This window comes from Cupressus sempervirens, chromosome 10 (genome assembly GCF_028749045.1).
Source record: "Cupressus sempervirens isolate cs-2001-9-10 chromosome 10, ASM2874904v1, whole genome shotgun sequence".
NCBI lineage: Eukaryota > Viridiplantae > Streptophyta > Pinopsida > Cupressales > Cupressaceae > Cupressus > Cupressus sempervirens.
The window spans coordinates 556,641,208-556,713,296 of NC_143127.1; the positions used below are offsets into that span (position 1 = coordinate 556,641,208).

A 72,089-nucleotide genomic window follows, 5' to 3' on the forward strand; every position below is an offset into this window, starting at 1 on the left:
TTGTGCAATCTCTAATTGCTGAAAATACAGACCTCAAAACTAATCTGGAATCTACTACCATGCAGCTCAGGGAGTTAAACACTATAAAGGAGAAACAATCAAAGATCGTCAATAGGCATTCTTCACTATTAACAGAGATTGAATTAAAGGTGAAGTCTTGGACTTCTTTATGCAGTTCTACGATTGTGGTTCCTCTTTCAAGTGTTGAGAAGTTAGTTCAAGGGAAGATGGGCGATGAGCGGGTTAGGCGGACCCATGAACTAAACTTACGAGTCTGTGGTCTCTCCTCTATTGATGATCCCTCGACTGTTGGATACTCTTTCCTCAAGGATCAGGTAGACATTTTAGACATCACCCTTGACAGGTGTTGGTTAGGCCCTAATGGTACTCTCTTCATCTGGTTCCTCTCCCTCTCTGACAAGTTGTGGGCTCTTAGGAAAAAGAAAAAGTCATTCTCTCTTTCCCCTAAGATCTACCTAGATGAGGACCTCGCCTGATCATAGGTGGTAGAACTCAAGCAAGCTCGTGCCCTTGTTGTGGCAGGGAGACAAGAGGGTAAATATGTGGTCATTAGAAATCTTAAAGTAGTAATCTGTGACACCTTTCCTACAGGCTGGGTTACGAGGGCGGCCTCTAAGGCCAAATGAATGGGTCAATGGCAATTGGGCACAGGCTCTTTGTGTCTCAACTGTTGGAATGGTTATGGTATCCTCTGGTCTATGTCTGGCTTACTTAATGATGGTATTGATTCTGTCGACCTTTTTATTACAGAGACACATGAGAGCCCCATGTGTCCTCTTCCTGGTATTTTTGGCTACCAATGGCTCTTCTCTTTTAGAAATGAAGTCAGGTGTTTTGGTGGGGTTAGAGGTTCTGGTGGGGTTGCACGTCTTGTTCAGGACCACCTTTTCAGTAGAATTTCCTTGGTTCACTCCAACAACTATGCCAGATTCATGTGGATTCACATTGATCAAGGAACCTTGCTCTGTAGAGATACCTATATCGTTGTTTTTTATTTCTTGTCAACATCTTCATTCTATGCAATTCACAACACTGAGGGTGTGGACCCCTATGAGGACCTTCTTGAGCACATTACCAGATTCTCTGCCATGGGGACCAGAGACCTACAACCTCTTCTCCATGATCGTAGGTCTGATCCCATGTGTGTGACTACTTATGATCCTAGTTCTATGGATTTGCTTTAGCTCTCCAAGGATTTTTAGGGGCCCTTCACCAAGTATGGTCGTAATTTGTTACAGCTTTGTGAGTCTTCTGATTTAGTGATCTTGAATGGACCCTCTTGCTTTCTTGGATCCAAACTCTTCACTTGTTGGCCACATGGTGGTGGTGCTAGCGTTGTTGACTATGTTCTCTCTATTGCCTCCTTCATCCCTCTCATTTGCCACTTTACCATCTCTCGCCTTCCTCTAGGTGACCATGCCCTCCTTAGCATTGCCCTTCGGGGACCCTTGACACCTTCTCCTCCTTGCTTATCTACTTCTTCTTGCCCCCCTCTTCCCTCCCCCCATGCTTGCACTTCTTTTCGCTTCTCCGATGATGACGCGGAGCTCTTCATCGATCACTTCAGATGACTTCTCCCCTAGGACCCCTTCCTCGACTCTGGGGACGTCACCTCTATGTTCCACTTACTTGTGTCCACCTTGTGGGAGTCTACCCTTCTCTCCATTCCCCATTGCACCTCCTCGCTCACCCCTCGTCCCACTCACAGGTCTTGCCCCATGAATCAATGGTTTGATGAGGACTGCAAATCCTTTCATCGCATGCTTCGCTCTGCTCCACCCACTACTTCTTCCTCCTCTTCCTCTTAGTTGAGGCTCAACTACCACCACTTTCTTCGCCATAAGAAACGGAAGTTCACTTTAATGCAATGTAAATCTCTTTGTGCCATGTTCTTCCAGTCCCCAAAGCTCTTTTAGCGCACCATGTTTCTTCGCCACGCTCCCCCTCCCTCTACTTCTGACTTGCACTCCCTTGCCTCCACACCTCCACACTATATGATATTCCTAGCCAGCCTCCTCTCCATCTCATCCTCCCCCACACCTTTTGTCACCTCTTCTCCTTCTCCCACATTAGTGAGGTAGTTAGAGTTATGAACAATAGCAAACTCTAGATGATGAAGGATTTCAAGTTGAATTCTTCAAGTTGAGTATCTCTGTCCTAGGTCCCTTTCTTATAGTGCTCTTTAATTGAGTGGTTTGTGTCGACTTCTCCGACTCTTGGTCATGACATATTATCTATCTGATCCATAAATTTGGGCCAGCCTCTAACCCTGAAAACTACAAGACCGTCATGGTTGGGCATACTTTCGCCAAACTTTATGCAACTATATTGAACAGTATCCTATGCAGTGAGCTCAATCAGTGACATTGTTGGGTTAGAGGTCAGGTTGTGTTTCGTTTAGATTTTCAAACCACTGATCACATTTTAATTTACGAGCCATCATTAAGGAGGCTTGTCACTGCTCGATGAAAGTTTATTGTTGTTTGGTTGACTTCTGCAAAGCTTTCGACTTTATTCCTTAGGCAGCTCTCTTTCATCATCTTAAAGAAATCGGGATCTTAGAGATTCTTCTTACAACTATTATGAGGTTATACGAGCATGTTGTGGGCAGATTCAGAACTCCACAGGGCTTCTCTGATCCTATCCAAAGCACTATCAGGGTGAAACATGGTTGTCCTCTCTCCCCCACTCTCTTTGGCATCTACATTGACGAGCTTGAGGCTTTTCTCCATGATTGTTCACTCCCTGGCGATGGTTGTTATCTACATCAAGTATTGATCTCTATTCTCCTATTTGTTGATGATGTGATTCTCCTAGCATCTTCTCCCGAGGGTCTTCAGCGGCTCCTTGATGGCTTGGCCTCTTTCTGCAACTCATATGAGCTAGTTGTAAATCTGGGCAAGACTTGGGTTATGGTCTTCAATTGTTTAAGGACATCCCATCTTCATTTTTACTTTCAGGGTACTGAGATCGAGATTGCATCTTCATACACTTACTTGGGGGTTAAGTTTTTTGTACCTCAATTCAGCCTGAGACCAGCCATGCAGCCCAAAGTCAACAAGGGGCTCGGCTCCCTTGCTCTTCTTGAGCGACAGTGCTTTCGACACCACTTCTAGGACACCATAACTAAGATGTCTCTTCTTGACTCCCTGGTCAAGCTGACTGTCCTCTATGGTTCTACTGTTTGGGGCCCCTCTCTCTTGGAGTCTGATTGGGCCTCTGTTGAGAGAGTCCAAACTCTTTTCCTTCGGCGCATTATCAGATGTCACCAGTTCACACCACACAACATCATTCTAGTTGAGTTTGGTGCTCACCCTTTTAGATTGGGGACCATCTTTGATTTAGTTTGACTACTTCACCGGCTCCGGAGCTTCACTGATTCCTCCAACGATCGTCACAGATATTCCTACTTGGCTTATTGCTCCTCTATGGAGGTGGTGAGTTCTGACTTTGGTCACAGATCTCGTTGTTGGTACACCCAAGTCTTTGCTCTCTTGGACTCGATTGGTATTAGTTTGGATCATCTTCCCCCCTTCCAGATTTCTCTGCACACTCAAGCTCATCTTCTTCCACCTCAACAGGAGTTGAATGAGCATGTTAGACTTGACATCTCTAGACAGTATGTTATCATGACCTAGAGGAATTCCCCAAGTGGGCTCCGTCCGCGCATGGCTTTCTATGCTGAGCACTTTCTTGAGATCCAGGACAGGATCATCTTACGTCCCTGGTACCTCACCCACCGTTGGACTCACGCTCTTCGCATCTCCTTGGGATCTTCAGGGTAGGTTCTCACTCACTACGTAGTCAAACTGATCACCAAATTGGTAGGGAGGATAGGATTTGTCAGCTTTGTCATATTTGGGAGGTCGAGACCGAGTCTCACTTTATTTTTTGTTGTCCCATTTACTATGAGGTCCGAGGGAGATTCTACTATTTGTTCAGAGAGTGTCGATCTCTTCCCTCGTTCTTCAGATATATTGACCAGCATTGTCTTGCACTCTATCTTCAAGAGACCATGCAGCTTCGTGAGCACACTATACAGCTCCATCTTTTCTCGACATTGACCCCTACATAGCTTATCACCTCTTTCTTCAGTCCTACAGTTCCTGCCCGAGGATTAAAGCAGCCTCTCTGCACTATCTCGTTCACACCAGATTTGTGAGACCGCGGAGAGATTGCACTCAACAACGTCCCTCTAGTAGACCTCAAAGGCGACTTTCCAGAGTACTTGATTGCCCTAATGTCCACCTTTCCATTCTAAACTACTTCTCCCCTGTGAGAAGTTCTTAGCTGCTGTTATTCTCTTTTCTTGGTTATTTTGTTGTTTTCCTTTGACATTCTTTCTACGGACACCATTTGGTGCTCCCTCTGCTGGTGTCTGCCCCTTTGTACTGCTTTCAATCCCTTAAACCGTTGTTGGTCTCTTGTTGGAAATTAATAAATTTATCTTAAATCTTATCTACAAAATCTGCAACTTGACTTTGATACCACTGTAATAGATCCAAAAATATTATTCAAACACACACAGATGGATATTTATTAATTAAAAAGAAAGTGAATATATACAGCCTAAACTATTGAGACAATTGGATTAAAACTAATCTCTAGATAACTAAAAAAATAAATATCCTCTAGAATTAATTATCACAAATTACTCAAATTCTTTCCACAACTTACTTGGCAGCTCTCGTACTTTTAACTTAAGGTTCCAAAGCCACATCATCAAATATGATGTCACATTAGCATAAATTTTGCCAGTGTCCAAATCAGTCCCAACAAAAAATAAGACTGATCATGCAAAAGTGAAACCCATACTCGTGCTACTAATGTGATATCACATGATTGATTGCTTTTTAGACGGGATAAATTTCAGTTAACTATGGGTAGTCATCATTGGCAATAACAATTTTAAATCATGACTACTATACAATGTTGTTAAAAATATTAGACATTATATCAACAACTGTGGATATTAAATCAACTACTGTTATCACTGCCATTAGAACAATTCAGATACTCGGTTATTTTCTCTAGCTATCATTTACTATATCAGCACCATCAAAAAGCGTTTACTTAAAAAATAGATGCATTGACACCACCATCTAAGCCCTCTTTCAAGTTTGAGAGTGTTGATGCCAACCATTCATCAAATAACGTGAGGAACTGCTTATCCATGCCACATGCAAACCAAAAAGGTTAAAAACACAAAAATATTGGTTTTTGTGGGAACAATCTGAAAGCATCGAGGCAATCTGAAAGTGACAATCTAAAAATAAAGGTCAAATTGGATTTGCATTTACAAGATCAAATTTGCCATAAAAAAAAAGAAAGTGATCCTACAGTTATCAAGATCAGCCAATGGGGCATTTATTGATTTCCAAAGAACTACTGATGTTCTGCGTTATTAATAAATCTCATCCAACATACAACAGAATTTTCTACTAGATATTTTTCTTTTTCCTTTTTTCCTACAACATTTATATTCGTTTATCAATGTAAACTTTTGAATCTAAAATAATTTCTAAATATTAAAAATATTTAATTAATTATCCTAAAAGAATTTATTCTTAAAAGATCTATTTCTACTTTACTTTTCCCCTAAACATCCTTAACAAATGAAGGACCATGTACAAATTGTGGCTCCACTGTCGTGAAGATATTAATATTAAAGGAAAAGTATTATCATATGCATCTTCTAGCTCCTTCAAATAGAAAATATAATAAATATGACTACACAAAAAGAGGTAAACAGGACCAAAGAATTGTGTTCTGCCAAACATGACGGATTGGATAGAATTTCTTTGGTAATGAAGTAAAAATTGTTCACTAGATTTCAATATATATACAGAGCCAATTAGAAAAGAGAAAATTGGAGAAACATAAAAATAAAAGATCATTAGCAAGCATTGCTAGCATAATCCCCGCCCTGAATTCTAAAATAGTATAATTTCATACCATAATATCCATCCAGGCGTGGAATAATTATGGAATATATAGCATGTCCCTGAATATAAGGATGTACCAAGACAGAAAATGTCCCGAATTCCAACTTTTAACAATAAAATTTTTGCTAAGAATGTCGGTTTTTCCACTGAAGTGATGACACTTTGGCCAGTTATGCTGTTCCTTCATTTGCAGTGCCTTTGAGCAATTAAATTATTGATAATAATGTTGGTTTTCCACTAAAGTGGTGACAGCTTGCCCAGTTCTGCAATTACTTCATTTGCAGTGCTCTCAACCTTCTTGTGCAGTGGATGTTTGGGTCCACCACTAGCTTTTCTCCAGTCATTGCACTGGTTTATAATCTCATCTTTCTTGTGTAGAAAGTGCATTGTAATTAAATCTTTAAAGCTAGCATCTGGTTCCTGAAGAGCACCAAGAATAGCAACTTTCAAAGTGTTATACCTGTGGCTTCTGTTTTCTTCTTCAGCAGCATCGCAAGCAGCATAATTACCATAATCATCTTTATCTTCATCATCATCATCTTCTGTCCACATCTCATTTCCTGGTTCATTGTAGAATGGATCTGCTACAAATATCAAGCTCTGAATTGAAACGAGAACTTGCAAAATAGTGGACCTCCATGGTTGCCAGCCGGGCCCATCCCATGTTCCGAGCAAACTTAAGCAGACCTTTCCACTGTTATATAGGTTTGGATTAAAACGCACCATTCCACAGCCCGTTGTGAGAAAATGTACTTGAGGTGGCACTTGAGGATAGTCTGTCACCACCCAAAAACACAGTTGACATCAATCTTAACTCTTTCCATTGCTTTCTTTAATAGATTAGCTATTCCCAGCATTCTACTTCTAAGTTTTCTTTCAGAAACCTTCTAATTGTTTCAGGAAGTTAGATTACGTTGCAACTTCATAGACCTGTGAAGTAGTGATATTTGTATTGCAGTTACATTCAAATAGTATCATGCTTGGTAATGTTAAAAAATTTGGTGTATTTTTCTGGAAATGGTAGTTCAAAGATTTCTTGTACAATCAGTTTATCTCATATAGAGCAATTGGCATTCCTTGACAAAGACCATTTGTTTTTTCAAAGGTTCTAATTGTTGAAGTTAGCAGCCATCTGGCTCTAATCTAGCCCTGGTCTGAATAGAAGGTGGAATATAAAAAAATTTCAGCCCACGGTAAATGCATCTAATAGTTTCTTAAAACAACTACATATGGTCAAGGTAAAATTAAAAACATCCTTTTCAGCTCATAGTAAGTGTACCTAAATAGTTTTTGGGAAAAAAGGCATATCGGTGAAGGTAGAACCAGTTCTCTTCAGCCAAAATTAAGTGTATACAATAGATTTTATTTTTAAAACTACATATATTGAAAGTAGAAAATTGGCTCTTTTCAGAATAAAGTAAGCACATATCTAATGGTTTTTCTTTAAAACTATGTTTAGTCCGGAAATTGTAAAGACTGATTTTATCGTGTTCATACCTGGTGGAAGATAAATATCAAATATAAATACTCCATTTTGGTATGGGGTTCCTTTAGGACCCACTATCAAAGCTTTCAACAAGTCCATTCTCACAGGATCCACACGTACATGTATACTAGATTCCCACTCCAGCGGAAGACTTGTGGTCAAGGAGGCTGTCTCTTTAAGAATATACAGCATCCTTTTCTTATTGTGCACACCTGTGTTGTCAATGCTAAGTGGATTTGCTCCTGACTCATCAAAATACTTGCCATAGGTGTGACCTTGAGAACCTGCTCCAATCAAAGGATACTCACTAAATTGCAGCATCCTTAAACATTCTTTATACAACAAGACATTTTTATGATGGTCTGAATTGACTTTATCTTCCATGTTTATGGAGCCTCCCTCTTTTGAAACAGGCGTAGTCTGATCTGAAAATGTTTCCTCATCTTCTTCCATCCTTGAACATATACCCCCTGAACCAGAAAGATCACATTCAGTGATGGCTGCTTGCTTCTCAGCTGCAACTGATAATTTCTCATAGCACTCCAAAAGACACTTAGCCACATGGAAATCGGCTTCCTTGTCTATTTCATCATTTCTATCTGTGAATCGATTGACAATGATCTTTGCTTGCTCATATATGTTTTTCATTTTCATAATGATAGAAGAATCATTGACTACGTTAAAACACGCATTGGAACCTTTTTTAACAGACTGGACGCAGGATCCCATCAGCAACATCAGAAGTTCTGGGTATTGCGCCAAGGTTATCAACAGGTCTGCCAGCTGAAGGTACAATTCACTTCTACCACAGATATCCATCATGGAATCATTGGTCACTAAGTATTCTAGAAATCGGCCAACTACATTTTCCTGACCAAGTAGAACATGAGCCGAAAAACCTAAATTGGGTTGAAGTTGGTTTGCAGCTGTTTTCTGAAGAACATCTGTTAGAGATTTCAGCACACATTCTGCCTGGCAGTCAAGTTCCTTTTCTGCCTTTCTTACAGTCTCCTCTGTTGAATTATCTTCATGTCTGTTACCACCGAATCCAGTACCTGGCCCCCAGACAGTCTTAATATTTTCCATGGAGCCATATTGATCTGATAAAGGAAAAGGAGTCCCACTAGAATCAGTATTAAAAGTTATTGTACTAGGTTGATTCTCAGAATTTATTGTTCCTGTGGTATTCTTACCACAAGACGTACCACCCACAGGATTAGATTTCATGGTTCCTGTAGTATACTCATTGAAAATCACTTCAAGATCTGTCACTAGATTATTGATTCTGTAATTTGTTGCTTCTCTGCAAACATGACCACCTGTGCATCCACTTTGCTTTCTCTGAGTTTCAAAGGCAAACCCACATGCAACACACATAGAAAAGTCACAATTTGTGCATACCCATGAATCTTGACATTGAATACTCTCACCACATGCAGTACTCTGGGATTGATTCGCCTCAATGCTGTTGATATCCATTTCTGTAAAACGTTTTCCAAAAAAGCCAATTAAACAAGATTAATCTAAGAATTCAGCTTCCTATAAAAACGTACCAAATCTATACAAGGAAATGACCTATTGATTAACAACAACAAACTATGTATGTGATATCAATCCTAGATGAAAAAGAAAATTAGCAAGGCACTAAATATACATATGCAGAATACTCATTTTCATTGAATTGAAGTGCCATACCTTTTCCTTCAATGGAGGGCATGCTTGAACTCTTTTTTGACATACTGTCTTTACACTTGATACAACAAAACCTATTGTCACTAGATGGCACACAGTAAAGATCTCTACAAGCAGTTCTTATCCAACTCTCATAGTTCTTCATGGTATCCATATCAAGTAAATCCATTATATCTGCTTTACTGAGCTCCATTCCACACCTATCACACAAAAAGTCGTTTATAAAATATGTTTTTCTCAATACCATATAAAATAGAACTCCATCTCAATATTTATCTGCTTCCAGATAAAGAATTCTAACCTACTTTACTACTGTTCAGATTGCCTAAACTCCAACAACTTTGTTAGAATCAATTAAGTATAAATGCCACAGTAACTCCCATAAAAACCTTACAATTGCTCTACTTTACCTCTGTTCTGGGCATAGCAACTGTATCTTTATCAAATCATATGAGGGCTCCAGTGTTGTCATTGACTTCTCTACTAGAGATGTCACATGAGTTCTTAAGCAGACTTTACAAGTGACATGCTTGCAACTGGTGACAAAACCACCACCATGATTCTGATGTCTACACTTACTTAATGAACCTGACACACCAAGACAAAATTTCAATTCTCTTCTGGAAACAAAACAGTAGCCAACTTCAAAGAAGGAAAAAAAGGATCAGAACACAGTAAATCCTACTCGTAAAACTAGCACATATATATATGCAACAGATCAAGTTTGATACATGCAGCACTTGAGGTGCAGCATATGTAATGCAAATCCAAAGTTTGATATGATACTACAATATTTGTTTTTCTATGCCTGCAACTACGAGCTCTGATGACCTACACAAGAATGTCTTCTTTTTGGTAATTGACATTAGGTTACTTCAGCGGCATCAAGTTTCAAAGATGGCTTCCACTAGGATTTCATGAACTAAGAATATTTAATGTCTTCTATACAATCTACTGTTTGGTTTAGGCATGTCCCTTTTAAAAGCTGATAAATTTTGCCCTGTGGCACATGCTTGCAGTTGCCAACTGTTTCAGGATACCTTCCCTTATATGGTCCAGAATTGTAAATGACTCCTTTTGCATACAACAAGCAAATCTCAATCTAAAACATTAAGGATAAATTAATTGCAATACTACAACAATAGAAGTTTGCTTTTCTCCACTTGTACATTGTAACTCCTCTGTAAGGACTAGGTGTTGTACACCTTGCAAATACATCAATCATTGTAAGATTTAATTATGTAATGTGTTGTAAAATTGGCCTCTTGTTGAATGGGGGATGTCACCCTTCGGAGGAATCTCTTGATGATACAAGATGCCGCCTAACATTTGTATTACGATCAGCATAGGAGAGCATTGAGATGAAGGTTATACAGTGGACTAGGTAGAGCATATTGGACTGTCATTTCCAGAAAATGTGTAAGAGCATCTTGGAAAATGATTTATATCTTCCAAATGAAATACCTGGTTTGATTGGTTGACTATTCAAACAATGGGAGTTGCACTTGCTTGCATGAAAGATGGTGCTTGGGTTTTAATGGTTCTCTTGACCATGTATTGGACACTTCAACACCCCCTTTGGAAGCCCATAGTTTTTAATAGAAACCACAATTGGTTTCTTAAAAATGTTCATATCCTATTTCCACAATCCATAGTTGCATAGCTAATGATGTCATTTCTGGATTAGACTGTGTAAGAATTTTTGGATAATATTTTGGATCACACTTCATGATCCATCACTTGGATAGAAGAAAGATAAGAGACATAAGATGATGGATGGATAATGGAGCATGATCCAAAACATTGTACAAAAATTTCTTACACAGTCTAATCCAGGATGAAAATCATTAACTAGGTTCATATCCTATAAATGTATACCTTGGTATGGAGGTTTAGCATTGGATCGGATGGTATTGCAAGTTTATGGTATCAAATTGGCCATCAACATGTTGTCTAACTGTCGACACCAGTACATCATTTGTGAGGTCTTCTAATTGTATTTAAAGACTTGTTCAAAGTTGAAATCATGTGATCTACATTTGATTGTGAGTTTAGGTTTCCTAGGGTAAATGTTATCATTCTTTCTCTTGTTGCTTCTTTCATTTTTGTTTTGTTGCCTGGTTTAAGCTTTACTTCTGATATTCCTAGGGAATATGTAATTATTATTTTTTTCTTGTTATTTCTTCCATTTCTGTTTTGTTGTTTGATTCAAGCTTTACTTCTGATTTATATCAGACGTCAGATCAGAATTTAAAACATTAGAATATTGTAATGTTTCTTTAATGGTCATCTTAGTTAAAGAACCGATAGGCTAGTTATATGGGAACATCTTGATAGAAAAGCATGATGTCTCACCCAGAGCTAGGAAAAAGCAGCAGATAATTCAATTTTCTGTTCACCCGTAAATGCCTGCCCAAAAGGTAACTTAATTAATTGAGGTTATTAAAATATAAGAAACCCCAACACCCAACTATTGAACGTGTCCTCCCACTCGCCGCTGTAGAAGGGGAAGGAGAAATTGTTATCAAAAAAACCTTAATGAAGTATTGTTGGATATTAATAAATCAATCTAGACGGACTGTAATTAATGCAATAATAAATATTAATGGGTGAATGAAAATGATCTGTCTGTTGATGTAATTTTTTTTTTAATTTTAATAATATTTGATTTGATTTTCTCTTGATTTGGCTTTCACTTTTAAATGAATTTTGAATCGTATCTAATAGGTAAATTTTTTATATCTTTTAATAATTTCTATTCTCATCTTAGTTTGTCTTTTTGTTGGTTTTTACAAAACTTATACATCCATATCATATATATATATATATAACATTTTATTTAATAAAAACTTGTGGTATATATTTTACAATGAAAAATATAATTTTCAATCTTACATCAAAAACTAAATCTATTTTTTACAGACTTTAGTTTATAACAAATATATAAGCTTGTCGATCAAAAACAAATATATAAGCTTGAATGAAGTATTAAACTTTTCAATTGTTGTACTCTATTTTCCTATTTAAGTCTATATGTTTTGCTTGTGTTTTAGTATTTACCACATGCCATATGTTTACCATTTTACATTAAGTTTTATATTTTAATTTTACTCATCAAAAATTTTATGTTATTTTTTCTTAAAATTATTATCAATTATAAATAGCTAATTTTGTAAAAATTACAATATCAGATATGTTATTTGTTTCTTTAAGATAATTATCATTTATAAAAAGCAATTTAGTAAAAAACAATATCTTTTATGTACAACATATAGTTTAAAACTTGATGTTTTACATCTTATATTGAAAAATCAGTATAATTAATTTTAATTATGGTCAAGAAAGCAGTCGAGAAAAAACAATGTAGGACACTCTCTCGTCCCTCAAACAACAAAAGAAGGGTAAGAAGAAGAAGAATAAAAAAATGGAGAAGGCAAGCAAGAAAGAGAAGAAGACGGAGAAAGAGGAGGAAAAGGGGAAGAAGAATAAGAAAAAGGGGCAACATAAGGAGAAGTAGAAGGAGAAGAAGGACGGTTATTTGGTGTGCATCATGGTTTTAGTTTTTTAACAATTTTATTTTGTAGGTATTGGCTCTCAAAAAGTTAATGTTTGGGAGGAATCTATCACAAAACTATCATGGTTATTGGACACCCTATAGGTTACTGGGGCTTTTCCCGTAATGTTCAATATATTTTGCCATTGGTTAAAACATTGCACCTCTTTTAAGTGCAACTGCTAGTCTTTAGTTTATTAGGTAGTTTCTATTTTCATCTTTAGTTTATTAGGTGTTTCTATTAGCAATGTCTTCTTTGAAAATCTAAGAATCTTTATAAGGAGCTTTCATCTCCTTTGTTTAATACAACAACAACTACATCCATTTATCATAACATTGTATCCAAGTGGATTGATGGAATTTCATAAAATATGGCAGATTTTTTAAGAAAATTTTGAGTCTCCTTTGATTTGGGTTTGTTTTCCAGAAATTTGATTTTGATTTTTTGAAATAAACATCGTCAGAAGTATTTTATGAAAGCTCTGTTGTTCATCTTCGAAGATATTTACTGAAAATCACGAGATTAGTTGAGAGTTTAAATCAAATGATATCTTGGTTTGAGCAAAAGGCTCTCTAATTTATCATTTTCAAAGGTTGCACATACTTGCATGTGAATTTTGTGAATCGCATGTTCTTGCATATGTCATTTTACAATGCCAAGTCTCATGTTTTGTTGCAAGAAGGTTTATGTGATAGCTTTTATAAGCTTTTTCCCTTTAAAAATTATCTAGTGGGTCTATAATTTTTCCTCCAAATTTATCTGGTGAATTTATATTTTTTTTCCTCAAAAACGGGGAAAAAAATATCTATTGGGTTTATAGTTTTTCCTCAAAAATTATTTAGTGGGTTTATCATTTTTTCCTCAAAAATTATCTATTCGGTTTTACTATTTTTCCTAAAAAGCGAAGCTTTGTTTTCTTTGATCTGTGTCTCAAATCCATTGCCTTATTTTGATCAATTTTTCACCTCAAAAATCATGCCTAGTGTTTCTAATTTTTACCTAAAAGATCATGGCTTTTGTAGTCTATTTTGGGCATCATGCTCATCTACAAAGTTTGGAGGGTTTGTCGATTTTTCCTCAAGATTGTGCGAATTGTTCTCAATGTTCATCTCTATCTCTAGGGAAGATCTATTTCGTGATGGTTTCCGATTAGATGTTTTGCTAATTCTGGGAGGGTTAGCAACAAAGTCAGTGGCATGCTCGTCTCTTTTTGCAAAGCTTTCTACACAGATTTTGACTTCTTTATCATTAACATTTTGCAGATCCAGGGAGGGTCTTAGTAGCAGCGGAATGTTTTGAAGAATTTGTGACCAAAAGACAATAGTTAAATGATGACCATTAAGGGAGGGTATTGGAATATTATAATGTTTCTTTAATGGTCATCTTAGTTCATCTTTAGTTTATTAGGTAGTTTATACTTTCGTCTTTACTACATGATTGTTTCTTTTAGAAACATCGTCTTTGTAAATCTTTATACGGAGCTTTCATCTCCTCTATTTAATACAACAACATTGATTTAACACAATATGAAATTGTTTATTTCTCCTAACTGAAGTTATTAAGCTGTGCATTTAATATTTGGCATAACAGCTTATGTTAGATTAATTTTTTAATGGGTACACCTTTAAATGAATTTATTGGCTGCAGCGTTGCTACTTTTTGTTTGAAAACAAGATTTAATGGCAAGTTCTTCAAGAGTAAAGATTGAGAAGTTCAATGGCCACAACTTTAAATTGTGGAAGCTGAAAATGCAGAACATCTTGATGGAAAGACATCAATGAATTGTGTTGATTGCTCAATTAGACATTCTCCCTTCTGCAATGGATTAGAATGAATGGGATAAGCTTGGTAGAAAAGAAAAGAAAAGTGACATTATATTTTACTCTCTACCACTGAATGATTTAAAGGAAGACACTGAACAAAAACTGTAGAATAAGATTGATTATAGCAAACTATGTGTTTAATGGAACAAGTTATTTCTTGAAAGGAAACTATATTCACTAAATATGAACTATGGAAACTCTATTGTTGATTTAACATGATAATGAGTCCACTAGCTTCAATAGATGTTGAAATGGAAAAAGAGGGCCAAAATAATAAAGACGGGGCTCACCTACCTCCGAGCCAGCTCCCTCCGGGTGGGAATTAGGGGGGGGTTAATCAATTGTGGATTTATGCAACTAATTCTAAAAATCTGATCACCAACTACCAAAATAGCAATACACAATAATAAGAAACCAAACACCATAACACAATGAGATTTTTGTTTTCTAGGAAAACCCTTGATCAGAGGGAAAAACCTTGGTGGGGATGGCACCCACAAGATATTGTACTAATATATGACTTCCCTGTTATACAATGCATTTAGTATAATTGTCCTTGTTAAAGGACTGATCCTTCTTAAATGACTTTAAACCCTTGTTAGAAGGTTTCAACCCTACTAGGAGCTGATGAGAACAAAAGGCACCTTGCTCGAGCACACTACTCAAAGAATGAAAGGTTAAACCACCTTTACTTCTGGATAACAAGTCCAATAAGCATGAATTGACTGATCTACAACTTAAATGCCAAAACAATTCCTTTGAAGTCCACTAGGAATGATAGATTCCACTCGTACCTTTTCTCAAAGCATCTGACAATCTTTCAGCTCTGCTTTGATTTTCCAGCATCAAGGCTCATGTACATAACCATTCCCTTACACTCCATATATTGCAAATGAGGAAATAACTTTCCTTTATACCCATTAGAAGTAAGCAATTAAGTTGGCCTATTAGGACTTCCCCAACACACAATTAAATACATAGGACCACATGAAGGAATACACACCTCCTTAAGCAATTATACAATCATTAAATAAAGTAATCAACATGCTACAATGCATAATTAACTCTTGCCAATAATGATCAACACACTACACTGTCTAGTCAGCTGCCAGTAAAACATATCGACCGTTTCATGCCAGCGACCATTTCAACATTAGACAAATGATCCAAAAATCCGAATATACACGCACCAATGAGTCTTCTATCATCTTCTATGCTTGCGAACATTAATTCCAGCTTGCCATCAAGTTACAACAAAAATGTTGCCACTACTTCTAGCATAATTCTCCGCTCACTGGTCTACTGCCAGCCTTCACTAAATCATCTGTAACTTATCCAAACTATCACATAAGTTATTGCAATCATAGACGTGATGTCTACACTCATCTTACAACACAAACTTATGTGCACATATTCAAAATTGTCAATCACTGTTTGTATTGTACTGATCAATAGCATGTAACATACAGAATCTGAGTCTGTCTGCAACCTCAGAAATATGTTGTCATCAATACAACATGTCTGCTACCTTAATCTCCCCAAGTGCCAACAATCTCCTCTACTCTCAACAACTATATTACTTTGCTCACTTTTCTCTTAATAATGAGATAACCTAATTACAAGAATAAAGTACTACATCTTACATCTAAGTTAACACTTGAGGATGCAGTGCAACTGTAAACTATACTCAATGGGGAATTGACAGGGAAATCCGAGGGTGATGCATCTAAAGATGCTCCTTTTGTGAGAAAGGGTGAAATCCAAGGCTATATCCAAATGATTGGGTAGTTTAAGTGTTGGAATTATAAAAAGGGTTGCATGAAGGAGTGCAAACTAAAAAAAAGGGAAAACATGACTTTAGTATTGAAAAGTTCTCTGATGATCATAAGGATGATATTGGTGATTCTTTTATGATTTCAAATGCATTGCTAGTGATGATTAATTGTGAACTGATCTAACTGCCTCTTTTTATATGACTTCACAGTCGAAGTGGTACACAAAGAACAAAGAATATGATCGAGGGGAAGGTGTATCTTGGTGACAACACTTCACACAAGATCATTGGTTGGGATTAAGTAAAAAAGTTTTCAATTATGGTACAGTGAAAACATTTTTTGACATGGTGTGTATTCTTGATACAGCTGAAAATTTTATTTCAATTTCTAAGATGATGATAATGGTGTGCATGTGGTTTCAGACAAGCACGGCTGTAAAGTGGTTAGTGAAGTTTTTGTTTTGGCAAAGAATATCAGATATGGCAGTTTGTTTGAGCTTGATGCTACTACTTTATGTAACTCTCAAATTGATTCTAATAATGTAATGGAACCAACTGATATGTTAATGTTGTGACACCTGAGATTAGGCCATATGGATGAGCAAGGCTTGAAAGCACTACAAGATAAAGATGTGCTTGACAATTTGTTTAGTTATTTTGTGAACACTGTGTGTTTGGTAAACAAAACAAGGTTAAATTTCCATCTCCAAGCACAAAAGCAAACAGATTTTAGAGTTGATTCATAGTTATGTGTTTGGAGTCTTGGACCAACAAATGTCCCATCTCTTCAAAAATCTTTTTATCATACCTTCACTAATCATTTATCAAGAAAAAGCTTGGATTTATTTTCTTAGGCGGTGAAGCACAAATCTAGAATTTTCAGAAAATTAAAAAATTTAAGATGCTTGTAGAAACTCAAAAGAAAAACAAATAACAGGTTTAAGATTGGAAAATAGACAAGAATATTGTTCTAAAGAACATGAAATTTTTTGCATAAGAGACAGAATTGTAAAAAGAAAACTTTACAATGTATATTTTACACCATAGCAAAATGGAATATTTAAGAGAATGAATGGAACAATAATAGAAAGAGCTACAAATATATTTAGTGGTGGAAATTTGGAACAAAAGTTTTAGGCCGAAGCAGTTAATTCTGCTCATTATTTGATAACTAGGTCTCCTATTTCAAATCATCTTCATAAGGCACCAAATAAAGTGCGTACACCAAAAGAAAAACTTATATTCTTAAACCGTTTAGTTGTGGACTTGTGAAGACTAAGTTCCTACAATAAAAAAATGGTCCAAGTTAAAATTTGAATTATAAACATATACTTTCATTGATAATAGTGAAAAAAATTAGCAATTATAAGATTTAGATTACTCTGACTTAGATAATTGTTTGATCCAGAAATATGATTTTTTGTTCAAATATTACATATTAGTTAGTAGGTGATTTAAACTTTAAATATAAATGATGGAATAACAAGTAACAATTAGGATTAAATAAGAGTTTTTAGGTGCCAGAGTACAATAGTTAGCAAAATGTTTTTCAGGTGCTTGAGAAACAAAATTGAAGACAACGGCTTGGTTATGTCATGTACTTAGTCTCTCTATGCATCAACCATTTCAATTTGGTATCAAGCCGTACTTCAATGAAAATAAAAGGGCACTGAAAACAAAGAATTTTCAAGAAAATGCAATTAAAAGTTTTCTGTTTTATTAACACGGCTTGTAATGTCCTCTCCTTGAAGTTAAACCAAATTTCTGTTTTGTTAACACGGCTTGTAATGTCCTCTCCTCGACGTTAAACCAAAACTAAACCTAACATCCACCATTTCCTATGGGTCTTGGGAATTATGCACAAAGGGAATAGGGCCTTGATCATTACAAACTTTAACACTAATTCCTCAAGTCTAAGTGCAGAGCAATCCGATGAGGAAACAAGGTGATTGGAATCAATTTAATAGCTGATGACAACAGCAACCATATTTCAAACATAAGCAAATGATGCTTAAAGGTTGTTGCAATGTGGGTAAATAACAAACAGAGATGTGTGATAACTTTGCCCTTGTAAAGTTAATTCCCCTGTTGACGCCCCCTCCACTGTTGAAATAGTGCCACTGGAGACAAGACTAGTGTGGGTGGCAAGGGTGGCGATTGTTGGGCTGTGTGGGGGCAGATTGTAAATATCAGAAATGACATCAAAAGTATGGAAACCAGGTTCCTGGAGCTGTCAAAGTTCACCCGCAAAGTGATGAATTCTTCAGCCACCACCCTTTGTTTATTGCAAGAGGAAAGGACTGGAGCGAAGGACTCAGAGGATGGCGACTTTAAAGAGCTCTTCAAGTTCCTCACAGAGGACTGGGCTTGGATGATACTGTCAAAGTCCAGTGTGCTGAAAAAGAAGGCTTAGTTCTTTAGTCTATGTCTCTTTTTGGTAGTTTTTCTGTTAATGGCTTTGACAGACTTGGTCGTTTTGGTTTTCTTTACGACCACTTTTATAAATCTCTTGAAGTTCTAATGATTTGGCCCTACATAGCAGATAAACAAGACTTTTTATAACTGATTCATTATGGTTAAGACTCTTATGGTGTGTGCTGATAGAAAACTTAATATATATATCGTGTACTTAGTTAATCTGGAGCTGTTAATTATGGAGTGCCTGCCTGTAACTAGCACCTGGTCTATGTTTTTAATAATTAGTAGCTGATGTTCCGTATAGTTTCTGTGTAATGCTGTCAGACTGCTGACAATGTCTAATCCGCTTATGATCGTCCTCTAAGTGTCATAATTAAGGGACAGCAACCTGGTTTTTTTGCTCTTTTAATATAAAAAAGCTTGGCTGTTCGTCTCTGCCCAATAAATTAGTGTTATAAAGGGGATGCTAGAATGGTACAACTTAATTAATAGATTGGTAAACAAAAAATGTTGGAAAAGTTAAAAGTAAATCAATAATGAGAATGAATGTTGATAAGTTTTGGATATGAGAATACAAATTGAACTAATAGCTTGAATATTTAGAGGTCTACTACTAGTTGCTACGTATTCTCTCTTCAATTTGGCGAGATAATATTTGGATTTATAGTGTTGAAAATTGTGTGCCCTTCAAATTTCACGCGTCTTGTGTATACTTTGGTCTCCATTCCTTTAGTGCTTTGGTAAGTTCATTTTAGCCCTCACATCAACCTTTTTCCTTCTCAACATGCTGAAGCATCCTTTCTTGTGATCACTTTTTCATTATGCCTTTGCATTCACCATATGTATTTGCCTTATGTTTTTCACGTCTCTGATTGTTCTATAGGTAAATTGTCTGAACCCCACTACCCAAAAACTAGAACCTTAAACTTACCTAGATAAGGTTGTCCAGACTCCACACTACTAAGACAATTAAATGGAAAGCTAATTATAATCCACCTGAACTTCAAAGAAACCGCTAGATGTACCATCAAAATCATTCTCACAAACTGTAAACTCTGCAAGCCGTGTAACTTAATGGTGTTGAGGATGAAATAAATTTTGTTCTGAACACTCAAACAGATACATGCAATCATAACCTAGTACGAAAAATCTTAAATCGAGATTTCCAAAGAATAGATGCAGGACAGCTGAACTTTGGGATTGGAAAACCAAGAAGACTCTTTTTGGTTTGCTGGTCATGCTGGTGATTCTTGATGGCTGCGAGGTTTCGGGAGGTAGCGTGTCAAACTCCAAAGGGAGACAACTAGAGAGAATTTAGAAACATCAAATCACAAGCAATCCCAAAGTTAAAACCTTTGTGCCTTATGAAATTCCTTTGGCGGAGGCTAGGACTTTTCCATTAGACGCTCCAGAGATAATTTGGTTACATAGTTACTTAAAGAAGGTTGAAACATGCATGACCACTCCTGGCCAAAAATTGTGAAAGGAGAGGTCCTTAAACGTAGAAAGAAAATTTGGATGAAGCAAAATAAAAATGGTTGGATAAATGGAACATTCAGCAGCATGAGTGTACTAACACAAATGTGGACATAAAAAAGTTTGTTTTAGGCAAGTTTCAAAGTGCCATGTGGACTAATAACAGTGGTAGAAAAAAGACTTACTACATTAAAGAATCCAACCCAACCGGGGAACATGGTAAGAAAGCGTAGCTTGGGGCTGCTATTAAAGAAAAGGCAAGGCTATTAGTGGCAAATTTGAGGACAGGATCACATCATCTCAGATGCAGGATGGGTAGATGGAAGAGGTCCAAGGAGGCTTGGGAGGAGAACTTGCACGTTTTGTAGGACAGGCACAATAGAAACGGAATGGCACTTTCTCTCAGAATGTGCAGTGTACGACAATATTCAGACATTATGATGCCATTTTGAAAGAGGACAACATGCATAGTTTATTTGAAGATGATAAGATCAACCAAACAGCTGGTTTTTAGGTTAAGATCCATAGCAGAAGATCGAAAATAGAAAGGAATACGCAAATTGTTTAGTGCTACGAACTTTCAATCCCTTAGACTGTTTGGTCTCGTGGACATCATTAAAATCTTTCATTTTTATTTTCAAAAAGATACAGTGTAATGATGATGTGGACACGTGTGAGAGAGTGGAGCAGGATGAAATACCCATACTGCAGTAACAGGTCCAGAAATTGAATGAGATGCTCTATCGGGGTAAACTCGAGCACAAACCATATTTGCAAATCTAGAGTACACTGTGAAAGGTGCATGACCCATATTTACAGCTCTTGTAATATGGTACAAGCAAAGCTCACATTAAAGCAGGCTTGTAACCTGAACCAAGGATACGCAAACAGAAAATAGAAAATTCATTTATAAATAGTATACCCATGGACAAAATCTTCTAAACTAGAAAATATGAATAGATTGTCCTTCCAGACTAGTTTAGACGAAGCGAATTCAAATCTGTCTATTTTCATCTATTCCCATCAACAGATTCAAAAATAAAGCTACTCGATAAAATCGCAAGTAAAGGAAGAAAAAGGCCAAAGGTCAGAGCTAATGAACTGTACATCTTTCAATTCAGCTATGAATTCCACATAGAGAATTTAAAGAGTGAGAAGTCATACCAACCTAGAGGGTATGAAGAAGAATGACACTTGCTACTGCTTGCCTCTGATTGATGACTGCTCTTTACTCCAATCATGTGAGCATCACCATATCCAACCCCGTTGGGCAAATTCAGAATCTGAGCCCTCTTATCATCACGAGGACTTAATTCCATCTTATTCGCCCCTTTATTCCTCCAATTCAACTCAAAAATAACACAATAATAGTGGGCTTGTATTGCAATGGCGGGCTATAAAGGCATTTTCACCGTTTTAGGCGACTGTCTGAGCCCAACCCCGTCTTTTCATCGTCTTGGTTTAATGCGGAGAAAACTTTGGCTCAAAGGGATCTCTAAAACTTGTTCGTCACACTGATCGGTCATGATAGCCGAAGCCCCTTTCCTGTCCGACCTATTTTATATAACCCAATTTGTTTTTATGCTAATATGTTTGTGCTAGCTTTAATGATAAAAAATTGAAGCTGTTTGTGTTTCGTTAAAGTGGTTTGTTTTAATTAAAGTAGTCGAAAAGAGGTAATAGCTGTGTAATTTTGAACTTGATATATTTATTATTTGTGTCTATTATAAGGGGATTCTCTTAATGATTTATTAATAAGTGAGGTACTTCCATATTAAATTTCTTCATGGTTAAAACTCTATTCATCTTTATTCTATTATAGTGTTTGTTATATAATTATTCCAGTTTCATTTTATGAATATGTCTATTATATATTCATTTGTTTCTATTTTATCACTACTAACATTTTTTTCATACATATGCTCCTTCATTTAGTATCGTACTTTAGTTTTTATGTTTATTATGTAAGATTGATCTAGTTCAGTCTTATCACAAAGTACCAAATTTAAAGTTTTTGATCTAGTCTATTAGCTTTTACGAACTAAGCAAGCACAAATTTATATGACCTACTGGTTTGATCAAATTGGGAGTGTAAGGGCTATGGTCTCAAGTACAAAACAACAAACTAAAGCATTATGTAATAAAAAACAACAAGAAACCTAGAATCAACCAACCAAAAAATAACAAGCAACAAGACCCAACAACTAAACAACATCAAAGACTTAAGTATTAACTATGGATATATAAAATCAAACTATAAGATAAACTATAGCTATCATGAAAGTTATAATCATGTTATGCATGCCAATAAAAAAACCAACAAATTTTATAAGCAACATGAGAATTAGTAAACTAAACATATCTTTAGGTACAAAGATAATGCTCCAGTTCTTCTAGAGAACTTATAGGGCCTCTTTCCAATCAGTGGGATCCACATTGTATTTATTATTTACTGTGCTCTTGCCTCTATTATCTTGGTTGCACCTCTTAAGTTGTTTCTCTTGAATTGTCTCAAGGAGTTGTCCATAATAGATTTCTTCATAATACCATCCATTATGATAATTATGGAATCAATAGCACTCTTCATTTCTTTTATATTTTTCTTTTTATACATGTCTTGCATTTTTCTTTCCAAAACACTCATTCTCATATGTAGGTCTACTATCAACACTTTAACCATATCTATCTTGTTAACTTTATGTCCATTATTCTCAGGAATGTTATTATTATCTTCATTCAATCCTCCACCATCCTCAAGTGATAATCATTATTATCAACATCTTCATTTTCATCAAAGATAGTATCTTCTTCTTAAGAGCCATATTCCCTATTCTCTTGCACCTTTTCCTCATCAAATTCATATTCCTTATTGTTTTCTTCATAAATCAAAACAAAATCTTTCTTGGAGGACATAACATCCTATTTTTCCTCTTCCACTAACCTTTTGTCCTTAGATCAGGAGTAACTTTCTTTAATAGAAACTTTGGTAGGATTCATAGACTTGTGGCAACCAAAGAAAAAATGTTTACCCTCATCCTAATCATTCTGCTTACTAGTTTGTCTTTTTCTCCTTAGTAGTGTCAATTAGTATTATAATGACTCCCTTGGTTTTTATTTCCTTGTGTTCCATTTTTCTCTTTTTTGAACTTTGGGGAGAGTAGAAGAGGGTTTTTTCAGGGTTTACCTTGAGGAGTTTATTTTACTAAGGAATATGAGAAGAGGCATGGAATTTTCTATGTGTTTTTCCTTCCTTCAAGAATTGCATTTTTTTAGGGGAATGTGTTTTTCTAGCAATTAGTTGAATCATGAAATCACTAGGAGGAGGTGGAGGGTTTTCTTGAAGATTTACCAAGTGTTTTCCATAAGAGTTAGTAGTCATGATATATATATATGGACATGATTAAATATTGGTGCAAGGTAGTGGGAGCACTTTGTAGCAATGAAGAGGAATAAACAAATGACCCTTTCATTATATGTCTTATATGGTTTAAGATAGGGAAATGGTAACTATGGTCTATCATGCATGTCATTCCAAAGTAAGTATCGCATGATACGGATGCTTACTAAGGAATAAAGAGGGGTAGATTAATTCTTTTGTACCCATTTAGAAACCTCTCAATTTTTTACCCATCTTCTAGGAATTTGTCAGTAAAAGCCTAGTATCCTCTAGTATTTTTCTTCACAATTCAGAAGATGACATTTTGTAATTGAGTTGTATCTACAATTAGCTAGGGGGGTCACCCTAAAATGTAGGCTATCATTGGTAACTTAGCCTTTTTCCATTGATTTTAGAATTTGTAAGTCATAACATCATGGTAGCCTTGCATGGCATGGAAGGAAATCATATGTCCAACTCTAATAAAAAAATCACAAAGATCAACATTTTTTCAAACAACATCATAGTTAACTGAATGAGAGAATTTCATTGGGCCACCCAGAGTCTCTAGTCAACAATACATGATGCTTAACTCACAAATATTACCAAAACCCTTTGGTTTTTCTTCATAATCAGGCACAAATAACTTTTAAAATTAGTGTGAAGGTGAAAATAAGGGAATTCATAAGAACAAAAAAATGTATTATATGCTTCTGACAACCTCAAAGCCCAAAAGTTTATGAACTATTACTTTTAATGTTTCGACATAATTTCCATATGGAGTATATGAAAAGTTGAAGATATGTGATTAATCTTTTTGATTAGATAAACAGGTTTTACAAGGACCCTGAAACCCAAGAGTTAAAACATTAACAAGGCTAATAATAAGCATGAAAAGCCCAGCCAAAAAAATTCTAGTTCAAAGGTTGAAAATAAGCACAAGGCCCAGCTGACAAACAAAAACCAAAGAAAAGGCCAGGAATAGAAATAACATGAAATGACCAGGGCAAAAGCCCTTACAAAAAGCCAAAAAAGGGCACAAAAAGAAACAAAAGAACAAGCAGAGGATTAGTCCTCGTTCTTTCTCTCTAGGTCTTGCATGACCTGAGCTGCCTCATAGTCCATCTTGTTCTCCTCTGCCTCTTGTTGGAGTGCCCTTTGATCCTCTTGGTCCTGACCATTGTTGATGTTGTCCTTTGTAGTGTCGACCCCCATTCTGGTTCTTCCTTGTCTTTGCCATCCTCATCATCCTTCATAACTCTGTCTTTGATCTAGCCCGTTAAGGATATGATGTTGTTGTTAATGGAGTTTAGCATCGAAATCATCTGATTCAAGAGATTATGATTGTAGATTTCAAGGGTGTTGATCCTTCTCTCCGCCAGACTAAGCCTCTCACCATTGTCATCTCTTTTATCAGAGTCTGCTCCATTCCTATTATTCTCCATATGACCCACGTGCTCTTTGACCTCCTCCAACTCATGGAAAAGCCACTTGATTGATCTAAAGTTATCAATCGTGCTATTGTGGGCATTGTTCAAGAGATTCAGCCCGGTTTCCCTAGCTTTGTCTGAAATAGCCACAATAGCTGGGTCAATGAGTTCTTCAAGCCTCGTCTCTTTTTGGTTATCCACAAGGACCTGCGAGATCATGGCCTCTCTAAAAATGCCCATTTTTGAGGTCTTGACTTTAAAGTTTTTCCAAGCTTTCCTCCTGTTATTTACCTGCACCTCCCCAGCCTCGATCTTAGAATCCAAATTTTGTTCCTCAGGTTGTGCATGAATATGGATAGGTGAAAGAGGCAGCAAAGACATGTCCCGATCTTGCTGCATAATCTCATCCTCCAGACCCTCCCTCTTGCATTTCTTCCCTCCTCGATCCTCCGTAATTTCCTCCTACGTCTCCATTTCGTCCTCTTTCATCTCTACATCCTCCTCCTCATCGTTGTCATCCTTCACATCTTTCACAAGATGCTTTTGCCCATGATCCCTAGAACTTTTTCTGCTGGAGGTGATGGAGGAAGGCAAGTTCTTGACCTGATGGGTGGCTTTTTTATCAGCGGATGAAATCACATCATCCTCAGAGCTAAAGCTCTGAATGTCATATGAGTCTGAAGAGTAGTTGGAGCTACCAAAGGTCACATTCTCAGTCTGAGGGGGATCCTTGCTTATAGTCTGAGCCTTAAAATGCTCATAAATAAGAAACAGAAGCCCCTCATGCAATGCGGGGTTATCAGAGGGCTTCTTTTTGAAGCTAACCACTGTCTTGCTCAAAGAAGTTAACAAGTAAAAAGGAAAAGAAATTTTACGGCTGCACCAAAAATGATTCAAAAGAACAAAGTGGTGGATACGAGACCTATCAAACCTAGGGTCCAAAGTAATATACTCTATAACAGCTCTCAGAACATACCTCCATAGTTTCTTCATGGTGTTAGGAACATAGTATGTGTCAATCTTCTTTAGGGCTTTTAGTTCCTTCTCATCCTTAACAAAATCCCACACAGCATTAGCCAAGAGCTTCTTGTCCTTGAAAAACTTAAAACCCTCAATTGGGATTTCAGCAACGGTCAAAATCACCTCCTCAGTGATCATGAAAGAAACCCCATTCACCTTCACTTGCCATCCTTCCATGAACCAATCATACTATTGGTCACCTCCTGATCAAAGCCATGCAATTTCGTTATGTATCTGGTAATCTCGTCCAGATCCAACTGCTCCCAAACTTTGTCCCTGCTCTTCCATTTCTCAATTTCACCCACTGGCTCCTTTCTACACCTTTCACCAACCATATCTACACTTTGAGCACCCTCAATTCTCATATGCACCTCGCACTGCAACAAATTGGATCCTCTATGACTAAGCAGAATGCAGAAAGAATTAACCCTTCTGTCGTTCCTATTGTAAATGTAATAAACGACCCACAAAGCATGTCGACTAGTCTGTAATAAATTGTAGCTATTACAATTTCCCATGCTAACTTTTTGGGAAGTACCCTTTCCCCTTAATCCATTCATACTCATAATTGCAAGTTGATCTTCTCCATACTTCCTCGGATCTTGTCCAGATTGATCAAGCTTTTAACATCCACCAGCAAAGTATTTATGGGATGTCATGTCATAATTTGGCCTGCGCCAACCCCAATATTTGCAAACTTGTCAATGATCGGGTTAGCTTCCCGAAAAATATGAGTGACGTGGACTCTACTGAATTTGGCAAGAGTCTCATGAGTCTCATCAATAAGATTCGCAATCGACCATGATGGCTGAGAGTTGCCATTAATACATTTTATTATGTTTTTCTAATCCCCTTCAAGCCAAAGATTAGTGACTCCAATTTCAAAAGCCAGTTTGATAGCATTACACGCAACATTCGCTTCCGCAAAGTGGTTGGTTTGATAACCCAGCGGGAGGGAAAAAGTCGCAATCGCATCTCCATTTTCATTCCTTATTATGCCTCCACTTCTTGAAGAGCTAGGATTTCCCTTGGACGCTCCGTCGAAGTTGGCTTTATGCCATCCTTCTGGGGGAGAAGCCATTTGGCTTCCTGTCTTTTCATCTTTCTGTCTTTTGCCTTCTCTTTTTTTCTGCCACCTAATTCAATATCTCCCCCTTTCCTTACTGAATAGTTTTCCTTTATGTTTGCAAAAAAATTCTTTCCTATCACTTTAGCCAGCTCCTCTTTATCTCTGAAGATTCTGTTATTTCTCTCCTTCCAGACGCTCCAACAGAAATGAGGCAGGATCCAGGAACTTAATTCCTGAAGTTAATACCCATTGAACATACACTTCCATTGATAAGAAAAGATCCAGGAGGTTAAAAGGCACCCACCAGCTGAATCCCAAGTCCTGGGTGAGGGAGACCCAAACCTCCCTAGAGAAAGAGCAATGGATGAACAAATGATTGCCAATCTCTATCTGATCTTTACATAACTCACATCTGCTAGGCATAATATGACCTATTTTTTTGAGGTTATCTTGGGTAAGGATTTTTTCCTATAGAGCCAGCCAATAGAACATATTAATTTTTGGAATGAGGCCAAGAATCCAAGCCCTCAACCAAGGAGGAATCTCTTTTAATCTCCAAAGGGCCGAGTACCCAGAGGCGGTAGTATATTGCCCATTGACATTATCTCCCCAGACCAACTCATCCATGTTGTTATTTAGGGCCATAGAGTTAAGCATAATCATAATAGGGTTAAGATCTTCAGAGATGACGGAAAGATCTATCCATCCCTAGTCATTCCTATAGTTACTAACTTTCTGCCCAAAATGGTTGATGCGGTCATTCATCCAGACCTCATAGATGGGGTTGTTAATAAGGGGGCCTTGAATGAACCAACTATTAGACTAGAACTAGATATCCTCCCCATTTCCCAGTTTCTAAGAAACTCTAGAATTAGCCAGGTCCTTGGCTTTTAAAAAACCATTCCAAACAACAGATCCTCTTGGGATATCTTCGCTGAAGAGGGTAAACTATTTAGAGGGTCTCTTAATATACTTGTTTTCCATAATGTCTCTCCATTCATCCGTGCTGCTGAAGATACGCCATATTTGCTTAGCCAAAAGAGCCTTGTTGAGGTGAGTTAGCTTCCTGATGCCTAGACCCCCATATTTTTTTGGGAGGCAAACTTTTTCCCAAGTAACAAGAGGATACCTTTTATGCTTTTCAGCTCCTGTCAATAAGAAGTCTCTCTGAATTTTTTCCATTCTCTCAGCAAATTTCACAAGGATCACAAAGAGGCTCAAAGCATAGACAGGAAAGTTCTAAAGGGTGGATTTAACTAGTTGGCATTTTCCAACTTGGCTAAGAGAGGCCCCTTTCCAACCAACCAGCTTCTTACTAAATCTATCCATAATGTCATTCCAGAAAGAATCAGGAGGATTCGTGCCCAAAGGAAGACCAAGATAGGTAGAGGGAAGCTTCCCCACACTGCATCCCAAGATTCTGGAGATTTTCTTTTGTTTGTCCTCAGGGGTGTTGATAAAGAAAACAGAGCTCTTATCCCAGTTGATGAGTTGCCCTGACCCTTTGGAGTAGATACCCAAGATGTCCTTCATAGCCTTAGCCTCCTTAATAGAAGCCTCCCCTCCCATTATGGTATCATCAACAAATTGCTAATGAGAAAAAGGGGCACTTATAGAAGAAGGTTTAAAACCTTTGATTCTCCCTTCCTTCTTATACTTCTCAATAAGTCTGCCTAAGCATTTTGCCAAGATAATGAAGAGAATAGGCGAAAGAGGATCCCCCTGACGAAGGCCACGAGAGGATTTGAAAAAATCGGAGGGGGATCCATTCACTAAAGCTACAAGAGAAGAAGTAGACATCAGTTGAGATATTAGCTTACAAGTTTTGTCATCAAACCCAAAAGCCTTGAGCACTCTATCCAGGAAAGACCAGTCGACTCTGTCATAGGCTTTAGAAAGGTCTAGTTTAAGTAGCATCCCTTCTCTTTTTCTCGCTTCCATGAGTGAATCACTTCATGCACCATCATTATGGAGTCTAAAATTTGTCTGCCCAGGACAAAACTAGTTTGTTGATAAGAAATAATCAAAGGGAGGAGATTGAGCAGCCTAGAAGTAAGAACTTTTGAAATAATCTTATAGAAAGAATTGCAAAGACTAATAGGTCTAAACTTGTCCAAGGAATTGGCTCCAAGAATTTTAGGAATGAGAACTAAAAAAGTAGAGTTAATCTCCTTAAGAATGCTTCTAGCCCCAAAGAATTCCTAAACAGCCTGAACCACATCCTTCCTCAAAACAGACCAAAACAATTGGAAAAAGGAAGATAGGAAGCCATCAGGGCTAGGGGATTTATCAGCCAGCAGAGAGAAGACAGCTTCTTTAACTTATGTCTTAGAGGGAATGGCACGAAGCAGTTTATTATGGTGAGGAAGGATGACCTTAGGGATACAAGAGACAATGTCATCTTGATCCACTTTGGAAAGCAAAGGATCCCAAGACAATAGGGAAGAGAAAAAAGAAACAGCCTTAGATGATATTTCCTCACCCTTGGTCAGCAATCCCTGTCCTTTCTTTAAAGTTGTAATTCTATTTTTTGCATGGTGTTTTAGAGTGGTGAGATGAAAAAACTTTGTATTATGATCTCCCTCTTTGAGCTAGTTTACCCTAGATCTTTGTCTCCAAAACTTCTCCTCTTTACTGATAATATTGTGTAAATCTGATAGGATAGACAACTCAACCTCCTTGTTTAACTCATCATACCCTACCTCTTGAATTGAGGTTTGGATAGCAGAAAGATTGTCGATTAGGACTTCCTTCTCAAAGAAGATATGGCCAAAATCAAACATGTTCCAAGCTTTAACCATCCTTTTAACATTGCTAAGTTTTCTTCCTACCCTATACATAGTTGTGCCTTCCACATCAATACTCCACCAGAGCTTAATCTTGTCTAAAAGGTCAGGGTGGGAGGTCCACATTTTTTCAAAACAAAAAGGGGGCAGGCCTTTTGGGACCTATAGGAACAACCAAAAGGGAAATAGGGGAGTGGTCAGAACCCACTCTGGGAAAAATAGCTAATTTGCAAGAGGAGGTCTTCAGCCAATCGGGATCGATAAGAGCTATGTCCAGTCTGACCTGAATATAGTCCTGACCAATGCATTTATTTGACCAAGTAAAGGCACCGCCCATGAGGTCCATATCCAAAAAAGACAAACCATTAATGAAGTTTGCAAGGTCAATTTTGCTTTCCCAGTCTGGAGGCAGACCTCCCTTCTTCTCCTCATCCAACAGCAAAGTATTAAAGTCACCCATAATAATTTCTTTCTTTAAATTGCTGCTCTACACTAGACTTCAAGCTCTAGTCCAGTAATTTTTTTCTCTCTCTTATTGTTAGGAGCATATAAGTTCATCAGGAAGCAACAATCATTGGAAGGGAAATGAAAAACTTTGCACAAAAGAATATGACCATCATTGTAGACCACTTCCATTCTAAAAATTTTGGTATTAAAAAGGGTCAACAAACCCCTAGAGGCACCATCAGAGTCCGAAGCCTCCCCACTCATCAAGTTGTTGAACTTAATCTTTCCCAATGAATCCTTTTTCATCTTAGTTTCCTGGATCATCAAGATGTCTGGTCTCTGATCTCTGATAAGGTTCCTGATAATTTCTTGTTTATGGGCTCCATTAAGGCCCCTAATATTCCATGATATGATCTTCATGAATAATTCTTGGAACACTCCCGAAGAGTTCTTTGGCATCCATTCTCCAAGCTTCTTCTACTCTCTTCATCTCTGGCTTCCTTCACAGATTTTCTGCCTCTTTTGGCCGTTGAGCCCACATCCAGTTTGCAGCTGCTTCTAGTCTCCACCGGAGAGGCCTAAGATAGTCCTCTAACCTTTTTCTTCCTGGGCTTTGGGGAAAGAAGAACTTCGCCCTTCATGCCAAAATTCAACAACTTGGAATCCTTGAGGGCAGTCTTAGGGTTGGTTGGAAGTGAAAGAATTGATTAATATCAATTCTACACAACCCAAGAAGAACCTGTTAGCCAATAACCTGTCACAAAAGAAGAATAATGGAGACAGAAGAAAAGATGCTCTCAAATGTGAAAAATGCATAAGAGATAATAAAAAAAGTACAAGGCTCAACCTTATAAAGGTGAGATAGAAACCCTAAACTAAAAGGCTAGGTTGCACATTATTAATTAATAATTAATCAATAATGCACCTAAATGAAGCTTAAATAACTAGAGTAATAGAAACTTATATAATTAAATCAATATGATTTAATTAATAAGTATAAATGAAAAAATACTCTAATACCCCCCCTTAAGCTGAAAGTAAGGAGTAAGCTTACCTAGCAAAGAAAAGCTATGAAAGCAAAAACAAGTGGGTCTTGGCAACAAGGCCTGATCAGGTACCCAGTACAAGGAAATCTCTATAAACTGGAGTAAAGGAGAAAACCCAGTGAGAAAATCCCCTCTCCAAAAAGAGATATAATGACTTCAAGAGACTCTCTCAAAGCCATAAGTACAATGTGTGACTTCAACCCCCCCCTGTGAGAGAGGGTCAAGACTCCAAAGCCCCCCCAGAATGAAAGAACCCCTGGATCAATGAACAAACCACTGTGACTCCAATGCAGAGGAGTGAAAGGTAGTGGACACTATAGAGGGAACCTCAAAAGCTGAGGTGTCACTAGAAGGCTGAGCTGATGCTCAAAGGAGCAGACACGAGGATCCTGAAAGGGAATCCCCAATGTAAGTGGTATGACAAGTGTGTGAACACTATCATCAAAGAGGAGATGAATGTCCTCTGTAGAATCCTCAACAACTACACCTAGTGGCTCGATGAATGGAGCTGGAGGATCAGGTAGTGCTGAAGAAGAACCCTATTAAACAGAAAAGAGCTCAAGAGGAGGTGGCAAGGCAGTCACAATAGTGGTCTTAGGAACCACACAGAGGTTCAAGAAACCTAATTGTACCACATGATGCTCTCTCAAAGGAGTAGAGTCGTGCTCTAGCAAAGATGGACCAAAGTGCGAAAAGGAGTAGAGACAGGTGGAAAGATCAACTGTCCCTATAGCAACAATACCTCCTGTCATACTATCCCGGATGAAAATTGAATCTGGAGTGAACTCAACTGTCTTCCCAAACCCACTATGAGAAATCTAATAAACCGAGAGAAGGTTTGCAAACAGAGATGGAACATACAACACATCATTGAATGTGCCATCCTGAATGCATACAGTGCCTTTCCTACAGACTGTCATAACAGTGTTATTCCCAATGATAATATGGGGAATAGGAGAAGCCTCAAAAGAAGAGAAGATCTCTCGAGAAGATGCCATATGGTGAGAAGCACCTGAATCCAGTATCCAAGGGACCTATGAAGGGGATGTGAAAGAAGCCTGTAATGCATGACCCTTTCCAAGATCTTGTCTAGCTGTAGGATTGATAGAAGAAGACTGATAAGCAGACCCCTGTGAGACAAAAGAGGATGGAGAGGAAATATTGCTCTTTTGAAGAAGAGCTTGCAAATCCGCTATCTATTTCTCATAACCATCAAACTTCTTCTGATAGCAAAGTGACTCATCATGTGTTCCCTTTTGACAATAGGAACATATAGGTTTTTCAGTCTTCTGTTTCTCCTTCTTAGAAGAAGAAGAAGGTGGGCTTATAGAGTGCTAAGACAAGGAATCTAATATCTACTTTGGCTTCTGTGTGCTTTGAGGTGGCTTGGCAGCAATGCCTGTGATAGTGAACTTGTAAGAGAATCCATTTGAGTGAGCTTTGATTACTCATGAGTCAACCGGTCACAAAAGGTCTCAAAAGAGGGCATAACATGTTGTGCTCCTAAAGCATCCATAGTGGAGTAGAAGGTAGAAGCGAAAATTTGATAAGGTCCTCAAAGCTTGGACAGTATCAGGAAGATACACTCATTATCAGATTTTGTCTTTCTAGCAACCTGTAACATAGATCGAAGAGACTTGAATTTCATCAAGAAATCCTCAATGCTAGTAAATGATTCAAGAATCAAGGAGGTAAACTCTGCATCTATTTGTAGAATCTTGAATTGATTCATTGTGCCAAATAAGGTTGAAAACTTGTCCCACATAGCCCTGGGTGTATTCAAACCATCCAGGTGAAATAGTAACCCATTTGAAATATTCATTGCAATGAGGCCCATTGCCTCATCCATTTTATTGTGCTGCATAAGAAGCTCATAAGGCCTTTGTAGAACTAGATGAGCCGCATCGAGACATGACCATAACCCCTTTGCCATAAGCAATCTAGTCATATGTCCTTTCCAAGTATGGTAGTTGTGTGGTGTAAGGTAGGTGACATAGGAGTCCGCCATTGAGAGAAGAAGACAGAAGTAGAAGGGTCTTGTTCTGAATTAAAGTACAAAAAAGAAAGTGCTCCCCCCCACAATAGATAATGATATCCCTCAAATACCAAATAAAACAACTATAGAAAGCATAAAAACTGAGAAAAGAACTTGGATTTCAAATGAAGAGAAGAGGGAAATAGAAGTTTCTACTTCAACACTAAATTTGGAAGCTCAATTTAACTCAAAATCAAATGAAACTAGCACCATTGTCTCCATCTCTAAACCAGCTTTTTGGTGCTTCTTTCAGATTAGAAAAATACCTTCGTTTGCCCAAGTTATGGCCAAAAAACCAACTATAGGTCCAAAAAAAAAGCTCTCCAAAAAATTACAAACATGGGGAAAAATTTGACAACTGTACAGATGTCATATGACATTTTGATGATGTCATCGCTGACAGTGCACTGATGTAGCAGTTGACTAGGCACTAATGTCACTAGCTGACTGGTCGTTGATGTGGCGGTTGACTAGTGCTAATGTCATAGGTTGACTGTGCACTGATGTGGCACCTCAAAATGCATGCCCAAAAACCTGCCAAATTTTTTTTTGCCAAATTTGGCGGATCTCCAAAAAAATTGCCAAAAATGGCAGATCTCACCAAAAACTTGCCAAAAATGGCAGATTTCACCAAAATTCTTGCCAAAAATGGCAGAAGAAGGAAAAGGTTTTTAATTTTAAAAAAAAAGCCAAAAAATTGGCATGCGTGCTGATGTGTACTTCACTGGTACTGTGCTGATGTGTAAATGGCATGTGCAGAGGTACTGTGTGTGTTGCATAAAAATGTAACCAAGTAATAAACACTAAGCAACTAATGCACATTCCTACATTATCATGCAAAACCTCAAAATATGAAAGAAAAAAATGTAAAATAAAGAGAACATGAACATCAAAATAGCACTATGCAAACCTCATGAAACCATCAAGTCTAGATGATTTCATTGCTCATGGGATGTGGTTGCTCACAAGTCTAGTAGCATAACAATAAGGTAGATAGTGCCTTTTGAAAATGAGGAGAGGGCTCTCCATTTATAGGAAAATGGATGCAACAGACGGTTGAGATTGAATGAAAGATGGAGGGCTAAGATCTCTCTGGATCTATGAGGTGTCAATGAGGTGGAGGTCAAGTAGACTCCACATGGATTAGGGTTTTGACCATTCAAAGGGGGCAATATGCTCACACATGTGTGAGCAACCTTTGATGGTGACATGATCAATGAGGTGTGAGAAGCATGGCTTCTCACACATGTGTGAGACAACTTGATTCTCATGCAAGAGGACAAGTGTGCAAGAGGTGTGAGAAGGATGGCTTCTCACACATGTGTGAGACAACTTGACTCTCATGCAAGAGGACAAGTGTGCAAGAGACATGCAAGATATGAGGGATGAGGGAAGTGTGAACATCTCTCACACATGTGTGAGGATTCCTCACACATGTGTGAGCACACACTTAGGATTAAAAGGTGATTAGCTAGGATGATTATGCAAAGCAAGCATGATTAGGAAGTGGGTAGGTTTAGCAAGATGGGTTAGGTAGGATAGTGAGGTTAGGTGAGGGTTAAAAGTAGGAGTCATGTGCTCAAATAGGATTAAATGCAATATTTAATTCCTAGTGGAATTAGGAAGGAATTAATTAAGTAAATGACATACTTAATTAAAGTGAAAGGGGTTAGATGCAAGTGGGAATTGGTTAGGATTTAAATAAACCTTAGTTTATTTAAATCGGTAAGGAAAACATAATTAAATAAATGTAAAATTTATTTAATTAAGGTAGTGGAATTAAATAAATAATAAATATTTATTTAATTGGTCACGAAATGGGTTTTGGACAAATTTAGGTGTCTACATTTTGCCCCTCTTTGATATAGCATTAGTAATTTTATATCAAAGAAGAATAAAATATAGTGGCTGAAAGGATAAGACTAGTAGCGTGATGCCCCAGTCGTGGAAGGATGATGATAAGCTAGTAGCATGATGCCCCAGTCATGGAAGGATGAGGAAGGATGACGAGGGTGGAAAGGTATGCCCCCTCGAGAGGACATGCGGGTTAGGAGAACACAGATGTTCTCTCGAAATGCAAGGAAGATGGAAGGGAGTTATGTTGTAATGGTGTGAACAACCTAAGTTTGATATTGTATTTAACACTATGCACCAAGGTATGAGGAACCAAGATGACAATGTGTCAAGTATGTGAAAAAGGGGTCTAATACAACCATATGCCTTATGAAACCATGATATGGAAGACCATGATTCCTGGGACAATAGGATGCAAAGACCATGATACATGCAAAAAATGCTAATGCATACAAGTAATCAGCAATCATGCACAAGAAACCAAAAGAAAACCACCATTTTGCCCCTAGTCAAGCTGAAAACCCAAGAATGGATTGATTGATGATGATTGATTAAGGATGGCAAAGCTAATGCTAAGCGTAATGCACATCCAAGGATTGGGAAGGATTCATCCCATGATAATGATGTTTGAATATGGTCAATGGATTATCAGCTGATTGGGTCAAATTGATGAATTGATTAAGGATTGATGGTATAAGATTGCAAGATTAGATTGATTTAATTAGTATTGATTGCATAGTTGATATGTTTTTTGATGTTTTGATTTATGGCAGATAGAAGAATGATCGTGGATGAGATTGGAAGAATGATGTTGATAGGATGAAGAATGATGATAATAGAATAGAAATTGATGTGAAAGAATTAGAAGAATTGAAAAGGATTGAATTAGAGGATAAATAAATTTGATTGAAGTGAGTTGGAAGAATTAGATTGAATGTGATATGAACGAATGCATATAATGGATAGAAATGAATTGATTAGACGAATGTGTGAGAGAATGGATAAAATGAATGGATTGAATGAATGTATGAGAGAATGGATAAAATGAATGGATTGAATGAATGTGAGATAGAATGAATAGAATGGAACCAATGACAAGGGAGGGTCAAGGTATGGTAAATGGAGGAAAAGAAATGTGATGTAAGTGGATGAAAGGAATAGTGAAAGGATATGAGGGGCCAAATGATATGGTGGCAAAAAAATGCGAGGCCAAGGATCATGTTTTGAAGGAGTCCAAATGCCCCATACCAAGGATAGGAAAATGGAAGAAAATGTGGTGGGAAAGGATGCATGAAAATGGAAGGATGGCGTGAAGGCTTAGCGTATGGAGGAAGAGAAGGCATGAAAATGGGAAAATGGCGCGAAGGCTTAGCATATGGAGGAAGAGAAGGCATGTCTTCTGCCAAAGCATGTATGAACATTTATGGTATTGTGCCTCTAATAGTGATCACGAGCATGGGCATGAAAGGGTAATGAATAAGGAAAATGTGAGGAAGGGTATGAAATAGGGATAATGATATGAAGGATATGGATGGAATGTGAGATATGAAGTGAATGGAATGGAAGGGATAACCAAGATCAAGGACATATGAAAGAAGGATGGAAGTATGTAGGAGTATGGATGGAAAATGGATGAAATGAACATTATAGGGAGTATGGAATGCGAGAGATGGATGGTATGTCAAGATCAAATGTATGGAAGGATTATGGATGTATATAGGATAATGTGTGGATACTATGCAAGGGATATGGAAAGTGTTTATGGATGGATGAAAGGAAAGTGAAAGTCAAGATCAAAGGTGGAAAAGGATAATGAATGGTAGATGGAAGCATGGAAGGTATGTATGTAAGTGTAGTATGGATGGAGCTTGCCCCCAGTGTAGAGTGCAAGGGGAAGAGGAAAAGTGAATGGATGGATGAGTGGAATTGGAAGGCAATGGATACATGATAGGAAAATGAAGGGAGGACTCAAGCATCTATTTTCATGGATGGTATCCCTTGATATTTATTTCCTTTTTATTTTCAAGGAATTTTTACAATTTTCTCCTAGATGTTGGGAGGGTAGTGAATGGAGGAAAATGACTTATGAATGGGTGGGAGGAAGACATGGTTGGTGGATGTTAGGTTGGAAGACTTGGGAAGGAAGCGAAAAGATCGTCATTGGCACACACCTTGAAGGGTGATGGAAAGGAGGAAATTGTGGAGGATATGTGGGAGAAAGGGTGAATTTTGGGACATAGGGACCTAAAATAGATGAAGGAGATGATGGATTTGGGATGGTGGATTTGGGTATATAAGGACCCAAAATAGATTTGGAAAATGGAAGTGTGGATGATTTAGGAATGAGGAAAGCCTTTGGATTTGCAAAATTGGATGTCATTTGGAATCTTTCTTTGAGATTCATTGCTACATTAAGTAGCTTTGGTATCCACAAAATTTTTGCATTTTTTATTTTCAGCCTTTGTGGCCTTTTGATTTTGCTTTGGATCAGATTTTTCTTTTCTTGAACATGTCATTTAGAAGGGACATGTTGATCCTTGGGATTTTGTAGATTTTTAACTTTATTCACTTTTTCTTTAGCATCCAATTTGGTTCCATTGGTCATGGTAGGGGTGCATGAAGGTAAGTGGGATGGAGAGTGTATGGATGGTGAACATTGGAAGGAATTCAAGGATGTGTGCCTTTGTTGATCTTTAATAGGGCCATGAGGGGATAAAGTGGGAGACATGGATATGGTGGATGGATGTATGTAGGGACCCAAAATGGATGGAAGGAATGAAGGATTCAGAGGTGGAACATAAGGACCTAGAATGGATGGAAGTGAGGAAGGAATGGGAATATGGATATAAGGTCCTAAAATGGATTTGGAAGAGGAATGATAGGAAGTTTTAGGTTTGGAAGGAGGAATTTTAGGTTTGGAAGGAGTGGAAGGTGTACCAACATCTTGAGACCATATTTCTGCAATGGGATACTTATCATTTTCAAGACAAGATGTGAGTCCAGGTGTATGGGGTTCATGAGTGGATTGGATAGGTATGATAGGATCATGTGGAGGATTAGGGTTATGAAGGCTAATAGGATCGTGATATGGAGTGGGATCATGAAATGAAAATGGAGAGGTTCTTTGATCTTGACTTGAAAGAGGATCATGTGGTGGAATGCACAGATCATGAGATGGAATAGGTTCATGAGATGGAGTGATTTGATCTTGACATGGAGGATTATTAATGTTAGTGGAAGAAATGGAAGGGACTTCTGCATGAAGGGAAGGATCTATGGAGGCTAACTCTTGAGATGGAGTGGAATCGATAATGTGTGCGGTACATGAAATGCCTTGATCTTTATTAGGAAGAGAAACATGAGATGGACTAGGAGAGATAAATGGATCTTGAGGGATAGGGGAAGGATGGGATGGAGAAATGCTCAGATCTAGAGGAGAAGAGGCATCTATAATGTCATGCTTGGGATGAAGGTCATGAGATGGAATTAGGGGTATCACTTTGGGTGATTGGATCACTTTATCTTGTTCTTTACACTTAACCAAGAGTGATGTGAAAAATTCCTTACGAGGTGGGGATGAGGTTTTTGGAGGAATAGAATTGTGTGAAGGTGTAACTATGGATGGGGGATTGCATGGAGGGTTGGGGTTGGATGGGACATGAGGACTAGGATCTTCGAAACATGGGGGAAGAGGACACATGGTGTGAAAGGTGGCCTCTTTCTGTTGACTTGCTAAAAGATAATTCTTTAGTTGCTCGATTTACTTGGCAAGGTCATTTGCATTTGAGGAAGTGTGTGGGCTATGAATGGAATTGTATGTAGCGTAAGGATAATGAGTTGGATTTCCATTGTCAAAGGTAGAAGAATAATGAACATGAGATGGATGAGAGTTGGATATGAAGTGTTGAGGATGGATTTGATATGCAAGTTGAACAGGAGGTAGAACTCCATATTATCTTTGAAGATTGTCAACCATTTGATTAAGCGAATTCAAATCCATAGATGCTAGAGGAAGAGTAATGAAAGATTTGATGATGGATGTAAGATGAACTTAGGACTAGGAGCAAGTTGGACTTTTGACTTGATTTGATTTGAATTGGATTGGACTTGATATGATTTGATTGAATTTGATTTGATTTGATTAGATAAGGGTTTGATTTTGATTTTATAAAAACCCTATCAGATTGTGAACAAGTGAATGTGAGATTTGAATTAAAATCCAATATTAATGACAATGCTCCTATTACCAAAGTAGAAGATTGGTGAAAGATTGAATTAGAAGAAGACGTGAACGAAATTAGGAAGATTGATTATGGAGGAATATGTAAATGGATTGAATTAAGAATTGATTAGAAAGGAATGAATTTGACAAGGGGTTGAATTAGAAGAATGATGATGTGGAAGATTGAATTATGAATGCATAATGAGATTGGCAGAGGAAATTGAAGCTAGATGATGATGAATCATGACTAGGATGAAGGTTATGAATTAGATTGAATGATGAGGAAATGATGTAGATGAATAGAGATATTTAAGACGTGGAGGAATGGTTTGAATGATGAAAACAAGAGATGTATGAGGGTGATGACTGTGATAGAAAGAGGAAGTGACGTGGAATGATGTGGACAACTTGACTAAGAGGACCTAAACCAAGACTTATTTTTGTTGTTTTTGAATTTTTTTGATTTTTTTGGATTTTTGAAGTTTTATGATTTTTTTGAGTTTTTATGTTTTAAGATGCAAAATATATACAATGAAATATGTACAAGGCAAGTGTGTTTCAAACACTCAAGAAGGTCAAACACACCAACAAACCTATAAGATTTTGACTAGGATGTACAAGGATCAACTAGAGGGCGTCTGTGATATACGCAAGGTACGTGAGGCCCAAATCTATAGATGGAAGAAAATACTGCTACACAGTCGGGGGGAGATAGTAACCCAAATCTCCTCCTTCACCTCCCAAAGGTATAAAGTTCTTTGGGGCTTAGCCAAGAGTGACAATATTTTGCTTCCAAGAGAGGTGTCTTTCGATTCACCTCCCGATTTTTATAGTCCGCCAGAACACTGGAGTTGAGGTCATCCCAAGGGGTGATGAAATCCCCAAGCAAGCCTCCTAAAAAAAGAAAAACAAGACCACTTATTTCTTGTGCACCCAAGATCACCCGAAGGCACGAGGGGAGAGAATACGTAAGTGGCCTTGGGGTTTAAAAAGACACGCGTTCATTCCCAATGAAACTTTAGGTTATGTAATCTACTTGAAGACACACGTGTTTAAAGCATACAATATTCTTCCAATTTGAAATGTCGTCAATGTAAATGAAAATGCATATTCGTCAATAAGAAAGTAAATCGAATGTGTGCATAAGCAAAATGTTGAAAATGAAAGATGCTAAAAATAAAATCAATTTACTTTAGGGCAGTCAAGAGTGTGAGTTCATTTTAAGCACCAAATCCAAATGTGTCTTCTACCCTAAACATTCATGTCCATTTTAAGCACCAAATTCCAAATGTTTTCTATGCTAAGATTCATTTACTTTTGAGTTTAAGTGATAAAAATCACTACAAAGTCCCTTAGTGATAAAAATCACTATTGGTTTGTTTTATGTCTTTCAAGGTTAATTCTCAATAGCAATAAAACATTAAGGAAAACTTGCAAGAAATATGGTTAGATTTTTAAAATACTCCAATCTGCAAGAAGAAATAAACTTGATTAGCCTCACAAGAAGAATACCAAAATGAAAGCTTTAGTATGGGAAAATTTTATTTTAACTTTTTTTGTTATTTTTTTTATACATAAATATGCTTGAAATGACCTAATTCGTACGGAACCACCAAAAGTCAAAATTTGATTTATACTAAAAAAAAAAAAAAAAAAAGATTATTATGTGAAAAAAGACAATCAAAAGACAATAAATTTCTTTTTTGTTAGTCCTGGCCTTATGTCTTTAAAATGAAAAAAAAAATTTAATTTAAAAAAAAATAAAAAATAAAAAAACATTTGAAAAACATTTTAAAATGAAAAAAACAGGGTTTGTTAGGCAGAGCAAGTGAGAGTGGAGGATCGGGTGGCAGATGGGTTAAACGGCAGTGGCGGCAGCAAGAGAGGAGGCTGTAGGGAGGCGATGAGGGTTTATGGGCAGCGTTGGTGTAGAGTGGGCTGAGTGCGAGCAGAGGGTTTTGCGAAGGGAGGTGGGAAAAGTGGCTTGGTGGAGCGGAAGCGGAGGCCGTGGCGAGAGGTAGCACTCGGCGGCGGTGGATGAGGGGTTGAGTTACAGGGAAGTGGCAGCGACAATGGCAGGAGGTGTTGGGAACAGTGGCGGGTTTGGTAGTGGATAGGGTAGAGGAGCCATGGTGGTAGATAGGATAGAGTCGCGGGGTTGCAAAGTCGGCGGCAGCGGCGGAGGTCACGATGGATGATTGGAGGCGGGTTTGCAGGGTGGAGGCACAGACAGATGGAGGCCACGGCTGCAGCGGCGCAAGAGATGGAGGTCGTGGCTGTGGCGACGGCGGAGTAAATTTATCTATAAACAAAGAAGGAGTAAATTTTTCTTCTTTTAAAATTTTTTCTAATAACGAATATTTAATGCATATGTACCCTAGAACTTGAAAATAAAGTCATAAGCAAAATATAAAGTGTTTTATGTCAAAAAACTTCCCTTAGGTCCTCTAAATGCAATGATGGGCTTTATGGCTTGATTAGACTCTTCTCATAAAACTTGACCTCCAAATGCAAGTCTTCAACCTACAAGCTTGAACACTCACAAAAAACTCAAAAACACATTAGATCATTAGTTTGAACCCGTGAAGTGGGTCCCACCGGGCGTGCCAAAATGTGTTGCATAAAAATGTAACCAAGGAATAAACACTAAGCAACTAATGCACATTCCTACATTATCATGCAAAACCTCAAAATATGAAATAAAACAATGTAAAATAAAGAGAACATGAACATCAAAATAGCACTATGCAAACCTCATGAAACCATCAAGTCTAGATGATTTCATTGCTCATGGGATGTGGTTGCTCACAAGTCCAGCAACATAACAATAAGGTAGATAGTGCCTTTTGAAAATGAGGAGAGGGCTCTCCATTTATAGGAAAATAGATGCAACGGACGGTTGAGATTGAATGAAAGATGGAGGGCTAAGATCTCTCTGGATCTATGAGGTGTCAATGAGGTGGAGGACAAGTAGACTCCACATGGATTAGGGTTTTGACCATTCAAATGGGGCAATATGCTCACACATGTGTGAGCAACCTTTGATGATGACATGATCAATGAGGTGTGAGAAGCATGGCTTCTCACACATGTGTGAGACAACTTGATTCTCATGCAAGAGGACAAGTGTGGAAGAGGTGTGAGAAGGATGGCTTCTCACACATGTGTGAGACAACTTGACTCTCATGCAAGAGGACAAGTGTGCAAGAGACATGCAAGACATGAGGGATGAGGGAAGTGTGAACATCTCTCACACATGTGTGAGGATTCCTCACACATGTGTGAGCACACACTTAGGATTAAGAGGTGATTAGCTAGGATGATTATGCAAAGCAAGCATGACTAGGAAGTGGGTAGGTTTAGCAAGATGGGTTAGGTAGGATAGTGAGGTTAGGTGAGGGTTAAAAGTAGGAGCCATGTGCTCAAATAGGATTAAATGCAATATTTAATTCCTAGTGGGATTAGGAAGGAATTAATTAAGTAAATGACATACTTAATTAAAGTGAAAGGGGTTAGATGCAAGTGGGAATTGGTTAGGATTTAAATAAACCTTAGTTTATTTAAATCGGTAAGGAAAATATAATTAAATAAATGTAAAATTTATTTAATTAAGGTAGTGGAATTAAATAAATAATAAATATTTATTTAATTGGTCACGAAATGGGTTTTGGACAAATTTAGGTGTCTACATTGTGTTGACATGTACTGCCTGTGCAGGGGTACCCTTTGACGCAGGTGTACCAGCGTCAAAAAAGATTTTATTTTTAAAGTTAAAAATAAAAAAATTTCAAACGCATAAACAACTTTTAAAATAAAAGTTGTAATAAAATATGTTTTCCAACTTTTTTTAAAAAATTGAAATTGATAATAATTTTTTTATGCAATTTTTTTGAATGCACCTTTTTCAAAAAGATTTACCTCGAAAAGTGTACCAATGGCTAAAAATTTTACAAATTGTTCTGGTAATCAAAATAGGTCGAATTTTATATCAAAATTCTCTGGATCGATCCTCTGAATCCATTGGTGAGGTCTATTTTGGCTCAAGAAGCCTCCAACAAAAGTGTATCCCTAGATCCAACCAAAAAAAAAATTCTAAAAAATTAAACCCTTGAAGCTCTACAAAATTCTTCAAATCAAGAACAAGCAGCCACAGATCTAAGCTCTGATACCATGAAAGAATTGATTATTATCAATTCTACACAACCCAAGAAGAACCTGTTAGCCAATAACCTGTCACAAGAGAAGAATAATGGAGATAGAAGAAAAGATGCTCTCAAATGTGAAAAATGCATAAGAGATAATAAAAAAAGTACAAGGCTCAATCTTATAAAGGTGAGATAGAAACCCTAAACTAAAAGGCTAGGTTGCACATTATTAAAATTAATAAATATAAATGAAAAAATACTCTAATAGGAAGAACCTTCCACTGGTCCAGTTCCTTAACCAAAAAATCCATCTTTCCTGTGCTAGTCCCTCTAGTTAAAGAGGGGACAAGATTTTCCTCTGGGTCTTGATAGATGATAATATCCCTATTAACTCTATCATTTTCCACCTCTAAGGGAGCCAGGGCCAGCCTACCCTCAGAAAGAGGAGACCTTAATAGCATCGCCACCTAAGCAGCCTGCTGTGGGGATTTCTTTCCTTCCTCAACTCTAGAATCCAACCTTCCCTCTGCCAGAGCACCCTCGGTTAGTTGGGATTGAACAATAGTTTGCTTCTCCCTAAAGACAAGAGAGGAGATCGGGGCCAACTTCAACAGCTCTGCCTGAGGACCATCTTATCTTCCGTGCCCTGAGGCAAAGTTGATTCAGGGTAAAAGCACAAACTTGTGTCACCTTTTATGAAGAAACGTGATATCAGAATGCGATAGTTCAACATTAATGACAAAAAAAATGGTATTTGTGTTTAGAATTTGAAAATGATGTAAACTAATGAAATGTGTAGAATTTGATGAACTTTATGCCTATCATTTTTTTAAAAAAAATTAAGAATTTATTCATTTCTTTTATTTTGAAGTCCTTTTTTTAACTATAAAAAATATAGGGTGTAGTTCCCGTCAAAAAAAAAAATGCAAATCATCTTTTTTTGTTTTGATTTGAAAATATCTTATAGATGACATGTATATCTAGTGCACAAAAAAAGAAATAATTACTTTTGATCTGTATTTTCTTTGTTATAAGTACTCAAACTCGACCTTCTTAGAAGCCAATAGTTTTTTCCTCCCGTCAAAACTTTCCAATCAAATCTACACCTTCTTGAGAAAAAATTACATATTCAAGAAGAGGATTCTCTCCTCTAGAGATAAATATAATTTTTTTATTTTTTTGGTATGATTTACTATTTTTTTCCATTTTTTAAGTGAGCATTTTTTGAAATGTTGAAATATCGACTTATAATATTTTGAAATTATAACATATTATAACTAATCAAAACACTCAAAAATTTATATAATGATGATATTGAATCTAAGATCTATAAAAGGGTATTTTTAGTTTTTGAATAAAATTGAGTTTTGATAGAGAAATGAAATTTGACCAAAACAGGTTTTGATATCGCAAACGGTGACACAAATATGTGCTTTTACCCTTCAAACAGTAGCATATGATTTACCTTTGTTGAAACTTTTGCCTCCTTAATATTCACCAAAAACTGACCCTTCTAGCCTTGGATGGTGGTCTTTTTTCTCCAGACTTTCTTGACCCTAGCAAGAGAAGCCGCAAAGGGATTCTTCTTCTTAACTAACTTTGATTTCGAGCATTGAAAAGCTTTATGGCCTATCTTAAAACAATGGTAACGTCCAAATGGGACACTCTCATAATCCAACTTCTGAATATGAGTGCCAAGTTTGGATAGAAAGCACACCACTTCAGGCAAATCATCCCCTTCCCTAACACCTATACAGATCATAGGTCAGCCAACTCTTAGAAGAAGTAGTTGGGTCTATGGAGAGAAGCTCTCCAAAAGAACTGGCCACACCCATAAACACATCCTCACTCTAGAATTCCAAGGGCAGCTCAGGGAGTCTAACCCATATTGGAACTTGCTGAAAGAATGATTCATTTAAATCTAGTTTGGAGGACCATCTTTGCAGCACCAGGGTAGCTCTTCCAATGGTCCAGGGTCTTTTACACAGGATGTCAGCCATATCCTCTTTACAGGTGAATTCAAAACAAAGAAACCCCATAGCCATAGCAGTTACACTGACCTACCCTTTCAAACTCCATTTCTTCGTTGTAAAGGACCGAAAAACATCAATGTTTGGTCTCTGACCCATAAACTTTCCCACAAGTGTGGTAGCCATCATAGCTATGTTGTGGTCAACAATTTCATCTGGAATGGAAATCATGTACGATCACTTTTCCAGACCTGACACAACCTTAATCGGAGGGAAGGAGGACTTACCTGAAGCCTTAACACCAAAGAGTGAGGCCCATTTCACTGGGAGATTCCTTGGTCTGTCCGCCTTGGATAGTGATTCTGGCACATGCTAGGTATCATCAGCATCACGTGGGAACCCATCCCTAGAGTCCTCTCCATAGTCAGACTGGGTATCTTCTTGTGTGCCTGGATTCTGAGATCCACCTCCCTAAGATTTCTTGCCCGACACCAGGTTTGAAAATTGAACAAGTGCTTCCTGATCTCTCCCCAGTCCGCTCCCCTTACCACCAACTGCATGTGGGTCCCCATCCCCAAACTCTGCCTCTCCATAGTCAGCTTGGATTCCATCCTGCATACTTGGATTCCAAGATCCACCTCCTTGAGATTTCCTGCCCAGTGCCAAGTTTGAATTTTGAACATGCACTTCTCATTTGCTCCCCTGCCCACTCCCCTTTTTCCCCTTATCTATCCACTGTTGCATCTCATCTTCTAATAGGATATGTAATTAATGTTTGATCTATAGTGTCTCTACAATTCCCACACATGGTTCTCCATTTTCTCCACCAAACATGGTGTGTGTGTGTGTGTGTTTTGGTCTCTATTGACACACTTAGCGTGCAATAGAATACAACAATTTTAACCTTGTAGTATAAGTGAACCCATTTCATTACTTATGTCCTACATTTATTAGTATATCCAAAGATAAAATATTATAATATACTTATTGATGTCATTTATAAATGCTCTTTTTTTTCACACACCTCTAATGGCATTCATGTTTCACTTTTCACTAAAGTGTGTATTTATAACAATATGTTGCTTCAAAACAACATACAAACTAGAAAAGTGGCATTGGAGATGGCTCACTTCTAGGATCTTCTAGATTTGGAAAGTGCCCCTATATGGTTTCTAGAGTCCTTCCTAGTAGCTTCACCTCTAATAGCCAATCTCCAACATATTACCATCAACATGGTTGAAGTTCCTCTTTGTGGTGCTCTCTGACCCTGTGGTTCCAAGCTCCCTGTCACTAATCTAGTAGTGGGAATAGTTTTACAAAGAGTTACTTTACCTCTAATGCATATAGGGTTTACCTCCATGTAAGGCTTAGGGAAGTAGTATTAGGACACCTACTTATGGTGTGTGGCTTGTCTACTTTCAATGAAGATGGTGATTGCCCCATTTTTTTTAATTGGCTCTCTAGGTCACTTTTGGTGATCTTGCCCACTCAAAAAGATAAGGACAAAGAGAAGGTTACTTCTAATGAGAGGTGACCTCTCCTTAACATCACTAAGCTAAATGGAAAATATCATTGGCAGTGCCTACTTATTTATCTTGCCACTTAAGTAATTATTTATTGTTTCCTTTCTTTTGGGATTTGCCTATCTTTCTAATTTTGAGCCCTACTCATGTGTATTGTTCTCTCCAGACACTACCCCTATACTTAGAGGGGTAACTCTTGGTCCCCCTACTCTTTTTATGAATAGTGTGTGATGTCTTATATTAGTAGAAACTAGATGTATCATTTGATAAAAAAAAATGTAAGGATTTTTCAAACCCACAACCGTCTCTTAACCCAACATATAATGTTGTTAATAATAAGATTCTTGCAACCCTCAAAATTTGAGATCTTTTATTTATATAAACATTTCCTTTTTCACCTTTAGTACCATAAAATTTTGAAATTGATTAATCTAATATCCCTATGTCACTACATGTGAGATAAGAAAAGTTACCCATCGCATGTAAAGCCACATATTTTTGTTTTGTTAGTGTATTGTCCTAAATATTAAGCACCTATAATTAGATGCTCAATCATGACCCATTTTAGTGTTCTTGAGATTTCATGTTCATTATTCTTGATTTGGAGATGCACTACCTATTCTTTTGTCTTTCTCCACACATTTTCATATCACAAAATAAATTCACCTCATTTTGGTAGGAAGAGGTTACCCAAGCTAACCTCTTCCTTGGTTTTTTCCCTCAAAATCCAAATTGAGGGCCCTTATCATAGATCTAGCAAGATTTCTAGATTCTTTTCAAATTCCTTTGAGTTTCATGCTCTAAAATGTTGTGATGGGTATAAAATCAACCTATCTCTCCTTATTTGGTCATCAACCAATCAATTATTTAAGTGTTGTCCTCTATTTTGGTAGCTAATCTTTCACAAATAAGTTTTCAAACATACAAAGTAGATTGTCCTAAATTACAAGCACATGTGTACTCTATAATTTAACAATTATTTAGCACTTGCCTTAGTGTATTTGTATTATACATTTTCACTATAGGACTTTATAATTTCACTTAATGCATATCTATTTCAAATTGAGAATTTTTTTGTCTCCAACATGTGCAAAAATCAAGGTAAGATCTAACTTTAGGGCATACCCCTCTATTTTTCATCTAATCACACAATTCATTTCCTCTTCTAGGCCTTAATTTACCTCAAAATTCATTCTATCATCAAAATTAAGTACACATTTTTATCTCAAATTATCAATTTTTTTATGAATCATCTTTCAAGATTAACCAAAGTCCTCCCAAACTAGGTCAACTCAAGTCAACCTTGTCCTAGACAAGTCAACCTTATTCTACAAGCTTATTCCCAGATTTAGGGCATGTGTCCATCCTGATGGATTTGATTCGTTTCTAGATCTATGGTTGGAATCTTAATTATAAATCTTGAAATCATTACAAAAGAAACATAATTTCTTTATTTTGGCATAATGAAATCAAGTGAAAGGTTAACACCCAAATTTGGTTGCAACAAGTAATTGCAAGGTGAAAGCCCCATTTTGATGACATCACTTGAAGTTAGGGTTGACTATTGAAGACTTAACTCAATAATTCCATTCAAGTATATACAACTCCAAATCAATAATTGAAGAAACCATTCTCAACATCATAAAGTTTCAAACTAATGATGAGGATGACTAGGTATACTTTTTCCCTTTGGGGCTTGGTATGGTTTCCTTATCATCTTCAAATCCGTGCATTGATACTTCATATTTACATGATTGAATTTGCATTCATTCAACCATAGATCAATTTACATTTACATGTTGGGGATTCACTCTATAACACATAGGGTTAGATCTAGGCATTTACTTTGTCATTCTAGCTCATTTGTGTTCTAGGCATACTCATAGATTTTCAAGCACTTTCTAGTTTACATATTCTAATAACTATCATTTACCAAATTGAGGGGTTGAATAAGGAAAAACCCTATATATCTACACACACGCACACATTTTCTAGAAATTCAATTTTTGTAAGTGCGGGTATAGGTGCAGATGCAAAAACAATACCATTTGATCATTTGAAATCCTCTATTCTTTGGTCTATAAGCTTTCACAACTATGTCAACTTGGGTTGGCCCTATCTTAGAAAAGATTGACTTGGGTCAATAGCATCCTTTTATAGATCAAAAAGTTCCAATTCTATTAGATGCAAATTCCAAATTGTCAGATCTAGAAATCAAGGAAATCTTGGACTTCAACAATCATAAAAAGAAAGTTCAAAGTGCAATCTTCTTCACTCATTTTTGGTCGCACAATTTTTTATCCCTATTTAATTGAAATTAATTTCATCTATCAAATTTTGTTTTCATATTTACACATCATTTACTATATCTTATTGGAATCAATTAGATCTAACCCCATATAGTTAAGATTCAAGTTAGTACCCTAACTCACTAGGTTTTACTTACCAGATCTACCTTGTAGGCAAGGATTTCTCATTCCAATGATAATAGTGCCCCACAATAGGTTTAGTTAGTGGTCTACATCCTAGCATTGATCACCATTTCCTATTATACATTTTGGTGAACCCAAAGCTTTCATGCATTATACCTTTTGTGGTATTTAGTTAGATCTTGCATGCATTTCAAATATATCAAAAATAACAAAAATATTCTCATCTAGTTATTACATTTAAATTCCACTATTGATTTATCTTACATCCATATGTTATGATTACTATGTCTTGTTGATTAGCTAGATCTAGTCTTTATTGCATGATAAAAAGATAAAAATACAACAACAACAAAATTATCTTTTATTTTCTTGCATTTCATTTACATTGGATTTTTTTTTTTAAATTGCATTTCATTTTTTATTTAGCTTTATTTGAACATGTATGACTTCTTTATTCATGAGTATTTTGACGATTCCTTTAGTATGTGTGATCTTAAGATCCCTCATGAGGTGTCTAGTAGTGAAGAATTTTGTTTGATAAATAGGTTCTTTAATCACCCCACCTCTACTAAACCTCCCTCTACATCTCTCCAACTAAACCTTTACTAAAACAATTATTTCCTTACTTCCTTTGAGTGTTATGTTTTTAACATTAGAACTCCTAAAATAGTTATCCATGGTAGACATATGGTAACTATAAAAGGATGCACCTCATCAACTTATCTTGAAACTCCTAATAAACATATCATCGTTGTTGAGGGCTATCCTAAACAACATACTCCTCAAACTTTCACTACACCTATAAATATGGTTAAGGGATATAATCAATAAATTTCTTTTCAAAATCTAAATAAGCCTATTATAATTGTTAAGGGGAAATCTAGAACTCCTTTGGAGTTTATGAGGTATTATGATGCAAAATAAAAAAAATCTTCATGATGCAGTGCAAGGCAGGAGTAACCCCAAAGGAGATGTCCTAGCCCCCACCAAATAACCATGCAATAGAAACACAACAACAAGAAACAATAATGCAAGATTTGATACCAAATTACAACTCTTTATTCATAAAATAATTGTTACATGCAATATGTCAGGCTGTAAGGCCTTCCCAGTTATGGCCAAATACAAAGCAATTACAATAACATTTTTGCAAGATCCCTCAAGATCTAAATCATACCCTAGCTAGTATAGATCCACACTCTAGTAGAAACCTCCAAGGAAGATCTCAACTTGTGCTCGCAAGCCCACCAAGCAATCTCCTTGTTTTCCAAGTCACAACTACTAGCTCTACTCCAACTTCATCCAAGATCCAAGTGTAAACTACCTCACATTCAGTGCTCTGTCCACACATTCACAACTCCATCACAATCTTGTTGTAAACTATCTCACATTTGGCACTCTGTTCAGAAACTCAAGAAAACTCGCTCTTCAGCTGCCTCCTCTTCTCTAGGATGGCTTAATAATGACTAAATACTTCCCCACAACCCCTACTTAGACCAATCCAAGCCACAAGTCAGCCCATAACACAAATTAAATACAAATACATAAATTAAATGCCACAAGTCGGCTTGCAACAACAATTAAATGCCCAAAATTGATGTCTAAGTAAAATTGTGATATATCCTAGCTTTGATTGAATTAGAACTCGCGCTTCAAACCATAGGTAGAAATCTAGGTCCTTTTCAATTCGTGAAAGTTTCATCCTCTAACTCATTGTGGAAAATTAATTACACTACCTACAATAGGAACCAAAATAATATATCTCCAGAAGTAAGGTAAAATGACTCAAACTTCAACTAAATCCATCCAATTTGTATGAAATCATGAGGAAAGGTTCTTCAATGTGTCTCCAACACGTCCCTAACCATGAAAAGCATTAATCCACCAAAATCCAAGCTCAATGCTCCTGCATCAAACTCCCCAGGTAAATAGAAAAGTGTGTCCCACACTTTGATGCCTAGAGAAAGAGCGAAAACCATCTTCATCTTCACCAAAGGCTTTCACTCCAACAGGGACAAGAAAACCAATCTGATCATCATCCATGTCCACATCATTTCTTTCAAACACCAGAATATCAACCAACCAATCAACATGCTCACTCCTAGGAACAAACTGAATATAATGCTTCAACAAAAAACCTTCATCCACATCAACAACAACATGTAGATCTTCATCAACACATGCCAAACTCATAACACTAGAAATCTCATTGCTCACAAAAAGATGCTCTATAACACACAAATCATCACCAAAAACAACTAGATCATCTATGACCAAGTGCTCTGCAATTTCCATGTCAGACTCAACCAACTGATCATGAAATCAACCTCTGTCCCAACCTCAACATGGTTAGGAATATCTTCAGGAACAACCTCTAGTTGCTTTGCAATTTTTGTATCAGACTCCACAATCTGATCAACAAAACCAACCTCTTCCACCTCGACCTTGGTATGCCATCTTCTTTCACAAACAAGTCTCTTAACTAGCCAAACAACTCTCTTCCAGATTGGTAGACTCCAACTCCACAAACATCTACGAAATTCCTTCCTCACCCTATCCTTAACTTGATTAGCCAAGCTATCTTCAAACTCAGTAGACATCTCAAAAAACCTCCTCTCCACCACATCATGGAGATTCACAATCATCTTAGGTCCAATCCTCTCTGAGCCATCTCCCAAGATCTACGTAAACCCTTTGCAATAGATCCTTCCCATGCTCCTTGTAACAACCTCAAATTTTTTGCAAGTCAGATTGCAACCTGCCACCTTGCATGAACAATCAAGAACAAAATCACAAGTCTAGGACCACAGATCTACAATAAAAAAAACTCTCTACAATCATGCCTCAATAAGATCAGTCTTCCATCTTTGCATCCATCGATCCACCGTAAGCCCTCTACAATTGCAATTTAGAACCATGATTTTCCACCTCACAACCAAGAGATCTAGGACTCTAGAAAGAAAATTCACCACTAGATCAAGACCAACTCAGATCCAAGTCCTGGTGCAAACTACCTTAGCTTCAACAATCTATCTACACACTCAAGAACAACCTTCGCTCTAATACCACCTAATGCAGTGCAAGGTAGGAGTATCCCCAAAGGAGATTTCCTAGCCCCCAACAAATAACCATGCAACAGAAACACAACAACAAGAAACAATAATGCAAGATCTATTACCAAATTTATTCATAAAATAACTGTTACATGCAATGTGGCGGGCTATAAGGCCTTCCCAGTTACAACCAAATACAAAGCAATTACAATAACATTTTTGTAAGATCCCTCAAGATCCAAACCATATCCTAGCTAATCCAGATCCACACTCTAGTAGAAACCTCGAAGGAAGATCGCAACTTGTGCTCGCAAGCCCACCAAGCAATCTCCTTGTTTTCCAAGTTACAGCTACTAGCTCTGCTTCAACTTCATCCAAGATCCAAGTGTAAAATGCCTCACATTTGACACTCTATCCACACATTCATAACTCCATCACAATCCTACTGTAAACTACCTCACATTCAGTGCTTGGTTCACAGACTTAGGAAAAATTGTTCTTCAACTACCTCCTCTTCTCCACGATGGATCAATAATGACTAAAGACTTCCCCACAACCCCTGCTTATACCAATCCAAGCCGCAAGTCATCCCAGAACACAAATTAAATACAAATACATAAATTAAATGCCACAAGTTGGCCTGCAACAATAATTAAATGCCCAAAATTGATGTTTGAGTAAAATTGTGATATCTCCTAGCTCCAATTGAATTACAACTCACGCTTCAAACCATTGGTAGAAATCTAGGTCCTCTTCAATTCATGAAATTTTTATCCTCTAAATAATTGTGGAAAATTAATTAAATAGCCTGCAAAAAGAATCAAAATAATATATCTCTAGAAGCAAGGTAAAACGACTCAAACTTCAACTGAATCCATCCAATCTCTCTGCAATCACGAGGAAAGGTTCTCCAATGTGTCTCCAACACATCCCTAACCATTAAAAGAATAAATCCACCAAAATCCAAGCTCAATGCTTCTGCATCAGACTCCCCAGGTAAATAGAAAAGTGTGTCCCACACTTTGATGCCCAAAGAAAGAGCAACAATCATCTTCATCTTCACGAAAGGCTTCCACTCCAACAAGGACAAGAAAACCAATCTAATCATCATCCACATCTACATCATTCTGTCAAACACTAGAATCTCAACCAACCAATCAACATGCTCACTCTTAGGAACAAATTGAACATAATGGTTCAACAACAAACCTTCATCCACATCAACAACAACATGTAGATCTTCATCAACACATGCTAAACTCATAACACTAGCAATCTCATTGCTCACAACAAGATTCTCTGTAACACACAACTCATCACCAACAACAATTAGATCATCTACGACCAAGTGCTCTACAATTTCCATGTCATACTCAACCAACTAATCATGAAAACCAACCTTTTTCCCAACATCAACAAGGTTAGGAATATCTTCAACAACAACCTCTAGCTTCTCTACAAGTTCTATATCAAACTCCACAATCTGATCAACAAAACCAACCTCTTCCACCTCGACCTTGGTATGCCATCTTCTTTCATGAACAACTCTCTTAACTAGCCAAACAACTCTCTTCTAAATCAGTTGACTCCAACTCCACAAAAATCTATGAAATTCCTTCCTCACCCCATCCTTAACTTGATTAGCCAAGCTAGCTTCAAACTGAGTAGACATCTTAGAAAACCTCCTCTCTACCACATCATGGAGATTCATAATCATCTCAGGGTCTAATCCTCTCAGAGTCATCTCCCAAGATCTTCATAAACCCACTGCAATAAATCTTGCCCACGCTCCTTGTGACAACCTTGAATTTTTTGCAAGTTAGATCACAACCTACCACCTTGCATGAATAATGATGCAGGTAAGTGCCTATTTAAGCAAGGGATATGAGCATTTCTAATCAAGTTTTAGAAGTAGAAGCTAGAAGGCGTGAAGACTTCAAGGTGTGAAAACTTTAAAGGTGTAGCTCTTCAAGTAGAAGTTATTGGTGAAGCTCTTGGTGTGAAGACTCTTATTTAGGATTTCTCTTATGTTGAAGAAGTCATATCATCTTGTGGGTGTTGTAAGGATTTTTCAAGTATAATAAAATTATTTGTGAAGCATTTTTTTTTCTTGGTCCCATATTGTTGCACTCTTGATTGCGAGTGGGTAAGGGTGGTGTGGCCCTCTATCAAATAATCAGGAACCAAATCACAAGTCCAAGACCATGGATCTATAATAAAAAAAACTCTCTACGATCATGCCTCAACAAGATCAGTCTTCCATCTTCACATCCATTGATCCACTGTAAGCCCTCTGCAATTGCAATTCAGAACCACAATCTTCCACCTCACAACCAAGAGATCTAGGACTCTAGAAAAAAAATCCACCACCAGATCAAGACCAACTCAAATCCAAGTCTTGGTGCAAACTACCTTAGCTTCGGTGATCTATCTACACACTCAAGAACAACCTTTGCTCTGATACCACCTAACGCAATGCAAGGCAGGAGTATCCTCAAAGGAGATGTCCTAGTTCCCAGCAAATAACCATGTAGCAAAAACACAACAACAAGAAACAATAATGCAAGATCTGATACCAAATTACAACTCTTTATTCATTAAATTATTGTTACATGCAATGTGTTGGGCTGTGAGGCCTTCCCAATTACTACCAAATACAAAGCAATTACAATAACATTTTTGCAAGATCCCTCAAGATCCAAATCATACCCTAGCTAGTCCAGATCCACATTCAGGTAGAAACCTCCAAGGAAGATCTCAACTTGTGCTCTCAAGCCCACCAAGCAATCTCCTTATTTTCCAAGTCACAGCTACTAGCTCTACTCCAACTTCATCCAAGATCCAAGTATAAACTACCTCACATTCAGTGCTCTATCCACACATTCACAACTCCATCAGAATCCTGCTATAAACTACCTCACATTCAATGCTCTATTTACAAACTCGGGAAAACTCACTCTTCAGCTACCTCCTCTTCTCCACAATGGATCAATAATGACTAAAGACTTCCCCACAACCCCTAGGTATACCAATCCAAGCCACAAGTCAGCCTAGAACACAAATTAAATATAAATACATAAATTAGATGCCACAAATCGGCCTGCAACAACAATTAAATGCCCAAAATTGATGTTTGAGTAAAATTGTGATATCTCCTAGCTCCGATTGAATTAGAACTCATGCTTCGAACCATAGGTAGAAATATAGGTCCTCTTCAATCCGTGAATTTTTCACCCTCTAAATCATTGTGAAAATTAATTACATGGCCTGCAACAGGAACCTAAATAATATATCTATAGAAGCAATGTAAAACTACTCAAACTTCAACTCTATCCATCCAATCTCTATGAAATCATGAGGAAAGGTTCTCCAATGTGTCTCCAACACATCCCTAACCATGAAAAACATAAATCCACCAAAATCCAAGCTCAATGCTCCTACATCACTTCAACCTACTAATCATGTTGTTCCTACTATTTTACTGCCTTCACAACCTAGGATTCCTCTATCACTACACTTAGCTCCCAATATTGGAAAGGACTATGATTTGGTATAACAATTATGTGAAACTCTTGCTAATATTTTATTGTGGGGACTTCTTCAAACTTCTCCTATGTATCATGAAGCCTTGCAAATATATTTAACTCTTGATCCAAGTATACCCCTTAATTAGGATAACACCAACTACTTTTTGGAATTTATTCATGCTATATAGGCTCTAACTTAAATTTTCTTTACTCAAAATGATTTTCCTTTATAAGAAGTTTGAAGTCAATATGATTCTCTTATGGTGGTTGTCTGTATCAACATAAACCTTATTTGAAGGATTGTATTTGTGTTAACCACAACTGATAATGATGTTATTGTATGTAAAAGATTCATATCATTTTTTATGGTGTCATTGATGTCAAAACTTAGTTTGTTAGACATTGTACTGATTCAGTAGAGTACCATAACATTTGATTGATGAAGAGGATTTGAAGAAAGTATGATGATAGATTTGATAAGTATGGGTATTCAATGGGTACTTGAATGAATTGGACTATGATAGTATAGTTTTGGTTTGATTTTTTTATGATCATGTAATGTTGTGATGAAGTTCATGTATTCATCAAGCTACACAAGTTACATTGACCAAACTACAAGGTGAAAGAAGAGATGCATTATTAAATGAGTGACTACAATTATCCCCAAGTGCATGGAAAAGAAAAGTAAAATTCTGGTGTTAACTGAGTAATTCTGGTGTTCATTGACTATAAATAGGAAGAACAAGTTAAGAAATATTGAATCTAAGGCTAACTTATTGTGAAAATAAAGAATGATCAAGAAGTTCAAAGGACAAAGTCAAAGTTAGTTATAAGATCTACGACTGTAAAATGTAATTAAGATTTGATGAATGAGGTTTAAACAAGAAAAAGTTCAAGGGAGTTCTATTTTTTGAGTGAATAAATACATTAAATTTGAGATCTACGATCATGATTAAGTAGCAAAATTTGGAAGGATCTGGAAGGTAAAAGTTAACTATTTAAGGAGATGAAAGAAAATATTTTTGGTTGTTCATGTTACTAATGGATGCTGATTAAGTGTAAAATATTTAAGTTAAAGAAGAAAGGAGAACAAAGTGAACCAAGTATAACAAAAGCTGAAAGATCAAGTAGAGGAAGTGCAAAGTAAAAGAGAAAGAGTGAATCAATTAGACATATATTAGAAGGAAGAAGACAAAGCAAATCAAAGATTTAAATAAGCAAGGTAGTACTAAACCTAGTAGATTATTTGATTGTTACTTTCTTACCATTGTAGAAAATAAAATCTCTTAACCAAGTGGACCTAACAAGTCTTTGAAATCCTATATGATAACATTGATTAGTGATTTTTGTAAGTCGTATTAAGAAGGCCACTCTTTAGTAGTGACAAGGAGTGATAAGGTTTAGATGATCTTTGGTTAAAATTCTCTAACCGGGTCACACTTAAATTGTGCATGTAACCTTTAACAAAATTGGATCCTTAAAAATCTCATTTTAGAAGAGTGAAATATTTGGGTTGTCAGTTCCTAGGAGATTTTTTCCTTTACATGGCTTCCATGTTAAAATATTTATGTCAAATGTGTGATTTCTTATGTGTTGCAAGTTGATTTTCATGTTATTTACTTAATATTACAAATCGGTATAAGCTAAGTGATATCTCTGATATTCAATAAAGTAATAGAAATAAGATAATATTTTGATGTTAAAAGGTTATAAGTTTGAGTTGACAAATTGAATGTGGTTACTGAATTATTGTTGTAAAAATTTATTAAGTCTAAACTAGTACTATAGTGTTTGAAAAGCATATAGAATAACCAGATATAATTGATTCACCCCCCCCCCCCTTCAATTATCTAGAAATGCCATAGAAGAGAGAACACAATAGTCTAATGGTTGAGATTGCATCTACCCTGAATGATGCCAAGTTTGATGATGTCAAGAGTTGTACTACTGCTAAAGAGATTAGGGGCAAGTTGACACTTGTGCATGGTGGTGATGATAATGTGTTGAGAGAAAAGGTAGAAAGTTTGAGAGGCAAGTATGATGACATGCGAATGAAGGTAAAAATGTTGTACAATATGTGAACCAAATCAAGGAAATTATGAGTGTAATCAAAGCTATTTTAGGAGTTATCAGAGATACAGAAGTTATAAGTAAATATCTTAGGACTCTTCTACCTATTTATGCTATTAAAGTATCTGCAATTTGAGAAGCCAGAGATATGCCTAGTAATGATCTTACACTTGATGGTTTAGTTGGTTGGTTGATTGTATTTGAGTTGAGTAATTTTGATAATAGTGTGGTTATAATTGGGAATGATTTCAAGTCTTCAATAACCATTTATAGTTCAAAGAAAGAGAAGAGCAATAAGAATGAAATTGAGTTTGAATCTGAAGATGATATGGGTGATATTGAAGCATTGCTTCCAAGGAGGCCACCAAAAGGATAAGGTAAATTAACGTATGATATGCTTTAAGTGCAATGAAGTAGGTCAGTTTGTATCTAGGTGTCAAAACAAGAGAAACAATGACATAAGTGATAAGAAGGATTGCAATAATAGAAAGAACAAAGAATACAAGGAGAAAAGGGAGAAATCTTGCTATATTGTTGAGGAAGAGCATACCAAATTAGACGCTGGAGATTACAAAGGAGTGGAAGTAGTGTATGTTGTAGTTAAAGAAGATCTTAATGAGGAAAGATATGAGGATAAAAAAGATCTTATTTCACATGTTAGTAAGAATGACACATGGATCATTGATAATGGATATACACAACATATGACTGGAGACATTAGTAAGTTTGATAAAATTAAATAATATGATGGTGGATGTGTTAAATTAGGTAATGATATTCCATGTCCAATGAAAGGTAGATGATCGTTGATGTTAAATGATAAAATCAGATTTGATGATGCATATTGGGTGCAAGAACTAAAATACAATTTGTTGAGTCTTTCTTAGTTGAACAATACAAGCCATAAGCTAGAATTTCAAAACAAATTAAGATCTATGATGATAAAGGCAATATGATTGACACTGGTGAGAAAACTAAATGTAATGTATATTATCTTGATCCTACTATTGATACATGTTTCTTTGCAAGAGTGTAGGATGTGTGGTTGTAGCATAAGAGGTTGTGTCATGTAAATTTTGAGAATATTGTGAAGCTCGGTAGAAAGAAAAGAGTTAGACACTTACCAAAATTGCATAAACCTGAGAATGTAATGAAAAAACAATGTCAGCTCAAGTCAAGTTTTTCAAGTAAGACCCATCATTCTAATGGCATTCTGGGATTAGTGCATACTAATTTGTATGGACCAATGGGAGTAGAAAGATAATATAGTGACACACATTTCATACTATTTGTTGATGACTATTCTAGGATGATGATAGTTATGTTCATGAAATTGAAGTCACGTGCTTTTGATATGTTCAAAATGGTATAAATCTAGAGTTAAAAAAGAGACTAGTAGACAATTGAAATGTTTGAGATCTAATAGAGGTGGTGAATTTATGTGGGTTGAATTTACTAAATTTTATGCTGACCATAGTATTAAGAGATAGTTGTTAGCATCAAGGACACCACAACAAAATGAGATTGCTAACAGGAGGAAAAAATCAATTGTGGATTGTGTAAGAACATTGCTGATTGAAAAAGGAATTACTCAAGTATTTTGGAGAGAAGCCATTAGCACTATATTCTACACTCTTAACTGAGTTCAACTAAAGAAAGGAACAAATAAGACACCTAATGAACTCTGGTATGATCATACACCTAATGTGAGTTATTTTGAGATATTTGGAAGTAGATGCTACGTTCATAAAGATACAAGGAATGGTAAATTTGATTCAAAAGGTAGTGAAGGTATTTTCCTTGGATATTCTTCTAAGAGAGGCATATAAATATTTGAACAAGGAAACCGAGACAATGATTAAAAGTGCAAATGTGAGAATTGATGAGTTTGCAGACAAGAGTGATGAGGAAAGCAAAAAGGAACCAGATGATTAAAACAAGTTTGTTTATGTTTATGAAGATGTACTTAGAATGATTCACAAGAAAAAATAGAGAGCCACCTAGCATTAGTTTTCTTTACTCAAGCCACAAAGAGAACAACCCAAACAAGACAGAGAACCCCAACTAAGTGAAAATAATATTGGAAATCAAAGAACTAGACCCATACTTGTAAAATATGTTAGAAAGAACCACTCACCTAAACAAATCATTGAACATAAAAGTGTTGGAGTTATGACAAGAAGAAAGTTGAAAGATAGTACCTATTTAATTATTGAATTTGAACCAAGAATTGTTAAAGTTACACTTGATAATGAAGATTGGACAAATGTCATGAATGAAGAGATTAGTTAGGTTGAGAAATAAACACATGGACATTGGTACCAAGAGCTAATAAGAATGTAATAGGAACAAAATGGATTTTCAAAAATAAACTAAATGAAAATGGTGAAGTTTTGTGGACCAAGGCCAAATTAGTTTATAAAGGTTATGCCCAAGAAGAAGGTAATGACTATGGTGGTACTTTTTCCCCTATTGCAAGATTGGAAGGAGTCAAAGCTTTTTTGGCTTATGCTACTTACAAGAGATTCAAGGTATATCAGATGGGTTTTAAGTTAGCATTTTTGAATGGAATACTTGAAGAAAAAGTGTACACAAAATAACTAGAAGGATTTGTTGAACCTAGTTAGAAGCACCTAGTTTGGAAAGTGAACAAAGCTTTGTATGGACTAAAACAAGCATTGAGAGCATGGTATGAAAGGTTACATTCGTACTTGATTAAACTTGGATTTGTTAGAACAAGAGAGAACAATAATTTGTATTTGAAAAGTGAAGCTGAAAATATGGTGTTGATTGCTGAAATATTTGTAGATGACATCATATTTGGTGGGAATGATTTGTTATGCAAGTCATTTGTTGATCAAATGAGCAAAGAGTTTGAAATGTCAATGTTTGGTGAGATCAAACATTTTATTGGCTTATAAGTTCATCAAACAAAAGATGGTATATATGTGACCAATATAAGTATGTGAAGGAAATATTCAGAACATTTGGAATGGATGAGTCAAGGTCAGTCAATATGCCTATGGTGACTAGATGCAAATTATCAAAGGAGGATAATATAGTAGAGGTAAATGAAACATGATATAGATCAATTATTGGTAAATTATAGTATGTTGTGCATAGTAGACCTGATATTGCACATGAAGCTAGAATTTTTGTAAGGTTTTCCTTTGATCCTAAGGAAACACACAACTATTGTCAAAAGGATATTTAGATATCTAAAAGAAACTAAAGATTTTGGATTTTGGTACAAATACAATGGTGACTTTACACTTAAAGTATAGACTGATGTAGGCTAGGATGGTAATGTGGATGATAGAAAAAGTACAAGTGGTGGAGCTTTCTTCTTAAGAGAAAGACTAATTACACGGTTGAGTAAGAAACAAAGATGCATTTCACAATCTACTGCTGAAGTTGAGAATGTTTCTACTGTAGTTAATTTTTGTAATATTGTTTGAATTAAGCAATTGTTAGAAGGAATGCAAGAGGAGGTAACTAATCCTGATATTATTTACTATGATAATACTAGTGCAATAAATATATCAAAGAATCTAGTAATGCATGTAAAAAATAAGAATATATCTATCAAGTATCACTACTTGAGAGAGAAAGTACAAGAGAAGCAAGTGAGGCTTGAATATGTGAAGTCTAAAGAACAAATTTTAGACATATTTAACAAGCCATTACCTAAGCATGCTTTTGAGTATCTAAAAGGTAAACTAGGGTCCTTCCCCTATCTAAAATTAACTAAGCAAAAATACATGTGAAGATGTGAAAGTGATTGCAATAAAACTAATGGTAACAGTACATGCAAGGTACAAGGTATTACTAAAAGGTTTTATAAGTTCTAAGTTGGAACTTTTATTTACCTTTGGCATTGTTGTCAAAAGGGGAGTAATATACTAGTGAGAAGAGTTATGAGTTACTTATGGAGCGAGATAGTATGGAGAAGAATGAATGTTTTTGTCAAAGAGGGAGACACGTGTTGATGGAGTTGTTGCTGAAAAGAAAGAAGAGTACATCCTAAGGGGGAGGATTTGTGAAGATGAAGCTACTAAAGATATAGATAGAGTGAATCCTGATGATAAATCTATTATAGAGAACTTGAATAAAGTCAGAGAGCTAAAAGGTTGTATTGTTTTCAATACATATATTTGATTATCTTATGTGTAATATTTGGTAATGTAAAATTCTATGTTTATATGTTGCAATCAATGCCAAAGGGGGAGATTGTTAGCCCCAATTGATAATGTTGTTATTATATGTAAAAGAGTCATATCAATTTTTATGTTATCATTGTTGTCAAGTCTTAGTTGGTTAGATATTATTCTAATTTAGTAGAGTACCATGCCATTTGATTGATGAAAACAATTTGATTAATGAAAGAGGATTTGAAGAATGTGTCATGATAGAGTTGATAAGTATTGGTATTCAATAGGTACTTGAATGAATTGGACTATGACAATGTAGTGTTGGTTTGATTGTGTTACAATCATGTAATAATGTGATGAAATTCATGTATTCACTGAGTTACACAAGTTACATCGACCAAAATGCAAGGTGAAAGAAGAGATATAGTATTAACTGAGTGATTATAGTTGTCAACAAGTACCTAGAAAAGCAAAGTAAAAGTTCAGTATTGAGTGGGTAAGTTATAATTTTCATCAAGTATGAACATGAAGAACAAGCTAAGAAATATTGAATATAAGGTTGACTTATTGTAAAAGTAAAGAATGATAGAGAAGTTCAAAGGATAAAGTCAAAGTTAGTTATAAGATCTACGGTTGGAAAAATGTAATGAAGATCTAATGAAGGAGATTTAAGAAAGATTGAGATGAGTACAAAGTTCAATGGAGTTCTATTTTCTGAGTGACTAAATATGTTTAATCTAAGATCTATGATTGTGATTAAGCGACAAAATTTGGAAGGATCTGGAAGCAAAAGGTCAACTATTTAGGATATGAAAGAGACTATTTTTGGTTGTTGATGTTGCTAATGGATAGTTATTAAGTGTGAATTATTGAAGTTAAAGAAGAAAGGAGAACAAGGTGAATCAAGCATAACAAAAGAAGAAAGATCAAGTAGAGGAAGTGCAAAGTAAAAGAGAAAGAGTATGAATCATCTAGGTAGAGATCAAAAGGAAGACGATATAGTGAAGCAAAGATCTAAATAAGAAAGGTAGTGCTAAACCTAGTAGATCATTTTACTATTACTTTCTTACAATTGTAGAAGATAAAATCTCCTTACCAAGTACACCTAACAAGTCTTTGAAATCCCATATGGTAACATCGATTAGTGATTCTTGTAAGTCCGTTAAAGAAGGCAACTCTTTAGTAATGACAAGGAGTGGTAAGGTCTAGATTATATTTTGTTAAAATCCTCCAACTAGGTCACACACAAAATATCCATGTAACCTTTAACAAGGTTGGCTCCTAACAAAGCTCACTTAAGAAGAGTGAAATATTTTGGTTTCTAGTTCCTAGGTGGTTTTTCCCTTTATAGGGTTTCCATGTTAAAATATTTGTTTCAAATGTATGATTTCTTAGGTGTTTCAAGTTGACTTTCATGTTATATACTTAATGTTGCAACTTGGTATAAGATAATTGAAGTCACTGATATTTGGTAAAGTAATGAACAATAAAATAATAGTTTGATGCTAAAAGGTTATAAGTTTGATTTGAGAAGTTGAATGTGGTTACTGAGTTACTGTTGTGAAAGTTTATGAAATCTAAACTAGTAATAAAATAGTTAATTGAAGAATTCATAAATAAATAAGAAGATAAAGAAGTTAACTTGAGCATGAAAGTTGTTCTAATTTTTTTATCTCCTAAAATCACACAAAAAACATACGTTAACTCAATTTTTACCTTTTAAAGCATCAGATCAACTCAACTTGCAAGTTTTCAACTTAGATTTGAATTAATCTTGACTATTCATCTCAATCAATCTTAATCATTGATTCTACCTAGTTTTTCTATAAAATTAGGGCTCCTCTACTCATTTCTCATGTGTAACTGAAGAGTAATATTATCATGTTGTTTTTATTGTAGCAATATTATGCATCAAAAAAATTAGATTTTTACTTAATCATCTTCTAGCCTAATTTTCATATCATGATAGCATAGAAATCATTACCTTCATAGAAATAGTTTAATTTTATTTTAGATTATCTTTTTTTCTATCTTAAATTCATAGCTTGAGAAATCTGAGAGTGCCCATACTTGCATCAATTGGGACAAAATAGATAGCTTTGTTATGGTCTTATAATTATAATTATCTAATATCATGTGACTAACCATGTATATAATAACTATCGAAGTGTTTGTTGTTGAAGCATGGGAAAATACAAATTTCAAACACATAGCTCTGGTGCCAACCATGTGGCTTGTATTAGTTTTGTCCTTATTTTGTAATTTTTTAGATTTTCATTTGTAAATTTTTCCAAATCATCGTACAGGCTATTGCACAGACTCATATGAGAATTTACACCATTGTCATTATATCATACTATATCCCAAATATATACTTGCATGATTATTTGGTAGGATCTACTTTATCCTATTATATTAGATATATGCTTGTAAGAGTTTTGGTGATAAGGAAAATTGTCATATTGTGTCTATATTTTCTCATACATTTCTTTAGTTTCCTACATATTGTCATTCTGGAAACAAAAGATGTATTTTTAGGGTTTTTATGATTTGATCTAATTACTAGTAATGTTGACCCTATTATGGTTCTTTTTTTCTAATGATTTTCAATAGCTTAACAAGTTTTTGCAAATCACTTGTCTAAGACAACTTAAAAGACTACAGATGCATCATTTTATTAGGTTTCCTAGGAGATAATAATGAATATTGTTGGAATTACAATGGGAAAGGTAAACTCTGAGAGAGGTGGGGGGGGGGATGGGGGGGGGGGGGGGCATGGAGGGGTGAATCAATGCTTCAAAATTTTACCCATAAAACCATTCACCATACATCCATCTCTCAATTAAATAAGTAAATTGAAATACCATATAAAGCATATACATCTAAAGCATGTAAACAAGTAAACATTCGCACATATATGACATAAGATATGATTGCCCAGAAACCCCTCAATGAGAAGGTAAAACTAGGGTCGGGATGACACCCACAAATCTTCACTATTGCAGCAATAAAGTGTATCCAATGAAGGTTACAATTTTGATTATGAAACATGATCTACCCTATGAAAGATTTTCCCTATTAAAGACTTACAAAGACTGTTAGGTCTTACCTTGTTAAAGGATTTCAACACCCTATTAGAAGTGTGTCTGATTAAAGGACTTCAACTCACAATTAAGTAAGAACCTTGTTAGAGGATTTCAATATGACTTGTTAGGACTACTCTGTTAAGAGATTTAACTGATTCACCTATTAGAAGGTCTCAACAATGATCCTGTGATTAACACTCTGTTGCTTGATGTCAGATCACCTCTATATTGATGTGTACTTGATCCTTTTTTATTAGATGTCTCTTTGATGTCCACTATTTCCTTCCTCTGTTCTCCTTTAACTAATTCTACAATGTAACTCAAATCATAATACCTTGGTCACCATGAATGCTTTGTTTGTGCATGGAAACTCTCTCTAATTCTCCTTAAGCATTCTAGAAAGTTTAGGGTTTTTCCTCCTTAAGAAGACCTAGGTGACTTAGGATTGGGTATGAATCAATGATTGTGATTCACCCATATTGTCACTTAAACCTTCCCTTTTTCTGATTGGATGCATGTAATACATAGGGATTCACAATTGCGATTCATCCTTATCAACAAAAATCATAAAGTAATTTTTAAGTTAGCTCAAATATGGTTTACATAGTAGTTCGTGCCAATACAAACAACTATGTCAAAATTGTGTTACTTGACATCTGAAGTCCCTAGTGCTTGGCACTAACTATGACTTCAATGTTGTCACTTAGCATGCACTACTTACTCAGCATCTAAATCACTTGACACATACTATCTGCTTGACACTTGAATGACTCGGCACATGAGTGACTCATCACTCACTATTTACTCAACATGCTCTAATTTACATGTTGTGCTTGGCATATGTTACTTGTTCGACATGAACTAAGTAAATGGCTTAAGTGTATAGACACTCACTTGTCAAAACCAATCTAAGATTAACAATCTCCCCCTTTGACATGAGTGTCAAAAACACTTGGTCATGCATTAACGATCTTATCCTTACAAGCATAACATAGATATTTATTTGACTTCTATACAAATTTTTGAAATATCAAAATTTTGCAACATATGACTTATACCTCAAAATTTCATAACTCCACCTGAGTTGTTTATTTTTTCTTCTACATCAACTAATACTCTTTCTTTGGTCTTGTCTAAACTAATTTTTACATTTTTTTGTTTCTTTGTTCTTTGTCTCTTACTCCCCTTTGGGTATAGACATCTCTTTGTTCTGCTTGCTTTATCTACTTGCTTCCCCATTACTCTTAATCCTCCATTTTCTTTACTCCCCCTTTTTGAGACTGATGTCAATGGGTTATACACTAATAGTGTATTCATTCAAAAAGTATTTATGGACCTCAAGTATAATCTTAAGAGTAGCATCCCAATTATCAGTAGCTACCTCCAAAGACTTGATTTGGATGGCCAACTTAGTAGCAAGGTGTACTAAGTTGTCCAATGTAGAAAGATTGGGGTCTTTCTTCATAAGTGTTTCTGGATAGCCTAGCTCCTTATGCAATATCTCCATATGAGAAGTCAATGTCATCTAAATGCTAATCAATTTAGCCCTTATGTTGGCTTCATCTGCTTGTAATGATGCTAACTAACTTTGGGATTGCAAGAGATTCCTAAAATGTTTCTCACTTTGAGTTAGAGAATTGAGAAAAGTAGTACTGGATGACTACATGTGGCTCTCCAAACTTAGGATGTGACTCCTTACTTCTTGTGTGAAGAATGTAGGGTTACATAGTTTGGTGTACAAATAGAAAATGTTCTCTAGTACCTTCTTCACACTTTCTATCTTGATTGCTAGCTCAACCTATGTTAGTGAAATACAACTAGGTATCTTCTCATTTACCTTGTTTGGAAACTTCCTTTCAGACCATTCTAATAATTTTGCATTAGTATCTAGGTCTGTGCCACTAACTCTTTCCACTATATTGGTTAGTTGTTCAATGATTGATTTGTTTTCATCTGGAGTCAGTAGACTGAATGCATCTAGGAAAATCTCTTTGATGTCATTCAAAGCTTGCTTCTACCTATGCTCCCTTCTAAGCAGTTTCTTGATTTTTGTTCCTTGTTAGGGCTTCTTGTAATATGCCCATTTACTCAATTGTAATTGTTGCCAAATCAAATTTAGGCAATAAAATCTCTTCATCTAGGCTAAGATCTCCATAAGTAATTAACTCTTCTGCCTTAAATGAGCTAGGCCTCGACCTTGAGAATTGCAATGGTGTACCATCTATGCTTGGCCTATGAAGAGTTTGACTAGAAGGAGTATCAAATTTTTGTAATGTTACCAGTGCATGAATAGCTATTAGCTCCTTTGGCTTGGGTGTCAAATTTGACTCTTTGGCCTTGTCCTTTTCTCCCTCTATAGTTCCAATTACACCTTGATCTTGTGTTGGAGGGGCAAGTGTATCTATTTGAGCTATTTGGCCTTGAGTGTCATCATTTTTTGGTGTTTCAATCTTGTCTTCTCCAACTGTCTCATCCTTTTATTTTTTAGTTTATGGTGCATTCACTAAGACTTGAGTGCCCTACATAAGTGTACTGATAGTGAAATTTGTTGTCTCCTTCCTTTGATAGACCACTATAGGTTGTGAAGGTTGTACACTTGTGACTTGAGCAGTGAATATAGATGTTTCTTGTGTTTTCACTTCCTCCCCTATAGTTATTATTTCTTTCTTCTAAATTTAATCTACACTCACCAATATAGGGTTGTCACATAGTTTATCCTAGAGAGTGGATTGGACAAGTATCCTTTTCAAATCATCCTCTGTAAGGGGATTGATGTTCTAAGCAATAATCTCAGAAACATCCTTTACTTTGACAATTTTAGTATTTACACTTGTCTTCTGTGGAGGGCTGGCATGCAACATTTGTGTGTGTTGAACACTCTGTTCTTTTTGCTACTCTTCCTCAGCTGGTTCCCAATTGTCAATATTCATATAGGTGCCTCCCTCATCTGTGCCTTGTTCAATATCATCTTTTTCATCCTCTCCTACCTCAATAGGTCTCTAGTTAGTTTCTATAGATTTTGACAGTCCATATGTTATCTTCCATAGTTATTTGGGGTTCAGTGCAACATCCTTGATATTGTTTTGCAATATGATGAATGCCCTATATTCTAGCACAAATCTTACAACATACTTCTTAATGACTTTAGATATTTTAGCCTTACTAAGTGTAACGCCCCGCTCGGGAACCCAAGAGAAATAAACCTAACATGTTACAATGTTTACTAAACTTTTTTTTTTTTGAAGTTTAAACAACACCAAGATAACATTAATGCAGAAGCAATAAGAACATACATATCAAATACACATAATCAATTACAGATATAGTTTCAATTCCTCAAGAGTTCCTTTACGTTGAGTCACATTTAATGATTTTAAATTAATTAGTTTAAGTTCTGAGTACAATGTCTCATGATCATAAAGAAATAACATATACATAATCGCATAAGCAAAGCATAAGTATAAACAATACAATGAAAGTACATCCACTAAATAACATCCACTGCACATGTCGCAGGGTATGTGAAAATAGATACAATAAATCAGAATACATGATAACATATATACATCATCTGAAAAGAAGTCTCTAAGATAAGAAATAAGAATGATAAATGTACATCTTCTGCAACGAACATCCAATAGCTGACAATGTGAAGGGGGACCCAAATGGTAAGAAGGCACTACCTCCCGACCACGTGGTTACCTAGTCAGGCTTCCACTCCCACCGTGCAGGGAAGATAATGAACGATCCACAAATGGCTATCAAACATAAAACATTCCTAGGCAAGGTACCCCTAATAGCCAAAACTACCTCAAAGGTAACACATGCTACTCAAGAAGATAAAATAATCCAAAAGTAAGAACGCTCAATCCAATACCGACACCACATAACCAAACATCATACACAAACCAAGTATAAACCAAATACCAAGATCATAAGATAAAGTCAACGAAAGATAATCATCTCAAGTCAAAAGCCACATGTCAAAAGTACAACATCCATGAATCACCAATCATCCTCAATGAAAGTAAGTAACTATAATAAACACATCCTACAATGGATACACCACCAACAATAAGTACACCACCAGAGGTACACACAAAATCTACAGAGGAGACTCAAGCTACATACTAGGGAGTGTCATCACATGGCTACTTGAGTTACCCTGGACTGATCTCTTAAGAGACCCCAGACCCTCAAGTGTTGAGTTACCCTGGACTGGTTACTATGAAACCCGGACCCTCAACATCACACATATGGAAACTAGAAAGCCCTCTCAAGAAGACGAGGCACTCATCTCATTCCCATCCTTAGTCTATACAAGCACTAAAGGCATGGGTAGATCAAATATCTCTAACTTATCTTTTTATTGTATTTTTCCCCCCATAAATTTTAGTTACTAGATTATCACTTATTACATAACTTGCATTAGGTTACCCTAGTACTGAACACTTTGGGTCCTCGACCCCTATGCAAGCCACTCCCAAGTCACGTACCTAGACAACCTCTCCTAAGCACATAAAAACATAGTTGTGTCCCATACCACAACACCCATAAAGATCAAACTCGGTTCCTTAACAGGAAACCTGATAATAAGATCATTCTCCCATCCAAGTACACATAAATGCTCCACAAGATAAACCTCATAAATATAATCTCCGATATGAATCACAAAACTCATCATAACATCCAGCCACTTAAAATAGTATCAAAGAAATCTCACAAGGCCTCTAGTGTACATCCTAGACTGGTCAACATCTAACCGACTCCAAAAACCCAAAGCATAGACAGTATAAGCAAACAATACAGTTTCATAGTTTGGGTTTGATTTGAAAAGATATTGTTGATATTAAAGTAGGGTTTAAGTTCTAGTGCATATATTTTCAAGTAATAAGTTTCCACATTTAGCCCTTTCAATTAACCTATTTTTCGTTCTTATAATTAGAAAATCATATCATAACTTAAGAGCAATAGTAATCATTTATTAAATTAACAATTTATTGATTATTAAATTCAATACTCCCAATTCCATTAATAATCCAATTATTAAATAATAAATATAACTAACATCATTAATTGATATTTATCATTAATTCAATCTTATTCTAATAATTGCATACATTATTAAGTAATTAATAATCAAGTTATTGGTAAAATTCTTAGATAAATCATAATAATCAAATTAATAATTAATATTTAAAGTATGAATTAAATCCTTTTGTAAATAAGATTTACTAATTCACCACTTAATTAAATAATTAATAATAAAATTATTAATTAAAAATTAATAATGACTAATGAGTTAAAAATAAATTTAATTAAGTAAATTATATTATTTTAAATGAATTCATATTAACATGGATATATAAAAATATACTATATGTAATTAATTATATAACATTAATAATAAACTTATCTAACAATTTACATTGAATATCATATAGAACATTTAAACAAAATTAATTAAAAGAAATGGTTTTAACCTAAACCACCACGCACGGCCTAAATTAATGCAGGCGCCATATACTCGCCTTGAATTAAAGAATGGCTCCCACGCTATATGCTTGGTTATATCAGCTACTTAAAATGGTAAGTGGGGTATTTTGGTAAAATGAAGATGTGTTTTATTTTTATGTTTAAAGCAAAATAACCCCCATCGCATACAAACTGCGATCCACGCAGGCATAGAAAACATGAAGCTGCCGACAGTATGAGAGGTAAGTCGGGGGTGGTGAAACCCCTCTCAACATACATTATATTATATTTAATAATTAATTTTGGTTTTTATTTTATTTTTATAAAAAGATTTAAAATAAACAATCTCCCCTCTAAAGAATATATATATATATATATATATATATATATATAATTCAAATAATTTTGTTTTATTTAATACAAAACTCTCCTTCCTAATAATAATCAAATTTTAATATATATATATATATATATTTTGCAATTATAATCTGATAGAGAAAATCCTATTAACCATTCGAATTTTCAATTTTTAAATTTTTTATTTCCAAAATTAAACATTTATCCAAATTTAAATTTCTCAATCCCATTTTAATTCAACCCAAATCTCGATTTAATACTAATTCTTTTCAATTGTAGAAACAAGGTTTTCTAAATAGTTGTTTCAACCCGGGATTTACAGATGAAATCGAATAGTAAAAGATCCAGAACGAAGGATGGCAAGATTCAGACAACAAAATTTGAGAAACAACTTTCAACAAGCACGAAGAAGACAAAGATCCGAAAGTGTTTCTAGAATGGTTCACAAACCCTACCTTGATCTGATGCTAACAATCTGGTGAAACCCTTGCTAATCCGAACCCTTCCAAGCTTCCAAAGATTTCTTTGTTCCCCTTTCCAAAAGTGTGTTCCCTGAAACCTGTCTCCAAAAAATCTCTCTTCAAAAATGAACCCTCAAATTTTGATAAGGAGTTCTCTTCCTACAATTGGGGCACTAATTGTGCGTTTACCCAAGAGGTCTCTTGATCCATTTCGTTAACTCTAAAATCAACCTTTATTTATCTTATCTTTCATATTTTCATGCATGTTAAATGGATTATTAAATCTCTTTATTTAATTTCCACTCAACTTCTATTTTAATCAATTTATAACTTATAAATCTCATGTGCACTTAATTCAATTAAAT

The 72,089-nt window shown here is 36.1% G+C and overlaps 1 protein-coding gene across 2 annotated transcripts; it reads right to left on the reverse strand.

Annotated features, from left to right (window-relative positions):
- Positions 1 to 5,783: 5,783 nt before the first annotated feature.
- On the reverse strand, positions 5,784 to 21,764 carry LOC149535105 (uncharacterized). Of its 2 annotated transcripts, none has more exons than XM_089803782.1 (5): positions 21,358 to 21,764; positions 9,555 to 9,732; positions 9,148 to 9,344; positions 7,464 to 8,933; positions 5,784 to 6,742 (listed from the first exon to the last, which is right to left on the reverse strand). In XM_089803782.1, the coding sequence occupies exons 1-5, from the start codon at positions 21,506 to 21,508 to the stop codon at positions 6,204 to 6,206; spliced, it is 2,535 nt and encodes an 844-aa protein (XP_089659908.1). In that variant the 5' UTR covers positions 21,509 to 21,764; the 3' UTR covers positions 5,784 to 6,203. The 2 variants fall into 2 exon arrangements, with proteins under 2 accessions (XP_089659908.1, XP_089659909.1); XM_089803783.1 differs by having other exon boundaries at positions 21,354 to 21,742.
- Positions 21,765 to 72,089: the final 50,325 nt, after the last annotated feature.

Bases quoted from the DNA above. Each gene is read 5' to 3' on its own strand.
- LOC149535105 (XM_089803782.1), bottom strand. From the start codon at position 21,508: ATGGAATTAAGTCCTCGTGATGATAAGAGGGCTCAGATTCTGAATTTG. The intron at 8,934-9,147 runs GTATGGCACTTC...AACGTTTTACAG, and splicing joins GCCCTCCATTGAAGGAAAAG to AAATGGATATCAACAGCATT. The intron at 6,743-7,463 runs GTATGAACACGA...GGGTGGTGACAG, and splicing joins TGATATTTATCTTCCACCAG to ACTATCCTCAAGTGCCACCT.